At 36.2% G+C, this 72,089-nt stretch overlaps 4 protein-coding genes across 4 annotated transcripts in view; 3 read left to right on the top strand and 1 right to left on the bottom strand.

The window, feature by feature from the left end:
* The first annotated feature begins 23,595 nt into the window (after positions 1 to 23,595).
* LOC129280352 (uncharacterized) lies at positions 23,596 to 37,131 on the top strand. The gene is made up of 7 exons (XM_054916384.2): positions 23,596 to 23,694; positions 24,860 to 24,998; positions 26,907 to 26,947; positions 32,738 to 32,807; positions 34,126 to 34,162; positions 34,771 to 34,834; positions 36,964 to 37,131. Exons 1-7 carry the CDS (start codon positions 23,596 to 23,598, stop codon positions 37,129 to 37,131), a joined length of 618 nt encoding a protein of 205 aa, XP_054772359.1.
* Positions 37,132 to 44,432: 7,301 nt separating this feature from the next.
* On the top strand, positions 44,433 to 52,603 carry LOC129280353 (uncharacterized). The gene is made up of 7 exons (XM_064112193.1): positions 44,433 to 44,457; positions 44,972 to 45,075; positions 46,436 to 46,649; positions 47,794 to 48,048; positions 49,852 to 50,014; positions 51,472 to 51,593; positions 52,320 to 52,603. The coding sequence occupies exons 1-7, from the start codon at positions 44,433 to 44,435 to the stop codon at positions 52,580 to 52,582; spliced, it is 1,146 nt and encodes a 381-aa protein (XP_063968263.1). The 3' UTR covers positions 52,583 to 52,603.
* Positions 52,604 to 57,971: 5,368 nt separating this feature from the next.
* On the top strand, positions 57,972 to 65,133 carry LOC129279801 (histamine N-methyltransferase A-like). The gene is made up of 3 exons (XM_054915859.2): positions 57,972 to 58,546; positions 62,483 to 62,806; positions 64,011 to 65,133. Exons 1-3 carry the CDS (start codon positions 58,348 to 58,350, stop codon positions 64,385 to 64,387), a joined length of 900 nt encoding a protein of 299 aa, XP_054771834.2. The 5' UTR covers positions 57,972 to 58,347; the 3' UTR covers positions 64,388 to 65,133.
* Positions 65,134 to 68,319: 3,186 nt separating this feature from the next.
* The window catches only part of LOC129281080 (replication termination factor 2-like), a 20,401-nt gene continuing 16,631 nt past the window's right edge, over positions 68,320 to 72,089 (bottom strand). The window contains exon 8 of the mRNA XM_064112005.1: positions 68,320 to 71,354. Within this exon, the coding sequence (XP_063968075.1) occupies positions 71,062 to 71,354 (293 nt within the window). The 3' untranslated portion in view covers positions 68,320 to 71,061. The remainder of the gene's footprint in view (positions 71,355 to 72,089) is intronic.

The following is a 72,089-nucleotide window of genomic DNA, read 5'->3' as shown; positions in this document are numbered from 1 at the left end:
CTATGTTTGAATGTATAATTGTCAATATTAAAAATGGTTGGTGAAGTTGAGTGTAACCAGGTTTCAGATATGGCGATTAAGGAAAAAGGAAATGTATTCAAAATAGATAAAAACTCACTGAAAGTATCAACATTTTTTTGCAAGCTTCTGATATTTATGTGCATAAGGCTAAAGTCGGTTGGTTTATCAATTTTGGCTGTATTGAAAGCTGAATTAAATTCGTTTGCAGTGTAGTATTTACACTGGGGTGTAAAGACTTCATTATTCATGAATACGTCGTTTATATTCATAAAAGGTTGAATAAACTTCGGTTTGAAATAAGGAGTAGTGAATTTGGGGTGAAAGGTGCGTGCAGGTGAGAGTGAAAGTGAAGTATGTACATAAAAATAAGGGTGTGTCGGATGTTTTGAGCGTACATGATTGTGTGACGAACAGACTCCGGGCTGCACAGTAGAATAATAAAAAAGGTGAAATCTACGTTGGCATAATACAATGAATACTAACAATGTTCTATTTAACCTCATGGATAGGATCGTAACCGAAAAAAAAATCAAATTTACCTATCATTCAAGCGTATTATGGAATGTAAGAGCGAGGAAATCAAATTGTTTACAAAAGTGAAGTATGTTGACGATGAGGATATTCATTTACATAAGAATTGTGTCCAGGTCATTAATCTACATTATAGGCCTATATACTGTCGATTATGTTAACATGCATGTAACCTATACATAGACATTGAAAAAATCGCAGTGAAAGCGAGATAATAAATGGAACAAGGTGATTGAAATAGCATGAATAGGCAACGTTAACATGGAACATAGAAAGTATGCAAATTATTTATACAAGCAGGGAGATAATACAGCAAAGGCATAGATACTATAGAAATTACTTTCGACAAGGGATCTCATTTACATAATAATTGTGAGAAAATTCCAGTAAGAGTAATATGCACATGTACCACACTACTATTCGAAGTGGATAGAGCTTCATGGAATCTTGCATATATTATAAGCTTGGTTATAAGCTAAGGAAAATGGGTTGCAACACTTAGATTTACACACTGTGTGCAGGAGTTCAAGCGAAGCTAAAAGATTATCAGATATTTTTAGCATATTAAAATAAAAAATAGACCTCTAATGTGGAAAAAGAACAGTATTAACAAAAAAATTCAGACAATTCAACAGATAACAGAGTGACCATTTGAGAATACTGATCTGATACTGTCAACCTATCACAATATAACTATTTTTTTTATATTAATATTACATCGACCATATTAGAGAGATTCTGAAGATCCTATTTGAAATAGACAGAGATAGACCCTGTGAAAGGAGGAATATCGAAAAGGGTTTTAGCTAGACAATTCTGAAAGTAGAATAATAAACAGATACTACTAGTTTGGTATAATTTTGGCTTGAATGTGGTGAAATGTTTAAATTAAACTAGCTGACATGATAATGTAAACTGTCATATTATCACAAACAAATTGAGTTATGATACATACGATTCAAAGGTGTATAATATAGACGAAAAGACATGTAGATCTATTCTGTCAGCATATAAAACATCTCGGTTTCATTGAAAAAAGATGTACTCCTAAAAAAAAGTCAAGAAAATAAAATATATCAAAAAGGGAAATGTCTAACCCTGACTATATACAGTTATTTGAGTTAAGAAACAGCTTGACTAGTTTGTGAAGGCTATTAAAGTAACCAAAGAATTCAGATATGACTTATTCTGTCTACATGAACATATATACATCTGTTCATTTTAATATGATAGACAATTCCAAAAGTATATACTCAGAGTGTAGAACAGAATAGTACATTTAGCTGGCTAAGTGTTGAATGTAAGTATCAACCGTTTTCAATGTGTTAGACCACTTTTCCGGTACAGCATATTCAGAATGTCTTCGTGCCTGATGGGCGTCTATGACGATTTTTTTTCTTCAAAAGTAAGAACATGTACAGAAGGGATAACTTCTAAAATCAGATAATCTTTGTATATCATTGAACTGACGTGAATCAATGTCAGATTGTCGCACATGCAGATAATGAAACAAATCACAAATCATTCAGAATATGGTTATAGGCAAAAAAGCAGAATATCTCGATTACATCAACGAGAGAGACTCCAATGAAAACATCAACAGGGTATACACCCAGAAGCGGATCTAGAGGGGGGGTTGGGGGGGTTGCAACCCCCCCCCCCCCAAAAAAAAAAAAAAAAAAAAAAATCCGGGGACCATTTTTTTAAATCTTATCTTTTTTTTTAAACTTGTAATTTTATTTTATTCTATTTTATGCAAGAAAACGCCATTTTCACACACAGATTTTCAAAAATTTTCCCTACTGTGGGAGGGGGGACACCCCCCTCCCACACCCTCCCCCCTCGCTCGCTCCGCTCGCTTGGATTCGGTCGCTACGCTCCCTCGCATACCACCCCAAACCCCCCTTTATAAAAAGCTGGATCCGCCCCTGACTCCAATGTATGACCAAAAAGAGTTTGAAATACCCATATAAAAGTTAGACTGTATAAATTGTTGTTATTTTTTAAATAATTTTTTTAACAAATAAGGTAAAGGAAACTTGGAACTTTAGACAAACATCTGCAATTTCCAAAAATGGAATAACCAAAGTATTTGGCATACCCAACTGTATATTTTATTCATGATAAATACAGGCATAGATACGAATTTTTTCTGTATAAAATGTAAGCAAAAGCAGCCATTTCAGGAAGTTGAGTAACCAAACTAACAGACAGATTCGAATATGTATGTCGTGATGAATTACAGGTATATTTATCGTTCGTATGTAAAGACATACGTCAACAAACAAAATAACAACGAATTAAGAAAAAATTTAAGCAAAACATTAGCAATGTAGGAATATCTCGGTAACATCAACGAGGTGGACTCCAATAAATTAGAATAATTGAAAAAGGCTTGAATAACCCCAAAGAAGTCAAATGCTTTATAAAAAGTAGACAAAAATTTTGGCAAATTGTAACAAAACAAACACTTTAGCAAGTTTAGGAAATGGAGTAACCAAGTTTTATCATGATTAATGAAGGTATGTTTTCAGTTGGTGCATCTTGAGTCTGAAGAGTATGAAATACCCCTTGGGAAGTAAGATGCTACAATCATGACAATTTTATTTTTATTTTTTTATATTGTAACAAAAGCAGCCATTTTTGCATGGTGGAGTAATCAAAGCAACTGAGGGGTTAAACAACAAAAGTATAATAAATATCGGTATCTTCAGTGAATACATCATAAGTCTGAAGAGTATGAAATACCACTTGAAGTAAGATGCTACGTTTTTGTTGTATAAATTGTAACCTAACATGACTAAAACAGCTATTTCTGGAAATGGTGTAACCAAAGCAACTGAGGGGTTAGACAGTACATAAAGAAACATAGGTTTACTGATCATACATCGATCTTGAGTCTGAAGAGTACGGAATGCCCCCTAAAGAAGTAAGATGCTAAAAAGTTGATTTTTTCCTATATGAATTGTAAACCAAAGCACCATTTCTGGAAGCATGGGAAGTGATGTAACCAAAGTATCTAAGATGTTGAACTGTATGCAGTTAAGTACATTGTAGTTACTAGTCATAATAAATACATGTATTTGTTTTCTGCTCATATTTCATAAATACAGAAAATCGGTTTTCGTGAGGATAATTGAGAAATAGCTGTCAAAAACTTGCTTGAATATTTTAAGGTAAATAGCAGATCATTGATAATTTCCTTTTTCTTGCATGATAACATATTTCTTTTTTTTTTTTCAAACATACATGAAAATAAATAATAATCATGAAGAAGAATTTAATTTACTCATCCTGGTGCTGGTAGTCATTCCAAGTGGATGCTCCTTTTGGTTTCCATTGAAGACAAACCTTGGTGTTCTTAAGAAATATCTTGGTCGACACGCCATCCTTTTTTCTCATGTCATATGCAACCTTTGCGAGATGACCGCGTCTGGCCTTGAGGGCAGAGGGGAGGTCGGTGCGGATCGAGATGCGTTTTGGAGTAGGACTACCAGGTATGGGTTGCGCGTTGACTCGTGGTCGTCGATCTCTATTTTCGAAGGCCGATAGAACTTTATTTCGGTCGGTCATATACACAAATTTGACTATTATTGGATTGGGCGCTGTGGGTTGAAAGCTTGCGTCATGAGTTGCGCGTCGGAGAAGGCGATGAGCGTTAACAAACGCCATGTTGGCCGCTTCGTCTGCGTCTATTCCTAGGTCAACGATGCACTTGCGGATGACTTGAAATATATTCTCGTTAGGATCCTCATGTAGACCGTAAAAGAGCAAGTTGGAACGGCGGTTGTAGATCTCCATCGAAGTGAGCTGATTTTGAAGGTCAGCAATACGAGATTCCAGATTGACAGTAATTTTTGGGATAATATCCTTCTCAATCTCTTTGACTTTTCCAGAATTGAACTCAACAGCTCCTTCAATATCACTCACTTTGGTTTTGATAGCTGCAATATCACCTGTAAGATAGTCCAGCTTTTCAAAGACCCTTGCAAACGAAGATTCCATGTTTTTTTTACGTCCATAAGTGGGCATAAGTGAAAGCGAAACATCCGGTGTAGCTGTGAGCTGTTCGTTGCGTGTTACCGAAGACTCAATAGCACTGGGGCCAGAGGCGTGGCTTCGCTCATTGGTCTTAGGGTTCGATTGCGAGCGTAAGTCGCGAGGCATTTTACCTTGTGTTGTTCACTCAAAAATGTTATCAAAAAACAGGAAATGAATGCAAGGTATCTTTCCAAAATTAGGTCCAGTGTATACTAAAATCCCAAAGCAAAGTTCGTAGACTGGAATAATCCGGAAAATGACGACAGTGTAGGTGAAATTAGAGGTAAATAGAGCAAATCAGCCCGGAGCTGTCTCAATAGTTGTTTACACAACGGTGTCCATGTAGTAATATTGAAGAACAGCCACACGTAAGCTCTAAACTACCCAAACCTCTTTATTGATTCCACTCTATGTTGAAATAAAATATTTTTAGTGCCCCATCGGAAGAAAGATGCATTTCTACTACACAGTAAAGCCGCTTTACATTCTCCTCTTGGAAAAAAAAAACAACAGAGAAGGCATTGTTTTATATCGCATGGAAATAAGTCCCTGAATATACATGACGGGGCCTGTCGAAGTTGCCCCACCCTTTATTTTGTTTTGACAATATATATTGAAAATATCGTATAAATGAAGCCCTCATCTGGAAAAGGGCACTTATTAACAGCAGCATCTACATTATATAGAGGAGGCACTGGCACTGGGAAGCGTGGGCTGAAGCACCCGCAAGATTTTTTTTTTGGGGGGGGGGGGTGCTGCGTGTATTATTCTTCATAGACAGCACCCCCTGAAATTCCGGCAGATGTGACAAAACGAAAACAAAAAGTTACCAAAATAGCCTTAATTTTGTAGTGCAATCCTTTTTGTTTCTTTCCTTGTTAAATTTCTTGGGACCAAAATGACCTTCATTTTATATTAAACCTTTTTTGCTTTTCAAATTTACATCAGCACCCCCTGTAAAAATCGTTCACAGTGCCCAGGAGGAGGCATTGTTTTAGTGCACAGACTATATAAATAAGAAATTCAGGCAAATTAAAGCCTACTTCTAAGGGGGCTATTTCCCCATCCCTTTCCATATTTTGACAATATTGAAATATTTCATGTGTTTGTAGCCCCCACGGTGGCAAAAAAGGCGTCTTTAACACCTAATAAAGCAAAGTTTAGTTTTATGGAACCTCTGTTTAATAGATAGAGGAGACGTTGCTCTGTCGATTTCATGTTATTAAGTTAATTAGGATCCTATTCCACAAAGGAGCCTGCCTGTCGAAAGTATCACATCTCATTCCGCATTGAATCTACGTTTGAACTAGCGTCCTTTTTGAACTCTCAATTGGGACAAAACGTCATTTTTTTTCTACATGGAAAAGCCAATTCCATTTTTTTTATTGATTTTTTTTTAACATAGAGGGGACACTCTGCCTGTCTGCCAAGTTACGGTTAGAGAAAATCCGGCACATTGAAGCATATCCAACATTGTGTGCCTGTCGAAGTATCCCCTCCCCACAATTCTACATATTATTTTAGGTAAATATAGGAAGTTTCATTTCACAAGTTGCATGTAGAAAATTCATGGTACAGAGCGTACCTTCACGGTTCCCCACTCCTTTTCATACTGCACTTTTTAAACCCCCTTTGGGGCAAAAAACATTCCTCTTACTTTTTAATATTTACCATGGCTAGCTAATGTATAGTAAAAGCACCTTTTCCGATGGAAAATCTTCATATTTTGTATTACATTACAAGAAGATAGTGGAAAATGTATTAATACCCATCTAAATGAAATAATACATGTTACGAACAATAATATATTTTGATGCGTGCTCGTGTACTAGAAATGCCATGGGGGCGTTATCAAAAGGATATTTTAAATAGAATAATATAGTCTAAGGAAAGTGACAAGCAACGTAAAATAGTAAAGGGTATAGGCTGTACCAGAACGTCTTTTAATGCAACCTTTAGAACAATGTATCCTCTGTCTTTTTCAAAAGATCGGTGGAAATTATAGCGATAATTTCGAATAAAAATTATATAACTCTTGATATTGAGAAAGGGGTGTGGAGTACCTTCGATAGGCTCCCAATTGGGTTAGGCTTTCGTTACCAGAACGTTATTGCATGTAAAATGCATAGCATTTTTTTATTTTTCTTCATGCATAACAAGAAATAAATTGACTGAATATGATGTTACATATAATACAAAGTAGGAACTATTAAAGTATAAACAAGAAAATGTTTGAAGTGCAGAGTTCCTTAAATAACATCGTATGTAGGTAATTCATTTGACTAAACATGGCACAAAATACGCATTCACAGAAACCAGAACAAAAATTAATTCAATACTAAAACTACAATAATACCCTTTTCCGTCTTTTTCTAATTTTACCAAGAGCAGAGGAGGTTTCATAAATATAAAAGTTGTTTTGCTAATTGTGGCATCGCAGCATTTAGGAAAATATAAAAGTTTCAGACTATGAACTCTAAAACTCTAAAAATTTCTTTAACTGTGGGACCAATTTTTGTAAATATAATCCCATGTATATGTTAGAAGAGAATCAATTTAGTTGATATAAGCAATTAAATAACACTGTCTGGAACTATATAATTATATCAATTGTAATTAGCATGATATGAAAAGTTGTGTAGTTCTATACACCCAACAAACTATTTCTATCTGTATTTACTTGTCTCTTCATGTCATATTGAACTTTAGTTTTAATTGTGCCAGAATTTTGATTGGGAATCAGGTATAAACTGAGAAATTTAGCCATTTTATGTTTGCATAATGTATGATAATTTATGCATAATTTATACATAATTTCTGCAAATTATACGACAATATGGATGGATAAACGGCTCGTTGGTAAATGTTTTCTTTTCCTCCATCCATAGAACGTTAGAACTGATTAAAATGCCTCATTTTTTACACTACTCATGGAATTAGTATAGGTAAACTCATTAATATGTATTTATGGTAATAAGTGGTCATTTGCATAGATGTAGTGAATTCTTTGTGCCCGAATACTTTATAATAACCTTATTTAACACATATATAATTATTTATTAAGTTTAGATCATTCAAAATCACACAAAAGCTTAATATAGTACTAATTTGCATAATCTATGCAAATTATGCACTGAATATCACAAACAAATGAATTTAACGCAAATATTGAAAATTACAAAGATATAGTTTTCTCATCATTAGATTGTCACGATAAAGACATGTTTTACTATTAAAGCGGTTTTTTTCTAATGTTCAGAGCATTTTGCAGTTTTATGCATAAATTATGGTAATTAGGGATTATTTGCATATTTAAAAAAAGTTCGTTTGTCCAATGTCTTTCCCAGACCCTAAGACACATTTCTACCATTCATTATTTACATACCACATTTATTGATACTTTTATTCAATTCAGATTATCCAGAATCATTTGAAAAAGGGGCACTTTTGATTGGAAATGTGTATAATTTATGCAAATTAGGTAATGAAATGTATGGTTACTGCATTTTTTTTTCATTAGTTTTCTTTTGCTACTTCCACAAACGCTTTACATCAAATTTGACATGAAGTGTTTTTAGTAAATTACTCATTTTAGAGGCTAATTTACATAATTTATGCTAATTAAGGTTAATTTGCATAGATGCAGGGTGTCTCTTTGGATAAAAATTATCCAATGGGTTAAAGGAATATACATGCCAAGAGGCACATTTGTACTAAAAAATGCAGCGTTCACCCCTTTTTTTGCATTCAACAAGTCTACTATTACATTTTATTTCAGGTTGAAGAAGGCTCACGCGATTGCTGAATATTTGATTCAATTGTTCATTAAAAACATTAGGATTTTGTTGATCTGCTGTTATACCATTTACATTTAAACACTCTATCGTACCACGGTCACATTTTCTAGAATTCATAAAATTCTAAAAAGATTTGGGACTTTGTTTTAGATTATTACATATATCATGTGACAAATAGTTTAAATAGTTTATATACTTTAAGTTTCTTTTTTATTATTTTTTCTTAACTGTTTGTATTTTTCTCAATGAGCTTTCTTAGTTGTTCTTTTGGCTTTTTAAATTTTCTTTTTCTCATCAATTTTCTTAAATCTTTTTTTCTTGAGAATTACTTTAATCGTTGTTTCGTCATGTCTTATTTATATTCTTGTATTACATTGTTACAAGTTATATAAATATAATTTTTGATAAATTTTGTATCAATTATTATGAATGTAGAAGAAAATACAGCAAGCAAACAAGAACAGAATGTAAATTTTCTAAAATAAATCTGAAGTAATCACCACTTTTGTATCTGTATTCTAAATAAGGTGCTAGCTCGGGGATAGGAGCGGAGATTGCCCGACATTTCGCTTCCCTTGGGTGCCGACTAGCTCTGACAGGACGAGACATGGAAGCACTTCGAAATGTTACTGATGAGTGTAAATTTACATTTTCTTCTAGGAATATGTATTGATTTTGATAACTATTGATAAAGTTTTTTTCCTAATTTCTTTCAGGGCACGTATTCATGCCACTATCTCCGGAAAAGATGCTTCATCAAATTCTATACATTGTCCCCATATATTGTTTTCGAAAATGAATGATAATAGATTGAAAACGGAATGAAAAAAAGTTTCAATAAGTTAATATATTTCATTTCAATAAATGCCGAATGTTTTATCAAATTAATTTTCCTGTGAATTTTCTAGTTCACATTAATTCTTTCCCCTTCTTGTAAACGCACTTCACTATATATCTAATCCGCATTTTAATTCCTTTTGAAAGTAGAGCTCCCTTAATGTCCATTACGATAATGTAAGGGATAAAAGAGAGATATTTTCAAATACGATTGAATGATTTCCCCCATACATCTCTGGAATAATATATATATCATCTTTATTCGCCAAATAATATACATGTAACATATATGTGGCAATTCTATAAAAAAGAGAGGAAAAAATTGTACACAATAAATCACAATTAATAAAAATATAGGGAGAGAAGATAGATTAAATTGAAGCTAAGAAATACATAGGAATTCAATCAACTGACCCACTTCTTCCCTTGTTAACATGGTGCAGATACTGCTATAAGTTCTTTCAGAACATTCACATCCAATTCTTTACAAGCCGGAACATCACAGTCCTTACTCTTATTACATTCACTGAGAAAATATTGCACCTCATTTAAATTATCACAAAAAGTTGAAAAAGGGTTCCTTTTGGCATATTTCAAAACCATTCTTATGAATCCCGAACGAGTCTTCACAATTATATTATTAAACTTTTGAAATCTATATCTTAAAGCATTCTCAAGAGGTTGACAATCAGACAGTAAAGCTACCAAATCACAATGAGTCATATTATTAATTCTCCAAATTTTTCTCAAAGCTTTTCTCCAACAGGTGCATATTTTCAATACAGCTTTACTTCTTAATTGCCACAAGCATGCTCCATAGAAACTACAACAATATTGTTTGAATAATAAACACTGCACTGATGATTTAATACGACCAAAATCAGATCTGAGAATAATGATTTTTTTTCCAGAATTTAGCAGTAGCTGATGAAACCAAGCTATTCTTGTCAATAGTTGAAATATGGTGACCTAAGTGAACCCCACTATTGATATTTGACATATTAGTATCATTAATAACAACAAAATATTCCCTTGAACTGTTGTCGCCACCAGTTGGAAAGACAAGAAATTGACTTTTAGATCCATTGAAAGTAATATCAAAATCTGTGGCAAAGTTCTCACATATTTGTATCATGGTTTGTAAACCTTTTTTTGTTGGTGACATAAGAGTGATATCATCAGCATAATTATGCTAAGCATCCTGCAAAATAATTTCCAATTCTACAACCAATTCATTCTTCTTCAAGTTTTACAAGAAGATCATTCACATAAACAGAAAACAGAATGGGAGATAATACTCCTCCTTGTTTTATTCCGTTACTTACAGAAAACTTAGTACACTTTTGACTTCCCCACTTTACCTGTAATGCCTGATTTGTGTACATATTAATTAAAAATCTAAGAATCAGAGGAGACATTTTTCTTTTCATTAACAACCCGAATAATTTACCATAGTTAACTCTATCAAAAGCCTTAGATGCATCAAGCATAGCAACATATACATTACTTTTACAATAATTATAATATGAAATGGTTTCCAACATTGCAAGTGTACAATGAGTAGTCGATGAATATTTCTTAAACCCAAATTGTAAATCCGAAGTAGTCAATGCCATATTTTTCTTCAGCAAAATCACAGAATCAAATATCTTACGCACAATACTTCCCAATAAAATAAACAATAATAATACCGAATATCACATGTTTGTTGTCATCTTATTCATATCCTGTATACAGTGAACTGAGATTACATAATACGTCTTTATCTACTACATGCATGTGTCCAAAACAAAAGAGATGATTTTTAATTAATTTGCTGTAGCTGGTTTTTTTTTTTACATCTGGTTCTATTAGATACTTCCAAGTCGGAATATGCTTATGTTATCATCGAGATATACATACGACGGTATTTCTGCAAAATAAATCATGAATATTATTGTATTTTCTCTCCAAATTCATTTAGGTATACAGAGAGGGCTACACAACGATCAGGTATAGTTATGCTCAGAATCATTTTATTCTCTTTAATTCTTTACAATAATAGACGAACTCAAGAGACCGAATATATGAAATAAGTTATAACCGAATAATAGCTTAGCATGATTAAGTGTTGCTGTATACTATTCCTGTGTAGAACATGTAGAACGGTGGCTGTTCAGTCTAAGGCCCTTGACTTAAAGTTCGGGGTTCGATTCCCAGCACGGCACCTTATGCCCAAAGAAAATGACATTTTATCTAAATAGCTCTTTCTATCGTACATCAAAATGAAAAATGCTATAGCTACCGACATGTGCACATGTTTCAAAAATACTTGCCCTTGTCACTGATATAAAACAAAAATAGATTGAGCAACGCGCTCTTTTGAGGCCACCGGAAACAGCTGAAAGTGATACACTTCAAAAGGTCAAGCGCACTTTTTTCTTGGGTGTGCGTGAACGTGTTGTTTCTTACGAGTGTAATGGCCATGTAGGCCTATAGGGGAGGGCGGGGTAAATTGTGACACTTTTTGCATTTTGCATGTTAAAATTGATATGACTAATAGTATCCCGTAATTAGTAACCATCTGGAATAAATTTTTTGGAAATGTTTTTTTGACCGATTTGAGTAGGTATGGGTGTCAACATTTACCAAAAAAAGTTAGGAGGAATACAGGTTGGGGAAAGTGCTTTTTTTCAAGGTCAAAGGTCAATGACCTTTTAAAATATACTGTATCATGGTATCTCCCAGATAAAATATTACAGGCTGGTGAGCATGGTGTCAAAATACACAGATTATTACAAGAAGATCAAATAAAATAAAATCAAGTACCTACAATACACATTCACCCATGAAATTCAAGGTCAAAGCCTTTCAAAGGTCAATGACCTTTTTTTACATTATATACCATATACGGTATAATAGTGTCTCTGAGATGAAAAGGCGCAGGTTGGTGATCTAGGTGTCAAAAATGCAGAGGTTCTTACAGGAAGATCAAATGAAATAAAATCAAGTACCCAGAATGCACATTAAACAATAACATTCAAGGTAAAAGCCTTTCAAAGGTCAATGACCTTTTTTTTCGTTATGTATCATACTGTATAATAGTATCTCTGAGATGAAACGGCACAGGTTGGTGATCGTTGTGTCAAAATGCACAGATTCTTACAGGAAGGTCAAATAAGATAAAGTTAATCACCTAGAATGCACATTAATCCTTAAAGTTCAAGGTCAAAGGTCAGTGACCTTTTTACAGAGGCTATATATCGTATTATGGTATCTCTGAGATAAAACGCTGCATGTTGGTGATTTTGGTGTCAAAAAGCAATTTTTGCAAGAAGATAAAAAGGCACAAAATAATCATAGCGAATAATCCTTCACCTTTGATATCCAAAGTCAAAGGTCAAAAGTTAATAAATATTTATATATCCATGCATGATTCCCCCCAAAAAGAAATTAATCTATTATATTCACATTTTATTTGTGAATAATAGAAAGAAAGATAGCTATTTGTAATGAAAACTTGGATGTTTAATAATTTCGCTCTGAAATAAGGATGAAAAATGGCCATGAAAAATATATTTAGGGGTTAGAGGTCAATCAACTATGTCAATAACGTCAGGGAATTTAAGTAAATAGGTCGATATAACGTGATTGTGGCATGTATGCATAGTGATTCTGATGGAGAAAAGACTGACCTGCGTAGAAAATGAACTCAAATTTAATAGTTCAATCCTTGACCAATGATGATGTCAAAATACAAGTTCGAGGTGAAATTGAGATCAAATAAAACTTAGTAATATATATTGTAGTAATGTATTGCCAAAAGTGTAAAAAAACATGTATGATATAATTTGAAATTGTGAAGTTGTCTAAAGTAGCTGCATTTAGAATGCATTTTATAAATCTAAATCAAGGTACTAATTTCTCTGTAGCAATAGCTCACTAACCTCAAATGCTACAATCAATACTATAAAACTATAACTTAATCTGTAAATAGAAAGGATAGGCCTAACTCTTATGACAAGCATCATCCGAGAACATTTTCATATAGCCAGGGACAATGATGAAGAATCAAAATAAGGCAATCATTATAGCTGCAGCTTTTGTCATAGTAAATGAAGTTAAGTGTCTCAACTTCAGCAAAGAGTAATTAAACTCTTGAAAACCTTCTGACATTTACAAGACTTTGATCTTGCCCATTCAATGAAAGCCTAACGTTCTGTCAAGGGATATCAGACCAGGATCTATATTATTACTGATATGTTGCACAGCTTGACTCTCAAGAACTGGAAGTCGTGCTGTAGGAGTTTTGTTAGGTCGATGGATGTGTACTTTTAAGCTATTATCTCCTTTTGAAATTCATTATTATATGCCTAATTTTTGCATGATAAGAATCAGTTGTTCTGGACCAAATACATGATCCTTGTACAAACTGATACCTAGTAGAAATAGCATCATGGGTGACGTACGGCAAAGAGCAGATATGAAGTTTTGTCCTGCAGCATTAGCATCTCAAGAGATTATGGCATCTCGCAATGAAAGGTAATTAATAATACAGGAATTCATCTTTGTTGAAGTTGATATGCATGACATTTACTACATGTATGACAGAAGCTGCAGCTCTAATGATGGCCTTCATTTCATCTTCATCATCATCCCTCTGGTGTTTGGAAATGCTCTCAAATGATGCTAGCTGTGACATGAGAGTTAGTCCTATCCTATCCATGTTCAGAAGATTAAGCTAATAGTTTATAGTATTTATCATAGCATTGAGGTGAGTAGCCTATCGCTGGAGAGAAAAAGACACGACAACCTTGATTTAGAAATTATGATGCATTAAATGCTGCTACTTAAGATAAAAATCATTTCAAATTATATACTTGATTTCATTTATTTTTTTCATTGCTTTTGGCAACGCATCGCAGTATATGAAGAAGTGTTATTTGGTTATCAATTTTTTTATACTTAATTTCCACTGATATTTTGGAAAGGATTCATTGACCTCTGACCCCTAAATACATTCTCCATGACCTTCATTATTTCAGACTGTAATTATGAAACCTCCAAGTTTTCACTACAAATTAGCCATCTTTATATACATTATTCACAAATAAAATATGAACACAAAGGATCATTTTTGGGCTATTTTTATGTCATACAGATTATGTATTTCCTCTGATCTTGGATTTCAAGTGTGAAAGTTTAGGGGAGACCGGGGTTAGTTGGAACGGTGCCAGGTAAAAATGGCAGAGGTAATAATGGCAGAAGTAAAAATGGCAGAGGTAAAAATGGCAGAGGTAAAAATGGCAGAGGTGATAATGGCAATGGTAAAAATGGCAGAGGTAAAGAGCAGAGGCATAAATGACAAGAGGTATAAATGGAAGATGTGATAATGGCAGGGGTAAAAGTGGCCGAGGTACACTATTGGAAAAACAGTAGATTCTACAGAAGAAAAATTAAAAAACAGGTTTTACAGAAAAAAAACAAATAATTTTGTAAATAACAAAATAACAGGAGGATTTTCCACAATTTTCCCTACAATTTTACAGAACAGATGTTTTTAAAAAGGGGAAAACAGTTTTATTACAATAAATTTGTAAGGGTACACGCACAAAATACAAATTTTCTGTAATTTTACACAAATGCATGAAAGATTACACAGTGCAGTAAGATTACAGGTGTTCTCCAGACTCTGTTGCAGGAATTTTTTATTTTTAAGTATAAGTTTTCTAACAGTGAAAAAAATGGCGGAGTTGAAAATGGCAAAGGTAAAGATGGCAGAGGCAAAAATGAAAGAGATATGGGGTACTGGTTTGTTAAAAAGCCGAGAAAAAAAGTTTTCACTCCAAAATGAAAGGGGATTTGTTTAAGGGGGAAAATAATTATTTCAACTAAATGAAATTCTTTTAGGTAAGAAAAAGAATTACAACAAAAATTATAATAATTAGATAATAAACAATGTTTTTTCTTCTGGTTGAAAAATAACAGAGATTTGTATCAGATCTCTACATTTTAGCATACCAAGCTAATTACCAAGAGGGTGCTGCTTATGGTGTACAAAATACCCAACAGCACTTCCGCTTCCAAGGGTTATGACCATCAAGCCGTTTATATCATATTGGATGCAGTGGTAAAGGTTCAGGGTCTTCTTTTATGCAAAGAATCTGAACCAGACAGTCCCCCTCGATCGACCCCAAATTGGTTTACCAGTCAAAGCAAGATTATTATTGATTTTCATAATCAGTTTATCAGTTACATATTCAGTGCCAAGCCTGGGAACGCATGCTTATTGTCATTCAAATATTAAAAAAGAATAGTACAGACGACATTACAAATAAGGACATAATATTTAACCACAATCATTCGTAATAATTTCAACGTCTAAGCTTTCCCCGCTATGTTCTCTATGTTTTCCCCGCCCCCTAACCCTCTCTGTCTCTCCACTTCTCTTATGTCTACTCTTCCTCCTTTTTGCATTGGTAAACCTGGCAAAACTTTAGATAAAAAAAACAGCCAGACAAAAAGGAATGTTATAAAATGATGAATGAGAATTGTGCAGTTTCATTTTGCTCCTGATAAATTGAATGAAAAAATATCTGTCGTTTGATTTCTTTTTAAAAAGCGTTCACGGTACACCTTCAACGAATTCGTAAATAGCATTGTTAGGCCGATGAAGACATAATTGGGACCTTTCGCAATCCTCACGGACGCTAATATTAGGGTCCCCTAACACAAAAGTTAACGCTTAATCATACACTTGATTTTTAAGATTGAATGTGCATTATAGTCAATAGAATCAAACGTAGAAAACTGCTCTACAATCAATGCTAAACTTTGTGTTACAGGGGGGTTACAGGCCCTACAGATCTGCTTTTCGTGTGCAAAATCCTTTTCTGCGACACTCGCACCATACATAGCATGTATATTACGACTGATGGTTTGAGATATTCGAAATGAAGACCTAAAATAGATTATGACATGGATAAGAAAGTGGTTTTTCAAACAAATCGAGTACATATTGAGTGAGGAAAAACTTACTGAATGAAGGCTTAGATATAGATCATTACAGTCCATCGAATCGATATTACATTTAATGTGGATTATTGGTGTATCACTGGCAATTGATTTCATGGGTCAGATCAACCTCTCCAGCCGAACATTTCGCGTGAGTTGATATGTGCACACCATTATGTAATACATTTGAACTCGTTTCTTTTTGTTTCTTTTGTTTCTTTTGTTTATTCCTTCTACACAAGCGATATGCCTCTCGCACACGATGTAATGGGCATTATGTTTTACTTCCCCCAGAAATGGGGATTAGATTCAAATTCCGGGGGGACCACTTCCATTAATGAGTGGATACCAGGCACGACCATGGGGTTTCGAAAAATACCCTAAACAAGCTGGGAAGTAATTCTTTTCCAGATTATGAAAATGCATCTCTTAACAAGAATTTGGCTTGTGAAACCCTACAAGTATTGGATATCCCTTTTTTGTCAGCATTTTAAACATCGTTTTGACACCCTTATAACGTTACATAGGCCTATACGTAACGTACCTGCCCACTCTGTCCCCTTTTACGCGTGGTCGCTCCTGGGATCCACTAATCAATGGAAGTGGGCCCCCCGGGCGGCCTCTCGAGCTCTAGGAGGAGTCAAATGTGGCTTTGGAAAGTCGTCCTCAATGAGATATATCGCTGTTACCATAGTAGCAACCAAAATTTTGCACACGAAACGCATATTGAATGTTTCCGTCGCAGATGCGAAACGAAAAAAAAATCTCATGTCACACAATTTGCATTGCAGGACGACCATGATGACGGGCCCAAAAAGTCTCTTCCAAAATCAACTAACGTCGTAAATAAGCGTGCGCGTCCTCAAACGAAAGGTCCGGAATGATATGATGAAATGCCTAACCGTGACATGCACTTCTAATTTAATCTATGTACATGCGGGGGCTTTTTGACAATTCATTGCATGGGGGTTTAAGACTGGCCATATTTTACCTAGAGCTGTCATTTTTACCTCTCCCATTATAACCCCTGCCATTTTTACCTCTGCCATTTTTACCTCTGCCATTATAACCCCTGCCATTTTTACCTCTGCCATTTTTACCTCTGTCATTTTACCTCTGCCATTATTACCTCTGCCATTTTTACATCTGCCATTTTTACCTCTGCCATTTTTACCTCTGTCATTTTTACCTCTGCCATTATTACCTCTGCCATTTTTACCTCTGCCATTTTTACACCGAGCCAGTTGGAACACGGGGTAAGTTGAAACACTGTAATTTTCTTTAATGTCTTTAAATAAATTTCTGCAATTCTGCCCTCAATTTATTGTCATTATCAACAGCAATCCACCATATTACAGACAACACATGTGCAACAAGCCTGGTGAAGTTAGAAAGGAATTTTTGTTTTTTGAGCTTCTGAGTATTTTTTTTCTCTTTCAGAAATGTTTTATTATTTCAGAGAAGTTTATAGATCAAGTTGGCCAGTTTGGGGTATGATAGACACTTGTACCAAGCTACAAAATGAGGTTATTAATATGCCATGGTGAAGTCCCTTTTTGTACTGTAAGCTTATAAACGTCAAATGGGCCTCCGGGGTTAGTTGGAACAAAAATTGAAGGGGCTAGTTGGAACATGTTCCAACTTACCCCAAACATAATTATGAATAAAAATATATAAAGTATTTCACACTCTTCTGAACATGTTTTGTATACCATGATTGTTTTGTTTATCAGTTTAATAGGTCTGAGTGTGCATTTAAGGCCTACTGTAGGCCCCTAATTCAATATTAACCCTTATCAAACGGGGGGGGGGTCAATTTGAGCCCCCTCTGTCACATTGAAAATGCATTTATTTTATTTTGTTTATTTTCCTCAGCAAAGCTTGCTTATTTTATCTAAGTTTCACTCCTCAGCCAGGTTGCTAAGAGAGAAGGAGTAGATATTATGCAAGAGTGAGTAGGAGATGAGAGAAGTGTGTGTGAGATTCTTTTTGCTAGAATTGAATTGAGATAATTTGTATATCTATTGTGTGTTGTGTCCAGGGTGGTAGACTTGTATAGGTCCATTTTAGTGAGCTCAGTGAGCCTTTCTTTTTAACAGCTGCTTAAGATACTTTTGGGGAAATTGTAAAATTGGGAGGAGACCCCAGTAGCTTTCCACTAGTTTTCTGGCATTGCATCTTGGAGACTTTGTGTAACACACACCTATGCAATTTTGGGGCAGTCGCCATTTTAGCTGCCATCTTGATAATTTTTGAATTTCAACTTTAAACAGAAAAGCAGCCTTTCTTGTTTGATATTGGCTGGAACTTTTAGATACCTGTATGAGGTATGATTTAGCTGAATTTATGCTGTTATTTTTATGCCTGTATTGAAGAAGCCATTGGTAAGTTAATCTGTGATTTCTTAATTATTTTATTAAAAAAAAGATTGAAAGACTTCAGAGATTATTTGAAATGTAGATGTAAATCTTTATAAACCTTATGAAATAGTTAAACACTTGTGAGGAAGAATATAAGTATCATAAAAGGGTGTCATTCTACAAGTTTATGTGACAGTGAATTCATACTTTATAAAATAATATTTTTGAATGTGATTTGACACTCAGAGTAAACGTTCAAACAAGTTTTTATTAATTATAGTATGACATGAAAATAACCTCCAGTTGGTGTTGCTGTTAGGATATATCGTAGAGAGTTTCTTGGTTTTGTCTCAAATTTTAGATAGTTCTAAGATCGGGATATATTCCAAGACCGGATAATTTCCAGGATCGGGACATTTCCCAAGACCGGGTCGCTTTGAAGACTGGTGAATTGTTTTAAGCTGAACATTAAGTGCTGACTCTGGAGGTTTTCGGTCAACATGTCACCTGATAGATAAGTTGTAAATAGCAGTGAGAGAGAAAGCAGGAGACTTCGTTAAGTTTGAAACTAGCTTCTCTCATTCGCGAAGGACCTTGTGAAGCCAACATCCCATTTCCGCCATCTCTTGCCAACCAGAGACTTCGAATATCCGATCAACAAGGCATTCTAGACCATACACACAACTTAGATTCAGGACAAACAGATTAAGAGACAGTGCAATCCCATATCTTGTAAATCTATTGAATAATTTATAATCATTTACACACCTAACTGAATGTTTCCACTGACTGTTCCCAAATTTTTTTTATTGTAACGTACATTATTTTGATATTCATATTTTGTTTATTTTGATTTATACATAGGTAAATACAAGTAATAATCTCCAAGAACTCACCTGTTTTATATATCCTCTTTTAATAAAACTACTCGTGTACTTCTTTTTTAATCCAAATACTCCTTTATGACAAAATATTATTTCATTATGACAAATCATACCTACCTGGATAATTTCATACTTATTTCCTCCATAAACAGTACTTGAATGCCAAACAATGCTAAATGATGTTACCCAAGACGCAATTTTCCGTAATTGTTGAACTGTTCTGAATTCCTTTCGTTGCACTGACTTAGAAACATGTATCCCAATATGATCTGTTTCTTCCTTAGTTTTTCATTTGTTGCATTATAATTACTATTTCCGATAATTTTGTTTCCATCTTTGTTAAATACCCAATCTCTTTAACTCTGTTCCTGTCTCTCCCCCTCTCTTCCTCTTATCTCATTTTGTCTTTCTTTCTAACAATGTTCTCACTACATGTACTTCATTCTACCTCTGAGGCTTCCATCTCATATGCTGGGTATTTCAATTACTTTCATATTTATGTATAATTATTTTGTAGAATAATTTCATTTTGATATTTGCGTATTTTATTCTAAGTTGTATATTTTTTATATGTCTGTATATGCCATCTGTAAACTGAATGTAATTCAGCCTTTGGCTGCTATTTTCAGTGAATATTTGAAATAAATAAACCATTCAATCAAACCAGAAAGTCTTGCAAATTGATATTTCAGAAAATAGACATTGATTATGAAAATGACTGAACATGAACAGTTTGATAGTGAGAAGAGTTTATTCAAATTTGAATCCGTGTAAGATATGATGTCGATTAACAGAGTTTTGAGCTAGAATTTAGGTGCATACTTTTTTTGAGCTCAAGTTCAGGAGTTAGAAGGATTTTGAAATGTAATCACAAAAATGTTGTGATAAAAGATACAAAGTGGTGAGAATGGAATTCTATGAAGGTGGATTAAAGCAGGATCCTTTCATAGGAATTTTTGGTAGTCGTTATTGTGAAAACAAAATGAAACAAAGTTAAAGGTTTAATTGATATTTTTGGAGGTAATTTTGCAGGTGAAAATGTAATACACTGAACGTTGAAGTTGGTGATTAGATCAGTGCAGGATCTTTTCAATGATATTGGAGTTAGAGACAGATCGAGAGTTGAATATTATAGCTTGGATCAATGCAGGATCCTTTAATTGTAAACTTATGAATTAGAGTACTTTTCAGAATACTTTATCATTTAGAGGTGTTACAGTTTTATTTCCCTTTTAAACTTCATACGTTGGACAATATTGAACTTCGAAGAGAGATGTTTTGATATTGGAGTTTTGTATACTGAAATAAATTGTAAATTGTGATTTGGTATACATGAGTTTTACTTGAATTTTATTTGGAGTCCGCCCATGTGACAGTCTCTACGCCGTTGTGCGAATTTTTTTTTACTACACTGCTCGCTGACTTTTTGCTTTCAAGTCTTGCGCGTCATTTGAGACCAAATTTGCGATGCCTGTGTGCGCGGTTTCGAAATTATGCAACATTTTGTTCGTGCGCATGTCGGACCCAAAATTGCTCAATAATGTGATTCCATGAACAAGGCAATGCAAATTGTGTTTTTCAACCAAAAGTCATAAATGTATGATTATTTTTTACTTTTGTTGGTTCTAATAGATTTATTTTATGCTATTTATGATCGCAAAAGAGTCTCGACAAAGTTCATCGGAAAAAAAACAAAGGTTCGAAAAACAAAGAAATACTAATAAAAAATACGAAATACTAATAAAGTATACATGAGAAATTATATTTTTTTCAATTTTTGGTGGATATTTGTTATAAACGTGAAAATTGATACTCTCACCAAAAATTAGCATTCTACTAGCTTAATAATAACTAGCTACCGAGTTAAAGGCAAAAACATTAAAAAAAAACAAATTTAGGGCAAATTTCATATGCTTATTTGCATTATTAATTAATGAAAAAAATATAAACAATTAATATTTGTCTTGTAAATTTGATGCAGAAGTACATGAAATTGCTGATAGTACACTTAATTGCATGTAAAATCAAACGCACCCAAATATGCGGAATTCTATTACACAGTCTGCTTGCATGAGTGGCTGTATAATAGAAGACATAAAGTTCAACAAATCCACACTTTAAATATTTTTAACTTGAAAAAATAAAGCAAATAGGCTAAAACCATGTAACATTACAGTTTTAAGTAGTTTTAGTATAATTCTTAATTGACCATGCAGTGTTCCAACTTTCCCCATACCATGTTCCAACTTTACCCCGTATTGGGGTAGAGTTAAAAATTTTATGGGGTACATTTGAAGCCCTTAGATATATGCTTCAAGCTGATATATTGATTGTTTCTCGAATAAAATCTATTTGGATTTTACAGCCATTTATGTCAAAAATGTTCCAACTAACCCCGGTCTCCCCTATTCTTTATACTTATTTTGGTGTTGTACAAGTCTTTGCATTTTGGCACCAAGATCACCAACCTGCGGTGTTTTATCTCAGAGATACCATTATACAGTATGGTATATAATGTAAAAAGGTCATTGACCTTTGAAAAGCTTTGACCTTGAATTTTATTGGTGAATGTCCATTCTAGGTACTTCAATTTATTTTATTTGATCTTCTTGTAAGAATCTGTACATTTTGACACAATGATCACCAGCCTGTACCTTATCATCTCAGAGATTTTTTCCATTCATTTATTACTTATCTTTCGTCTTGTTTTAATATTATTTCAATGATTTGGCAATAATACTTTGATTATCACTTTCGTCTGTATTTATTTATGTTTCAATGATAATCATGTTTTAATTTTTATTCTTTATTTGTTTGTACATGATCATGATATCAACTTGTATTTTTAATGAATTGGAAATAAATGCTGAATTGAATTATACGGTATGGTATATAATGTAAAAAAGGTCATTGACCTTTGAAAGGCTTTGACCTTGAATTTTATCGGTGAATGTGCATTCTAGGTAATTAATTTTACTTTATTTGATATTCTGGTAAGAATTTGTGCATATTGACACCATTATCACCAACCTGCGCCTTTCCATCTCAGAGATACCATTATACAGTATATATGAAAAGGTCATTGACCTTTGACCTTGAAAAAAAACACTTTCCCCAACCCGTATTCCTCCTAACTTTTTTTTGGTTAATGTTGACACCCATACCTACTCAAATCAGTTGAAAAACCATTTCCAATAATTTTATTCCAGATTGGCTATTTATATTTAAATTTGATTCTTGGGAAATGTTTTTCACCTATTTACAACTTTCTACCCCCACACTGAAAGTCGTTGTCACCTTGAAAAAAACGATGTCAAATGGCTCAACTTGCCCCATCTGTGGGGTAAGATGTGCCACCTTCTGGGGTAAGTTGAGCCATAAAAACTATGAACAAAATGTATGCGGGAAGAACCGGCATGTAAATTGTTTTTATTTAAAGTCTTTTCACTTGCTAATTCTCTATAAATACTAACATCCTCTAAGAGTAAAAGAACTGTCATGTGAATTTGCTCCGTTCTGCCTGCATATCAATGGCTTTTAAGGTTTGTTTTTTATATCATAGTACATTACCATAAGAGTTACCATGGCTAAAATTGCCCCATGTTGACTGGCACAAATTACCCCAGTCCGAACTTAATGCGATATTTTCACATCCACACATTTCTTATGCATCCATCATGTAAAAGACTAACAATAATGAGAATCCATACCTGGACTAACAATATTGTTCTTATTTCTTTATTATATTTAAAGACGTGTGTGGGTAAAAAGCACTAATATATTTCACACCCTTTTTTACTTTTTTGGCTGAAATTTGTATTTTCCCCTCTAAAAAGGTACTTTTTGTTTCAAAGTTAAAAACAATGTGGTGGGGTTAAGGGTTATGTAATGGGTCATCAATGCATGACACCACCGCAATGTCTGACTCATTCATTATTGGCCTGGGGGTGGTGGCTCAACTTGCCCCTATGCTCAACTTACCCTGCCTTCCCCTACTGTTTATTGTGTCATGGAGCGCTGTAGCTCCAAGGTTTTGTGAGCGGCAGCATATAACGAACTCTATTCAGGGTTCATATCATTATCTACATCGATGGTATTCCCTATAAGCTGCAATTTACATGTATATTACTCATGCAGATTTTGATGATCCAAGCTGAGTTTGAATTGGAAGAGGATGTGACGAAAATTTCAAAGGAGACGATACATAAATTCAACCAACTTGACGTATTGGTAGGCTACATGAAAAAAAAAACCTTTATATTTTTTCATAAAAATCAATACAATCGGAGTTGATTTCTTGCCGAAATCTTACTCATTTAAAATGGAGAAATGCTCTCCAATTCTGGTTGTCATCTTTGTGTTCCATTTGTGTTACAACCTATTTTTTCATTACATTGGTCAATGTTTATTGTAAAAATTTGGAGGTCGCACAAATTGTTATATCTATATTACGAATCATATAATTACATTTCGTCCACGAAAAAATTTGATAAGCAAAAAAAAAATTATTCACTTTCAAAAGGGGGCACGCTTCTATTTAACGGCATTTTTTACATTAACAATTTTAATTGTGCCTCTCAAAAAGGGGGGCACGGGTCGGCTTTGCCCCCCCCCCCCCCGGATCCGCCAGTGTCTCAGTGTCTATATAATCATGATATCAACCTTGAAGCTGATGATTAAGTAGGCATAATTTCCGGGGGCAGAGGGCGGAGCGCCCCCTGCATGAAAGAATTTTGTGAACCTTTCCTTTTTCGCTTTTTCGAAATTTTTAGCTTCTACTGATTCTTATCACAATATTTTTTTAGATCCAATCAATAAATCAGAATTCACTTGGTTCTAGTTCAATGCAAGTAGTTATGGGTCATTCCATCTGGATTCACCCAGTGGTTGCACCCGACCGTCTCAGAATTCGTTGTAATTTGGTACACATAATGTGGCGAATTTTATGTGTACCAATTTACAATTCCGAGAGGGTCGGGTGCAAAATTGCACATTCATTGGGTGAATTGGCATGGAATGACTCTTATCTGATAAGATTATTGAAGTTTTTTCAGACAATTTTAGAAGTTAGGTGGTTGTGTTTTCATTTCTGATCTGATAATGACGGATGCACAAATTATGACTGCACATATAGTTCGAAAACCCATTTAAATTTTTAAAGGATTTTGATATTACTTGGTCTGATTACCGATCTGTGACTTTATGTTTTTAACTGATGTTCAATACCTTACAGTACTTGATTATACAGTTTAAGCAAGTGTCTAAAATAATAAACAAGAAAGTAACTTTAATTTCAATTATCAATTACTTAAGCATGGTTGTTTATCCTGTTAAACAACTGAATATCAATATATAGTAAACAGCGTTTTAATTGTGTGGCATTCTATTTTTCCAGGTGAATAACGCAGCAATGTTTAAGCTTGACACCATAGAGACATTCACCTTACAAAACTTTGATCACATCTTCGCCGTGAATGTGAGGGCACCTCTTCATCTTACCAAGAACCTTGCGCCATATCTGATCAAAACGAAAGGTACGGTCAGATGGTTACACTTCGTATTTCCGAAGGTTCGTAATTCCGAAGGTTCTTAATTCCGAAGGTTCGTAATTCCGAAACACGTAAATTGCCTATACCTCGATGTTCGTTAATCCGAAAACGAAAAAGGGTTCGTTAATCCGAACATTTGTGGCGTTATTCCGACGGTTCGTTATTCCGAAGGTTCGATAATCCGAAAACAAAATAAGATTCGTTGTTCCGAAGGTTCGTTAATCCGAAAAAGAAATAAGGTTCGTTATTCCGAAGGTGCTTTAATCCGAAAACAAAATAAGGTTCGATGTTCCGAACGTTCATAATTTCGTAACGAACCTTATTTTGTTTTCGGATTAACGAATCTTCGGAATTACGAACCTCAATTCGATTTCGGACTAACGAACCTTCGGAATTACGAACCTTATTTCGTTTTCGTATTAACGATCCTTCGGAATTACGAACCTTCGGAATTACGAACCTTCGGAAATACAAACCTTCGGAATAACCGAACCTTTGGAATTACGAAGCGTCGGAATTACGAATGTATGCGCGGTCAGATGTGGGTGGACCTGCCCTATGGGACGCACCATTAGATATCCAGGGGGGCTGGAAGTTTTTCCCCCAATAAACTTGACTTGCTCTATGAGCACCAAAAAAAATTGACTCACCATCAGAGTAAAAAAAAAACTTGGTCCACTGACAAATCATCTGAAATGGGCAAAAAAAACTTGTCTCAATGGAATAAGGGGGAAAAAACTTTACTCAAAGAAGAAAGGGAAAAATGCATGAACCCAAACTTCCAGCCCTCCTCCCCCCTGGGTATATAATGGTGCGTCCCTAAGGTTGGTGGAGCTGATATTGTATGGTGTGCCTGAAAAGTTTGCTCGATAACAAAACATCAAAGTGAATTTCGTGCCGATTGGCAGCCAATCTGGCAGCATTGTCACGAGCTTTACGATTACGATTTTTTCTTTTTTTTAATAGTTTTTTGCCAAAAGACCAAAATGTTTTGCATTCTTACAGCCTATTCATTTGCTTTGTTTGTCAGTCGAGTTTGATTAGCAGAGAGAGTGGAAGCGAACATAATTATTTGTGATATTGGCGACCAAGCATGGGCTCAGAGTCACAAAGTTCTCATTTAAAATCTTTAACTTTACGGGAAAGTAATTTCAATGATTTCTGGTCATCATACAGATATTCAGCCCCCTAAGCAATTCCATAAGTACAATACTTGTGTTAGACATGCTGAACGTATACTGCATGGAAATTCAAAGGTTTAGTTAACCATCGATTGGTTAAGCGACAATCCGTTGTGAGGAATGAAAACTATATATGTCAGTTCCAGTTGCATTTCCACGCTTGATGGGGGTGAGAAGCTTTCATCATTAATTTTTTGAAGGCAATTCCCTTTTTTACAACGAAAGAAGTGTTTTGCTGGCGAGAAATTATAGTGCCCCCAAGATAAGGGGGACAAATAAAGGTTTTGGTTTCACGAATCCAAGGGGCTTAACTCTCTATTTCATGGATCATCAAGGAAACTATACCCCCCCCCCCTCCGAATTGCCTCTGGATCCCGTTGCATGAAGTTGACGTTTTATTGTTATCATGGTAACTTTGCCATCAACGCTGGGCAACCAATCGAAATGGCAGTTATACCACTGCTTGGGTGGCATGATTAAATAGCATCGGGGCCCGGTTGATTTCAAACCAGTTCATAATTATATTAGCGCTTGAGGTGATTTATCAATAATAAGGGAATGCTAAATACATCGAATCATCTTTTTTTATTTCAATAGCAATCAATCTATATCATCTTGTCTGTTTTCTTCTAATTTTGGGCTTGTGTTACGTATATGAATTTAGAAAATCGATAAAACAACAATGTATTGATCATTATCATATTTCAAACAGGAACTGTGGTAAATATATCAAGCATATGTGGTAGGACATCGGTAAGTACCTCGTAAAAATTATGTATAAAAGATATCCATACACATAGGCCTATAAATCCAAGAAAGTTTTTCTTGACTTTTCTCTTAGTCTTCCTCTCGTTCCCCCCCCCCCCTCTCTCTCTCTCTCCCTTGTAAGGAAATGTGCAATCAAGGTATAAAGATAAGGTGATAAGAGGCGATTGGAAAGCCCATTATGAACTGCAGGTTATTTATATCCTTTCTTGTTTTTTTCAATGAGGTAATACCAGTCTTTTATCTTTAAAAAAATGTTGAAAAGAGGACGAATTTCATCCTGGAAGCAGTCTCCTCAGAATGATCTGGGGGGTACTCGAATCATAACATAATGTGCCGCACCAAAGTCGAAAATAGGGGGCTCTGGAACTAAATCTTGGTCTTAAAACGGGGGTCTCCGGAACGGCTATTGGATCAACGATTGCTAAAAATACAACGCTCTGGAATTGACCACATAAAAGACGGGGGTCTCTCGAACTCAGTAGATCGTATAGGCGCTTAGCCGTTTGCGCGTACCGGCTTTGTAGCGGCAGTGTAAAAACGCGCGCACGTCTTGCTAGATTCATATAGGTCTAGCGGCGCGGGTCTAGCGCTAGATGCGGGTGCGGGAGCTTAATCGGCAGGCCGGTGTACCGGCGGATCCTGCGCCTGGCAGATACTGTTCTAGGCACCAAATCCGCCGGCGGATATGGTTCTCCTCCGGCGGATTCAGTACCAAAAAAGGCCACTCCCTTCGGAAGATTCGGAAGATATCGTTCTTGCGCTATCGCGATATCCTTCATTCATCACGTTCACACGTCATGCATGCACGCGCACGTTGCGAAATGAAGTTCGAAGAAGAGGTGGGTTAGCCTTAGTCTAATTGAGAGCCAGCTACCTTTCGGATTCTAGTTACATTAGGCCTTGAAGAGGAAAGCCTCAACATTTTGCCTTTATTCTGATGATTAGGGACAGAGTCAGACTCAGACTGACGTTAATCAGAGATTAAGTTTGCACAAAGAAGAATCTAACTTTGAGCTATTTTTTGGCATTATATTCAGTAAATAAAATCATATTCTACACTTTTCCTTTGCTTTTCTTTCCTCCTTTCTTTTTGTTCTTGTTGTAGAACTTTTTGGGACCATAGCCCAACCCTTCCATACGCAGTGCTGTGCGGTTGGGGTCCGGAATTTCTTGATATCAAAGCCATTTAAACCTCGCAGATTGCCGCTATTTTAATCAAATCGCGGGCATGTACAGGATATAGCTTTTACACAACACATTTATTCAACCCAGTTGCGTAATGAACCAAATATTTTGAGGGGCAAAACATAGTAATGTGGGAAAAATCTGTAAAAAGTCGCAAAGCGATCGAGCTGGAAAAAAATGCCTTTTGAAATTAAATTCTAATTATGTAATTGATTTTTCCATTAGATTCAGCAACTAACAAATTTCTTTGTTTCCATTCATTTCATTATACCTTGTCTCCTTTAATTTATTTTATTTCTCTTGGGTGTGGAACCAAGACCCCCCCCCCCCCCCCCCCCCCCGGCGCATGTGCAGTAATTGAACGTGATTGTGAACGGGAAGCGTTATAGAGCAATTTGAGGTTCAGTATAAATGAAGAGCTCCTACTGTGTGGGGTCTGGGGCAAAGCCCCGGTAGCTTATTTACATAAAATTTGGCTAGCTTATAGCACAATGTTGTATGCAGTCCATCTTTCTTCCCGCTCTTTAATTTCAATCATCGGAAGCCCGGTCGTGTTATTTTTTTTTCTTGTCCCTTTTCTTTGTTTTCCAAAAATTAGCTTTTGACTAATTGCATTTTACCTTCGTTTCGCGCTATTGTTTGCCATTTTGTCATCTTTTAATTTATTTCCCACCGTGCTATTGCATTACATATGCCTGTTTTGGAATGATTTGTTCTTTCTCAAATGTTCATTTTCCCGATTTCCTTCCTTTTCCATTAAAAAGGGTTTTTTTCTTCGTTTTCTTTTCACTTTTTCCTTTCCTTTTCCCCTCATTCCCCCTTCCCTTTCTTTCTCCCTCCTTTTTTTTCCTTTCCCGTTTTTCTTTTATTCCTGGTTAAATCCGACAGGGGGCAACTCCCCCCCCCCCCCCGCCTGTTACGTCATGAATATCCATTAGGTGGACTGATGATGTCACATCTCCACTTGTTCTTTTGTAATTTATTATATGAAATTAGGTTTATTCAAATTTTTTCCTCCAAGAACTAGAAAATTTGGATTGACAACTGATTTAGTGCATTAGATATTTATTGCTGCAACTTATTTCATTATAAGGGAGACATATTATTCACACAAGTATGAAATAAATGAAAAAAATATGGTTTTGTGTGATAACATAAGAAAACGGAAAATGGGGATGTGACATCATCAGCCCAACTAATGAATATTCATGATGACTGTTTTCACAAAATATTGCTTAACTTTAAACTTCAATAACTTTATTATTTGTTATCCGATTTTGATGAAATTTTCTGCATTTTGCTCAGTGAATTCTACTCTATGTATTAAGATATAAATATTTTCAGCCCGGACCATCCCTTTAATTCAGATTCCTTAACAAAAATATTGAAAAAAAAGGAATAAAAAAAAACAAATTAAAAATAGGCCTACAATAAACTACATAAGATATTAATCATGTTTTGAAATTCTTTTTTTAAATGTTTTCACAAAAAATTAGCACTCTACAAGCAATAATATGAGTTAACAGCAATATATATTCATAAACTAATTTGCCTCATTTATTTTGAAATTATGAAGTTTTAACTCGTTGAAAATCTGTAGTTTTATAAAAACTATAGGCCTATATGGGGGTACAAATTTTCGCCAGTCTGGCAAACTTACACTAATCATGGTGTGAAAAAGCACAGTTAAAGATTTCGATGCATACTGCGGACTTAAAGTAGTATAAATTTTCACGTAGGGCCTACAAAACAAAATGATGAAAATTTCATCAAAATCTGATAATAATAAATAGCAAAGTTTTGGCGCATGTGCCAGGTCTATGTATACATGATATATCGAGTCATTGTTTCTCCTATTCCCTCACCCCCATCGAGCCCTTCGTCAAAAGCTGTATGGATCCGCCCCTGAATAAAAATTCACTAAAAGTCTAAAGGCGGACGAAAATCCCCTCCCCCCATTGGTAACGACATTGCCAGAGCCGCGCATGCGCGCGCTGCCGAGGTTGGACGTCTGTCCAAATAAATATTACACGTATCGTCAATAGAACCAAATCCGCCGAGGAACCAAATCTGCAAACATCAAGCCGCGTCAAACCCGGCGGATATGGTTCCGATTAAAAACGATATCGGCCATTAAGAACGATATCTGCCGGCGGATACGGTATCCGCCGGTGGAACCGAATCCGCCGCTGCGCCGGCAGCGCGTTTCCGTTTTACACCCTGGCGAAGGCATTTTCCGCAAAAATAGCCACAAAGCGACTAGTAAAGAGTCTACACACGTCGCTGGTTGCAGCGTACGACACAGGCGAGCCCCACACCACCGCATGCAATCTGCACAGTTACTGATCAGGGGCGGTATTCTGAGGTCATTTTATCTTTAAAATATTTTATTTTATCTCTTAAAATGAAATTGGTATTCTGAGATGACATTTTATCTCTCAGATACAATTTGAAATTTTATCTTGCGAATAATTTTTATCTTGCGTATCTATGACGATACGCAATACAGAGCAGTGGCTACGTAGACATACCCATCGCGTATCTGGGTATTACAACGCAGATGATGTGCTTGCGCCCAAGTTACTTTGAAGAAAAAAATAAAAATAAACTTAAAAGAGGGTAGGGGCTATTTTATCTCCACGACGTTGATTTCACCAATATTTCTAGGTGAATTAACCCCAAATATTGACATTAAAATGAAGAAAAATTAAATATTTATTGAGAATACCACCTTAACATCATTCCTGTACAATCAGAAAGTATTTCATAAGGCTTGTCTTGACTAATATTGTCTTTGAAATGATGCTTGAAAAGATGCGATATAGACTTCGAAAAAAGATGAGAGTATTGTCCTTTTTGTTAAAAGAAATCTCTATAAAGACGCGCAAGCGTATAGTGCAAGCGTATTTGAAGTCAATAAATTGACGCAATCTCACTCCTTTGCCACACCTCCTGGCGGAATGGATTTCAATTGGTTGAGTGACATAAGAGAGCTATAAAAGCGCGTTTCTAATTGGATATTGATAAAAATGTAGGTGTGTCTTACAGAGATAAAATGAAGATAAAATTGTTCTCAGAATACCAATTCGGAGAGATTTTAAGGGTATTTTATCTCACTGATTTTAACGGAGATAAAATATTTTATTTTATCTGAGATAAAATGGATCTCAGAATACCACCCCAGAGCATAGAGTTCCTCGGCACTTCATGTACAGAGAGCAGTCATATGAGTGAAATCCGAACATGCTTTTGCAGTTACGTTTTTTTAATGAAAAATTATGAATTTTTTTTTTTTTTCTAAATATAAATTATTAACTAAATGAATAAAATGACAGACAAAATAAAAATAAACAGATATATATAATATAAAGAATATTGAAGTTTGATAGATTGATACACTTAGATGCCGAAAGATAGATATAGAAGACTGATAAATAGATAGAGACATAGATAGATAGATAGATAAATAGATAGATAGAAGTAGAGAGAGAGAGAAAGACAGAGAGATGGATAGATAGATAGATAGATAGATAGAAGGGGGGGAGAGAACTTGAGAGATGGAGAGATGTTATAGATATATAGATAGATAGATAGATAGAAATATGGACGGATAAAGAGAAATAGAGAGAGAGAAAAAAAAGACAGACAGATGGATAGATAGAGAGAGAAAGAGAGAGAGATAGAGAGAATCTGAGAGATAGATAGATGTTAGATAGATAGATAAAGAATGAGAGAGACAGAGTAGATAGACAAATTAACAGATATATATATCATGTAGTACCATAGATTGATTTATAACATAGATAGTGGATAGACAGATATCATAGATATAAGGATATATATCATATGAAAAAAAGTAATTATGTGTTTTATTTTTCAATATTTTAGCTATTATTCGTTTTCATTCATATAAACGATCATGTGCGATAAAGTAAAAAAAAATCATGAAGCCAACGTATATAGTTCAGCGGAACAACCAAAATACAGAGACTGAAGCTTTTGGTCTATAAGCTCAGCTGCATTTGCACGTATGTTCTGCGGATATATTCGGTGCAGACTTTTGGATCGCGCGCCCAGCTGATTATGTAAACAAACGTAGACGTAGACTTTTCACTAGTCGCTTTGTGGCTATTTTTCCGGAAAATGCCTTCGCCAGGGTGTAAAACGGAAACGCGCAGCCCGGCATTATGGCTCCGCGCCGATCGAGCTCGCCGCTCCGACCGGCTAAGTAGTTCATGATTGGCGTGCACTGGACGAGAAACTACTAATTTAAGGGTCCCCGGAACGGGGATAAATAGGAATTTCTATGGCTTTCTGAGTTGGTGATGCTCGAGAACGGAAATTTAGGCTGAAATGGGGGTCTCAACCGCTGCACATACGTAGCATAAATTTATACTAAGTGCCCCCCAGCCTCAGATAATCTTTGCGTATATTTTCAACCTTATACCTGATAAAGGTAAAGGGCATCTATACTTTTTAAACAGAGTAATGAATAAAATAAATGTATTTTTAAAGTGTTGACACCCTCTACGTTCGTTTGTTATGCCTCTTTTTTATATTCATTCTGTCTCATTCCAAACCCCATCATAGATGCCCAGTGTGATGAGCCACTCTATGTCCCAAACAGCGATGGATCACATGACACGCTGTTTAGCTGAAGGTAATAAGAATGCAACGGATTTTTAATAGCGCTTAACAGGGGCCGCGGAACTGGTGGGCTTTCTTTCCCAAACCGTGTACAAAAGCGTAAAAATTACTATCTGATCATGATTTTTTGCATGGTCAGCCCCACTCCCCCTTCCACATTCAACCCGAAGCGCTGTATTCCTCAGGCCCCGGGGTTATCGGCTACCCAGATCGGCTGCTCGATGAACAAACAAGATTGTAGTTTAATACCTCATGGGCAAGTTTGTTCAAGTGACCGTTCCTTTCTTCTAATAGGAATAGATAGACAAATTTCAAAGCAAGATATTATGTAACCATGCCTGACATAGCAGAATCCAGACATTGCATATACCAGGTGACTACAATAGCATGTCATGTACTTTTTTTAAGGTATTTGTTGCATTTTACTTGGAATGTATTATAGCGCGTTGCTATTAAAATGTACTTGGACAACTGTTAAAGACCAGTCGCTCATGGACTCATTGTTGCTTCCAGTGGATGTAATGAAAATCACAATGCAAAAGAATAGAATATAAAATGTTCATTTGATTTTGTACGTCCAAATATATCTATATCATGCAGTAGTTTCATTATTGATATAGTGTTAGTCGGATGTGTGTGATGATTACTGTGTTTTGTTGAATTTCTGTTTCTGTTTGTGGTAACTTCTGTAGGAAATCGGCAGATCAACTTTTTGCTGGTAAACGCCAAGCTGGTATATAACCAATTACCTATAGGAAACATTTTATCAGTCAGAGTGGCTGGCCTTTTAGACGACAGATATAACTCTCAGGTCTTTTTTATCAAAGTGGAGACAATGGCAGAGTTGGGATTCGAACTCACAACCTTGCGATTATGAGTCTAATGTTCTAACCACTAGACCACACGACTCGTAAAATTTAGCAATAACATTATTTCCCTAATGTCAAAACTTATTATTTTTGAACGAAAGTCTTTCCGGTCTATCACGTCTCCTTCTCTGGATAAATCAATGCCCCTTACAACACGTCGTGTCTGTGCAGGAACGCCCGTAGCGCCGCACTTTCGCGCATTGCATGCGTGCAGAAACGCCCATAGTTGCGCGCATTAGGGCTTTGCCTACAGGCGTTTCTTCACCGATGGGGTGCGCGTGAGATTGTGATGTTAAGGGCATTCCTGCACCGACACGGCGCTCGACCTCAATCAACCGATGAAATTTAGTACACGATTCACAAAAAAAAGACCAAATTAATCGAATAAATGAATTACACTTAAATAAATAAAAAATAGATTGCATAAAAAACTAATGTATTTTATTTGTATTGTCTCAATAGAATTAGCGCCTCATGGAGTTAGAGTCAATGCAGTGAAGTGAGTTCCAAACAATATTTTATATGTTAAATTGGATCTAAAATGTTTGCTAGATAATGTTTCAACCATCTTTAATGGTATGCAAATTATTCGCTCTTTCTGATTCGGTTCGTGTCCAACGATTACTGCATAAAGTAGTCAGATCGAGAACCATTAAAAAAATAAAAACCTTTTATTGAATCTATAAAAATGAAGGCAAAAATAATGAATATAACATAATATTATTTTAATAAACGAATGGCGTCTCGAGGTTTAAACATCATCCTCAGACTGTTGTGTTCGATCAGTTTGGTTCGATTCCTTTTTTTTTTTTTTTTTTTTTTTTTTTTGTCTTCAAGTTAGTATACTAACTTGAAGACAAACGTACCAACAAACGTAAAGGGCGTCAATTCTGGATCATTCGTTGATTGTAGAACCGCGTCGTTCTGTGGCAAATTTCTAAAAATTGCTTTACTTGTAAAAGTTATTTGGGAACAAGTAGATCTTCTGAACTTTTTTTTTAAACACAATATTGAATTTATATTTTTCAATGAGGAGATTGGTGTCAGATAAATTGAAAATATTTTTTATTTACATTTTCGTCTAAATGATATATTTGCGTTGTATAGTCCTGGTGCAATAGCTACTCCGATCTTCAAAAGAACAGGAATGACTGACGAACAAATAGCCAAGGTAAATACACTTTAAAGTGCAATATTATTTGTTAGTTTTTTGTATAAATCTGCTCAATGGCAAGGTATTCTCTTTTTATTGGGGTAGGTTAATCATGAAAAAACGCAAGCCCCCCAATGACAAAATGACAATAAGAATTGTACCTTTTATGATTCATTAGTGAATTCATTGACATTGGAAGCCAATGCTGCCATACTTTGGCAAAAGGCAAAAAGTTACAGAAATGTTGTTGTAAATGAGCATTGTGTGTTCATCATTTACATAGGCGTCAATGCAATTTAACAGCATGTTTTCTTCAATATCTTTCCACAGAACAATTATTTCTTCCCCAAATTTTGCCTGAACATGCAACTTACAAAGGGTGTTTCAGAAACAATAACTCATATTTGACTTGTGTGTCATTTGCATCCTTTTGCCAAAGCTGGGCAGAATGGTTTTGATCTACATCCAAAATATACATATACATATACATGTATATATATATATATATATATATATATATATATATATATGTATGTATAGGTCCTCCGTCTTCTTATACCCAACAAATGAAAGGGGTATATGTCCTGTGTTTCTGCTCGTATTAGCTCCGTTGTACGTGTTATCTTCTGATTTTTGCATGTTGAACCCAAGACTATATACTATTCAGAGCCGTCGCTAAAGGGAGGGTTGTATAGGTGCGGTCGCATTTTTGGATTGGTGAGAAGTGTATTCTAATCATGGATCACTGCGAACAGTCTTTAACGGTCCTTTTTGCAGGCCAGTATATTAAAATTTTCTGCTCGCGCTTCGCGCTCGTATGGATCGTTGGGTCAGATACGCATCCAGTGTATGATTACAAAAGCTGCTCAAAATATTCAGTTTTTTAGGTCTAGATATATAACATATCCGAAAAATTGAGCTCGCAAGGTAATTTATATTTAGGCCACATGAAATACATTTTCTTGTTTCTGAGAATAAAAATTTAGTTAGGACTTACCACCCCCCCCCAAAAAAAAAAATGGCGGCAGCGATGGGGAAATGTTAATGAAAATATTTTTCGACCCCCCCCCCCTCCATTAATGAAAGCTGGAACTGCTCCTGGGTATGACGAAAGAAAATGTGAAATGTGTAATCAGGGTCTCCACCCCCCCCCCCCCCCTCCCCCACTGCATGGAAAAAGTCTAGCGACACCCCTGACTGTATTCTGAACTTCGCACAGGTCAGTAGGTTTTGTACAGAGAACTACCGGTTCCAGTAGGTAATGGGTAAAGAGTCCAGGTAAGGAAATGTGTGAGGAATGCAGATAGAGTTTGATGAACACGTAACTGTTGTTCTTTCCTAAGATTATTTTGGTGATGTCACGAAGTCATTCTTTTGTTGTTGTTTTGCTTATAAGAGCCGTCCACATAATGAGACCTGCCACTATAAACCACAATTGGTCTTCAAACATCAAATATGAAAATAATAGCTTATCTGAAAGAGTAATTCTTTTTTCTTCATATACCGTCAAAATGTTAAGCTGTGACGTTGACTACACAAGAGATTCTTTGAGACCATCTTTTTGGACTTTGAAGTTTCACTGAGCATGCTGAGATTGCTCAGTGTGCACATCCCATGCTTGATTGAATCCTAAACTTCAAACCTTGTTTTCTGCTTGTTTTTTTAAGCTCTCAGTGAACTTCTGCATACAATCAAGAACGTGTGAAAGCTATTGTTGATAAAGTTTGACAAGTTTTGTATCATTATAAAGCTTAGGACATGTTTTTTTTTTCAAGCTCAATGAAAATCTTGAAATTTATTTGGGCAACTTATTGTTATTTTTGGCTGGCGGTCATTATAGGCTCGTTGTAAATTCAAATAATTGTCATTCTTGAACATATTTTAATGATTTCACATATTCACGTTAATCAAAATGTCACCTACACATTTTAGATTACATTACATAAATCTTGAATTAATATTCTTATTTAGCCTGTTTTTTTTTTTACATCTATAGAAAAAAACTTTATGTCAATTTTGGGGGGGCTTTGTAATTTTTATTTTTTTTTTCTGAACAAAATCCCCAGCACCCCCTATTTAAATATCATTCCCAAGGCCTTGTTTTCAATTGTTGATTAATGTATTTATACGTATTGCTCATTTAATAGTTTTTTGAGAGATGCAAGGTTCTCCATCCCTTGCGTAGGAATGGTTGTGTGGATGAGGTATCCCGACTCGTAACATTCTTGGCATCCAGCGATTCGTCATTCACTACCGGAGAAACGGTCGGTGTAGATGGAGGGCGCCATCTCTTGATCCGACCAGTAAACGATTAGAAGTTGGTTTCACAGAATGTTGTATACGCATTGAAATTGAGATTGTTATGACAGTTTTAGATTTAGGTAATAATGTTATTCATCCAAAACTAAGGACTGTAAATGTTTTCACGATCGATTTTATTATAGCCTGTTAAAAAAGCTAATAATAGCTAAAAATAGCCTTTTAAAAAATGAAATTGATTTCATACTTTTAGCACTTCTTTGAATAATAACATTCCAAACTAAATCGATAAGGGGATTTCACAATCGCTCTTGCGATCGTTTGCGATGTTGCACACAATCGCAGCGGTTGTGAGCGGTCGCACCACCAATTGAGAAAGGACCTTTACCAAAGGGGCTTTCACAGTTGCTCGTGCGATCGTTATACGATGATTTTGTTCGTAAAATATATTGCACAGAATCGCAACGGTTGTAAGCAGTCGCACCACCAATTGTGAAAGGGGCTTTAGCAATGTCTTGTTTTGCTGGAGTGAAGAGAGGGTGGGATACGTGACCCAAGATCATGCTAACTGTAGCTGTAACAAGACTGGTATTACTTTTGTATTCACTTTGTATACCATGCTAACTGTAGCTGTAACAAGACTGGTATTACTTTTGTATTCACTTTGTATATCATGCTAACTGTAGCTGTTATAAGACAGGCATTACTTTATTATATTCACTTTGTATATCATGCTAACTGTAGCTGTTATAAGACAGGCATTACTTTATTATATTCACTTTGTATATCATGCTAACTATAGCTGTAACAAGACTGGTATTACTTTTGTATGCACTTTGTATATCATGCTAACTGTAGCTGTAACAAGACTGGTATTACTTTTGTATTCACTTTGTATATCATGCTAACTGTAGCTGTAACAAGACTGGTATTACTTTTGTATTCACTTTGTATACCATGCTAACTGTAGCTGTAACAAGACTGGTATTACTTTTGTATTCACTTTGTATATCATGCTAACTGTAGCTGTAACAAGACTGGTATTACTTTGTATTCACTTTGTATATCCTGCTAACTGTAGCTGTAACAAGACTGGTATTACTTTTGTATTCACTTTGTATATCATGCTAACTGTAGCTGTAACAAGACTGGTATTACTTTTGTATTCACTTTGTATATCATGCTAACTGTAGCTGTAACAAGACTGGTATTACTTTGTATTCACTTTGTATATCCTGCTAACTGTAGCTGTAACAAGACTGGTATTACTTTTGTATTCACTTTGTATATCATGCTAACTGTAGCTGTAACAAGACTGGTATTACTTTTGTATTCACTTTGTATATCATGCTAACTGTAGCTGTAACAAGACTGGTATTACTTTTGTATTCACTTTGTATACCATGCTAACTGTAGCTGTAACAAGACTGGTATTACTTTTGTATTCACTTTGTATATCATGCTAACTGTAGCTGTTATAAGACAGGCATTACTTTATTGTATTCACTTTGTGTATCATGCTAACTATAGCTGTAACAAGACTGGTATTACTTTTGCATTCACTTTGTATATTATATGCTAACTGTAGCTGTTATAAGACTGGTATTACTTTATTGTATTCACTTTGTATATCATGCTAACTGTAGCTGTAATAAGACTGGTATTACTTTTGTATTCACTTTGTATATCATGCTAACTGTAGCTGTTATAAGACAGGCATTACTTTATTATATTCACTTTGTATATCATGCTAACTATAGCTGTAACAAGACTGGTATTACTTTTGTATTCACTTTGTATATCATGCTAACTGTAGCTGTAACAAGACTGGTATTACTTTTGTATTCACTTTGTATATCATGCTAACTGTAGCTGTAACAAGACTGGTATTACTTTTGTATTCACTTTGTATACCATGCTAACTGTAGCTGTAACAAGACTGGTATTACTTTTGTATTCACTTTGTATATCATGCTAACTGTAGCTGTTATAAGACAGGCATTACTTTATTGTATTCACTTTGTGTATCATGCTAACTATAGCTGTAACAAGACTGGTATTACTTTTGCATTCACTTTGTATATTATATGCTAACTGTAGCTGTTATAAGACTGGTATTACTTTATTGTATTCACTTTGTATATCATGCGAACTGTAGCTGTAACAAGACTGGTATTACTTTATTGTATTCACTTTGTATATCATGCTAACTGTAGCTGTAACAAGACTGGTATTACTTTTTTATTCACTTTGTATATCATGCTAACTGTAGCTGTAACAAGACTGGTATTACTTTATTGTATTCACTTTGTATATCATGCTAACTGTAGCTGTTATAAGACTGGCATTACTTTATTGTATTCACTTTGTATATCATGCTATAACTATAGCTGTAACAAGACTGGTATTACTTTTGTATTCACTTTTTATATCATGCTACCTGTATAGCTGTTAATTTACTCGCAAAAAAAGTTATAAGAAGAGTAACATATAGGGTGATAAGCATCAGCTACTTAATATGCAATCAACCATTCGTAATAATTTTATACTGACAAAAGACGTCGCAAATTATTATTGGCGCACTGGCGCAATTTCGGATTTTTAATATTTGTCATGCCCAGATGAAGGACAACCATTTGAAGAATACTTCTGTAAAAAATTCTTTTCCGGAATGTGCATCAAGGTTGTTAATTTCCTACTTTAAATCGTAAAATATGACATTTTGTGAGTTGCCGCGTATAATATAACCTAGTTGAAAAACAAGTAATTTCACATGATATTTTTAATGTATGAATCTGAAATGGATACCACTTAATCCTGATATATTTTTTTTGTGAAAGGGTTAAAAGTAAATAAAAGACACAATTTCAGGTGGTTTGTATGATGATTATTCCTCGAAATAGGCTGATAATCCATTTTTTGCATTTACACTAAAAAAATTAGATTTCCGTGGATTTTCGTCTAAATTCTATCACCATCATTTACCAGATTTAATCTGATACTAGATTTAGCTAACCGATTTTAATTGGCACGGCTAGGTCGATTCCATGAGCCCCAGTTATAATGTAAACAAAATGAATATTGATAGCGCATAATTTCAAGGGTTGTCTACCCATCTTCCACGATAACATTGTATTACAAAATATGTTCAGCTAAAACTCTCCTCAGTGATAGATGGTGATATACTTTGCGTTTCGACCCTGTCTTCAGAACCTATATATAAGCATCTTAATAATTGATACATTTCTAAGTATTTTTTCATTTGATTATCATTTTGATGTCATAAAATATATTTTACGGTTTCATACACACTTTTAGACTCGTCATTTGAAGCTCAAACCAAGGTTTTCTCGGGTTATTCTTAGAGTAACACAAAAAGCAAGCATTATAGTCCATAGCGTTTTGCGTAAGCATGGTAAGATAGGTTATAAATAACCAATCAAAATAAAGTATCAAGATGACGTCATGATGGTTTGGAATTATGCCCAGTCAATTTTACGCCCACGATTGCCCACCCCCCCCCCCCCCCACATTAACGTGTTTTAGTAAAAAAATATAATACGGAATATAATTTTGGGTCTATATTTTAAAGAAAATTCTTATGCATGGGTCTGTATTTTAAGAAAAATCCTCACGGTTAAATGGGTAAGGGTTTCAAGCAAAGACCTTATAATATATTAAGCCCCGAGCCTCACACCCCCGTCCAATCATAATCCAAGTACCCCCCCCCCCCCGGGTTTAGGAGCACTTCGAGCTCAATCTGACCATGGACCTACTCTGCTGTTATCAACTCATATTCATTTATACCATCAGTTATACCACTCTTGCTTCACCTTGCTTCATATCCGACCTACATATTATCAACGTAAAAAATTCGCTGTATTTTTCAGCTCGACTTTCCTTCCCAATTTTTTTTATCGAATTTCATCTTTTCGAGTTTTGCATATACCTATTGCTGATTTTATGAATTAAAAAAAAGAAAAGGGCTGCCAAATGAGGGTTGTTTTATGGATATGTTCGAGGTTTCAAAACACTTGGAGCTGAGGAGACAGAAACTCAAAGTTAACATCAAATGAGATGGCCAATTGCACGAATATAGGTTATCTGTTATGGAGTTCACTTTGCGGTAAGATACGTTTCATACCTCAATCATTTATTATTTTCCTTTCAAACTGGGACATGGAGCTTACAATATACTTTTATCATAATACCAATATAGACTTGGGTATACTTGACTCAGTTGATTGAGAGGGCGTCAGGGGCGTCTACTTTATTTGATAGGATGCGAAATAGCCTATGACAATCATACGACAATGGTTACTAAAATATAATTTTCTTGTTTTTTGTTTGTTTGTTAAACTTTTTTCATTTACGGGTTGAAAAAAAACTATAATAGTTTCCTACAATCAGCATAATAGCTGTTTTTAGCAAGGTCGTGATTAAAAGAAAATACAAGAAAACAAAGGTTGTAAAAACAGCAAAATATTCAAATATAACCAAACATATATGACGACAAACAATCAAAATGATTTAAAAAACATCAACATAAACTACTTTATTACTATTACTACTACTACTACTACTACTACTACTACTACAGCTGCTGCTGCTGCTGCTAATTCTACTACTACTCATACTACTACTACTGCAACAACTACTACTACTAATACTACAAAAAAAAAATTATTATTATTATTATTATCATTATTATTATTATTATTGTTCTCATTCTTCTTCTCCTCCTCCACCTCCTCCCCGCCTTCTTCATCATCATCACCCTCTTCTTCTTCTCATTTTTTCTGACCTTTTCTTATTTTGAGTTTTTGATCCGTTTTCTTTCACACAGTGATTTTAACTCGGGTCCATTCATCGAGGGGTGGTTGTCCACAATTCGTGTGCCCAACCGTTCACGATCATATCGCGGATGATGAAATTCAGCTGGAAGCTGTGCAAGTCACTCGACCACCAATCGTTGATCTAAAGAAATACGGCATCACTGAAGATATCACCCACTGGTCGTGTGAAAGACCTTTAGAAGGTATGTAAAATCATTACTGATTAATAATTCAGGGCAGGGGGTTGGGCATAGGGGGCACATGCCCCCTTGTTTAAATCCTTTTTTCATAATTTCATTTTTGATTTTCTTATTACTTTTTGCTTGTCAGAAGTTTGTTAGAGAAAAATAATATTTGTGACGAGTGGTGTTAACCTAAATGGGGGGGGGGGGCTTGCCCACTTTGTTTCTCTAAAATGTACCTTTTATGCTTTGATCCCTTTGAAGCATTGATTGATATTCCTTTTTCAAATAATCATTTATGTTCGAACGGTGAAAAAATGCACATTTTCCGTTTAACCAGTTTGATTCACTTCGTATCTAGTAGTATATTCCAACAATTACATTGTACCAACGTTTGATTCATCGTGAAACATGCGATTGGTTCTTCTACTTCATAGTACTATATTTTGTTTATATATGCAGTATCCCTCTAATAGCTTTAATTCGATTCAGTTCAATTTCATTACCGTCCGTGAGGAAATTTGTTGCATATTAAAAACATGGATACAGGATATACATAAAGTGCCAAAAGAAGCCTTTGTTTACACCATAACCCTATACCCCCCCCCCCCCCCCAAGAAAGGAGTCCATTTATTTGCTGTCCCTCCAGCAAGAGAGAAGCTCCGCGACATCTGACCTGATATACAAACCGGTCCCCAGATACAGCCAGCGCATGTTCGGCTTCACTAGTACTCAGATGTGACGAAAAAAATGACAGCCAAATAGGAATATCCTATCGCCAGAGTCAATGGTCCAAAAAGCTTCAATTAATCAACGTCTCACTTGATAGACCAAGCTTTTTGTCCTTCTATCGTGAGTAATTTGGTTGACAAATAGGTCGAAAAGGGGGCTTGATTAAGATAATTGAATTTGATCCACTGGACATCAACAATGCGTCCATTTGATGTGACTGGTAACAGTTAAATAAATACATTGTAACAGCAACATGCTAATGCATTCAAACAGTGTCAAAGTAGAAACGCAAAAATACCTTCATATTTCTATTCACCCGGGCCCCGTCTTACAAAGAGTTGCGATTGATCCAATCAATCTCAACTGTATGGAAATCCATCCATGCCATAATTTTTTTCTCCAGTAAATTTGCACAATCTTTTTATATAATTAAAAAAAGAGAGAATCACACTGATTTTTCAAGAGAATGATGAATAATAAACATCACCTAGTAAATATTTTGAACAAAGATGCATTTTAAATGTTGATGTTGTTGGCCGTCCATTGGTTGATCGGATCAATCGCTACTCTTTGTTAGACGGGGCCCAGATATATGCAATTTCTTTATTCTGCTATGTTAGGTATGCTTAAATGATATCTTGCCTAAAAATTAGCCTATCCCAATGAAAGAAAGGAGAAGTCATTTGAATAAACTCTGAACTGCTCGATTGGGCCCAAAGCTCCGCATAGGGTATTTTCAGTAATGCCTTATGCCTAAGGCTGAGTACACAATAGAAGTATACGGGATACGGTATTCGCTATCCGTTATTCACTATACGCTATACGGGCATAGGTACCTCAGACGAAGAAGATTTGGCTCTTCTCCGCTCATTTAAACTAGGGAAATAAACAAAAATGAATGTTGTCACTTATTATTTATGTGAAATCGTTTCTGTTTTTTTTATTCATCTGGACTTAAATACATGACAATAAGCATGTTTTCCTACCTGAAGTTAGTTTCTGTTTTAAAAAAGAAAAGAAATGAAAACACCTTTTTTCTACATACTTTATTGATATTTGTTGGTTTTCAACAGCTCTCTCATTCAAAATGAACACACTGCATTGGCCAATAAAAGTCATCTCATCATAACACTATAATGTTTTTTTTTAATTATCATTTTCAGTAGATAAGGCCCTATATCTTAGGAAATTTTGAGAAATATAAAGCCGTTAATTGGATAAAAGAAATTCTTGAATTTCAGTCTGTTTAATACTACTTAATAATTAATTAGTGAGGTTAGTTGATTAAGATGGGGCATTTGAGTCATATTATTTTACAGACAAAAAATAAAATTTTATTTATTCATTTTTAGTGCATAAACATTCCACACATGTATCAGCATAATTGATGTCATCAATTATTCCTATTTTTGCTTTGATGTCCTTGTTTTTTGTGGTGGGGTAGCTTAATTCTACTCCCCATTCCAGCTATGTGAACTCATGTCAAAAGTGAATAATAGAGAAATAATTTTTATAAATATTATTTTCTTTGACTAAATATATTTCCTCATTATTTTCAACTTATAAGAATAATTAAGAAATTAGATGTGGCTCAACTATTCACAAAACATGGCTGAACTAACCATCTCTGCTGGTTAGTTCAGCCATTTTGACCTTGTGTTTTCAACCATCCCACGGTCAAAAAAAAAAAAAAAAAATGAGGAGCACACATAAATGAAGTAAATGTACATGAGATTTTGTTCTTTTAGTTAAAAACTGTGGCATTTGACATTGTAATTCCGGAGTGCTGGATTACTTAAATATTACGACATAATGAGAACCAAGAAATAAGTTTATTATTTTGTATTTCACGTTATTTCACCTCAGCACAACTGCTGCCACATCCATATTGGACGCTATATATACACTGCACGAAAATCGAACAAGTTCGATTCCCACTATATACTATACTATACTATACTATACTAAACGCAGTTATACGGCTTTTCCGAATAATTCCCTCTAATGTGAACCGATATGAGTTAATCGTACTTCGAAAACGTACATGGTATACCGAATATTCTACTTCTATGTGAACTCAGCCTTAGCTGCAAAATATTTGGTGTACAGACTTAATTACTTTTAGAGGTTATCTTGTTATTAAACAGAAGTTCGACTGGGCTGGAACGAGTATTCTAGAGGAGAGGGTCGAGTTGAGATTTTCTATTTCAACAGATGGGGTACAGTTTGCAATACCACATGGGATATAACCGTAAGTTGAACACATCGGTTAGAGCTCGTTATTTAGAAAATTCCCCATTGCAAGGTTCAATATTCCGAAGGTTTTTTTTTTATTATGAAATAGGGTTCAATATTCCGTAGATTTGTTTATCAACATACGAGAAAAGGCTCGTTATTCTGAGGGAATTTCCTTCTAAGATATGTTATTCGGAAGATTGTATATTCTTTCTGGAAATGATGGGTTCGTATAGTTCATTAATTGTTTTCGTTTTAACGAACATTTCATTTTTTGGACTGTCGAACCTTGAGAGTTAATAACGTTCAATATTCAGTCTTTCCGCTTGATCACTGGGACATTCGGAAGAGCAAACCTTTTTTTTATACTTTTCTGATTAATAAACCTTCGGAGTAATATACTTCAGGAAAAAAAATAACAAAAAGATGTTCGGATTAAGGAATCCTTTTTTTTTTTCATTTTCGAACTAGCGAACGTCTATGTAATGTATTTGTTTCGGAATAATGAAACCTTCTGAATAATTCATCTTTGTGATAAAGAACGTAACCCGAGAGAAGAGAGTCAAAGTGTATGAATTCTCGACCTACTTTAATGATTGACTTCATAATCGTAATTCTATGTCGATGTGTGGCACCGGCCGGCTTTATTGAAGCTATCCATCATGAAAATCATCATGTAAACGTCACTGAATAATTCATGCAATTTTATTGGCGTCCCGCCTTGTACTCAACGAATTCAGCCTTATTATTGGAGTTGAGAGACTGTTATAGTTTTCCCCCGGAGTTTTCGAACTAAACTCCATCATCACTAATTTCTTGAAGCATGATTGTCATTGTGTGATCATCATTTTATGCAGGGACGGTGACAGCTTTAAAATTTTAATGGGAGCGGGAGACTGAATATTCTAAATATTAAATTTTTTCATCATTCAAATAGTAAGGATATGGAGTTAATTAAAAGGCATATATTCTTGTACTGCCCTTTCTTCCCCCCCCCCCTTTCACTCCTTGAAAAATGATATGGGACGGTGCCCCCCTCCCGTTTATGCCGCCCATGTCTCTGTCGGTTGGTGTACCTTTTTTATCCCATTATTATTTGTCCGGACCAAGTTAAATGTACAATTAAATTGTAGTTGGGAATGCGATGGTAACCGTCACAAACATGTAAAAGTGAAAGAGTGTTTATAACTACATCTAAGAAGTGGAGTTTGCTCTAAAGAATTGGAATCACTACAATCCCTTTGACACGTTTGAAGCAGTCATGAAAGTACATCCACCTTCGATCTGGTTAGTTGAATCCCGCTGATTTCAAACTGTAACTGGCCTTTTATCTTAACTGTGATCTAATATTAGAAAGTTCCTTTGTTCCTCCATAGGATTCCAATGTGGTGTGTAGACAACTTGGTTTTTGGAGAGCCTTCGCCACCGTCGATTCCATCGTCTTTGGAGCCACTCCATCAGGTCCAGTCTGGCTCGATAAAACCAACTGTTCAGGAGAGGAGGACTCCCTCTATAGGTGCAGAAAGGCTGGAGTTGGTGGGAACCAATGTCAGCACGAAACAGTTGCCGCTGTCATCTGCGATCTTACAGGTATGGAGCTCACTATAACTATGGTGTCTTTGGTATTATGGTAGCAGCTACCATGGTAACAGGGCTCATCAGCCAATTACATTCAAGGATTCCATGCTAGTTACAATAAGAAGTATTCGCATCCCGACGCAGATCGGATTTAAGAACACAGTAAATGTATTGAAAATGTTCATCAAAAACAAAGAACAGTTGGTAGGTCTTTGTCGAAAATTGGTGAAGCGGAACAGCAGTTTCATCCTAATCTTCGGAGCTGACGTAAACAAAAAATATGTGTTGTTTGTCAATGCAGAGTCTAGGACGAAACTGCTGTTTTGATTCACCAATTTTGAAGAAAGACTTCTTAGTTGCTCTTTGTCGGGAAGGACATTGAAAGTATAGTTCCTATGTTCTTGAATCCGTCGCGCGGTGTGGAGCGAAAGCCCCCTATTAATGGCAAAGTCTCAAACAGTTCGTTGTAATGCGAGGCCCTATAAACATATTAAGGTCACTTATTAAAAAAAAAACACACACAAAACGCACAATATGTTACCGACCTCGTAGCATCATAAAAGCGTAATATTAGGTACTTTTCGCATTTACAACGGGGAAACTCTCTTAATGCACTGATTCCTTTAAAAATGCAATTAAAATCACAATGGAGAGCCGAGAGGCTTTCGTCGAAAGTTACTTTGTGGATTTGAAAAGCTGCAGATAATCCGAAGATTTGCACCGGACGAACAATTGCAAAATATGTCGTTATCCAGAGTCAAGAGATTCCGATGCTGTCCCGGTCCACACACTTTCGACAAAAGCCTTTCAGCTCTCCATTGTGATTTGACTTGTATTTTCAAAGGAATTGGTGCGGTGAATAGAATTTCTAGATCGTGGGACTGATTTCTGCAATATTGCATCGATTATAGTGTATGATTAATCGTATCAATTATATCTACAGGATTTCCACAAGCATCAAAAAGTCTGTCTTGTTGGTTATTGTGTGTTCTGGAATGTTATTACAAACTGCCTTGTAATGCTCCGGGATTTTCTTTTTAATCTCAAGGCCTAAAAGATAAATTTCAAAGGACAAATTCATGTTCCACTAGAAACTAGCCCTATTATAAATTATTGAACTCCACTGTTGATATCAAGAATGCTCAACATTTTGCAGGTCAATTACTTGTTGGTCATACCGGCGGAGAAAGAAGGCCTCTCTTGTATTACAACATCTCAGATTCATCAGGTTTTCATGAAAGATCAGCCATCAACGTCTCTGCAATTACGATGCTTTACCATAAAGAAGAGACTACCTTGTATTGGATCCAGGACGTAGAGGGCTCTTCAAAGAACTGTGAACTTCGACGAATTAATGTAAATGGAAGTAATAACCAATGGGAAACTTTTGCCACGCTGACTTTCTGCAACCGTAAGTCTAAGTGCATTTTTATTTGACCAAAGAACCGAGGCTTTTTTATGATTTAGGATGTATAAGACGTCAATGTAAGTAAATCTCGAACACATGCAGCGTTTATCGTCACATTCAACAATTCAATATGTTTAATTATACCTTTTTGTTATTTACAAGATTGGTCATAAAAAGTATGGATTTATATGTATCCTCCATATATATCTCTTATGATACATTTATTTATACCAATTCATTAATTTAACTAGTTAATGCATGGTTATTCAGTTACTGTATTTTTTTAAGGACAATTAGTCCACCCTAACAGAAAAGATGATCTGAATAAAAAGAGGAAAATCCAACAAAGTTATGACACTTTTCAGCAGAGGCGTCGATCCTGGGGGGGGGGGGGCAGGGGGGCGATCCGATCGCCCCACCAATGAAAATATTGGGGGGCAAACATATCGTTTTGCCCCCCAATAACTCCGGATGTGCAAAAATAAAATATGATTGTAATGTTCAGCCAGCGAGATTGATATACACAAATTGTTCTTTATTTCAAATCGTGCTCAAAATGTCCACTTTCCAGATTGGAATATAAAAATTTTCAGCTCGCGCTTCGAGCTCGCATCATTTATATGGCAAAAAACAATACTTTTCATGATTAAATAGGTGAATAGAATGTCCCGTTTTCAGTTCTAAACCTCAAAAGAACTCCCGCTTCGATTTACAATAATATTTTGTTGGATATACATCTTGTTTTTTTTTTTTTTAAATGTCCATTAAACTGTCATTTTTTTCAGATCGAAATATCAAAATTTTCAGCTAGCGCTTCGCGCTCGCATCTATTGTTCTTTTAGATACCAATCTTAATCATTGGTAACAAAAATACTTACAATATCAAGCTTTCAGGTCAGAATATAAAGAAATTTCAGCTCGCTCTCGGCACTCGCATTATCTGTTTAGTGAGATATGTATCCTCCTCATGAGTTACTACAAACATTCCTAAACAGGTACGCTTTTCCTGTTTTAAGGTCAGTATACTAAAAAATTTCAGCTCGCGCTTCGCGCTCGCATTAATTTGTTGGTATATATATATATATATATATGACTGTGTGTGGGGGGTGGGTGTTTTGTACGATCGAGCGCCTTTGAACGTTGATTCATGATTTTGCCCCCCCCCCAATCTGAAAAATGGATCGACGCCCCTGCTTTTAAGTTTCGCTTAATTTCACAAAACAGTTATATGCACATCTCGGTCGGTATGCAAATGAGGGAACTGATTACATCACTCACTCACTATTTCTTTACTGTTTTCTTTTATGAAATATGAAACATTCTAATTTTGTCCCCAAAGTCCTGTGAAACAAAGTTTTATTTCTGCTTGAACTTGTGAAATTACCATTGTTTAACATCTTATGGTTCAGTCAAGTTGGTCCTTATTGTCAAATCTGTAAAATTAGAAGTATTGTATAATATTCAAACGATAAAAAACGAAAGAAACAGTGAGTGAGGGACATCATCGATTCTCCCATTTGCATGTGACTAAATTGTCACTATTTTTTGAAAAATAAGCGAAACTTTAAAATGTCATAACTTTCTTATTTTACATCCGAATTTGATAGAATTTTCAGCATTATGCTTGTCTCATTTTTCTCTATGGATCCAACTCAACATTTTTCTGAGGTGAACTTGACCTTTAAAAATACAACTGGGCCTGTCTGTTATCAAAGCCACTATAGCTATACAATCCATGTTTAGTATAGAATTTACTTACCTTGATATGATTAAAATGAGACGGCCATTATTTTGTTTCCATCAAAGAATATTCGTCAGTAACTATCGATGAAATCAAGGAATATATCTTCTGGACGGAGCCTTCAACATCAAGAAGGGTTTACCGGAAGGCTACCGACGGGTCTAGTCTAACTGTGTTTCGATACGGCGTACAAACTCCTCGAGGACTCGCACTACGCAAAGCAACACGGTAAGGTATAATTATAGCATATTTTTATTGAGGTATTATCCAGATAGCATACAGAGGGCCAAAGTGCCCCCCCCCCCCCTCCTCCCCCTCCCAAGATAAAAGAATGACAGCGGAAAAAGAATGATTGATAATAATAATAGAAATAATAAATAGTTCTTTTAAAGGGGAAAATAAGAGATATTGCGTAAGATATGACAAAGATGCACGAATCCGGCAGAGTGTGAAATTTGGCATACAGGGTTATTTTGGGGCGCTGATTTATGAATATTGCCGCCCCCAAGCGATCTGACCATCGGGTTGGCCGCCACCTTTTTGATATCCAAGATGGGCACAATAATTCATTAACTATCATTTTTTTTAGTTTTACATGGCATGTGAAATTGAAATTTGGCATAATTTGTGCCACTTCAATATTTTCGGCCCCCAGCAATGTTCTCAAAGATCATGGTGGTGATTTTTGTACCTTATTGCTAAGAAAGCATGAATGCTTGTAAGTAAGCAACCAGAGGACCGACGGCTTAAGTTCCTCTCCGATGGACCTGCATGGTAATGAGGAACAATGCCTTACCAAATGTCACTAGCGCAACAAATGGGAATGAACCAGGGTCACCGGAATCCAAAACCCACACTCGCGAGTGAGCAATTGCTGTCGGCGGCAATATTTGAATTCAGAGCCTCAAAATATTCCTATGCCAAACTTCAGTGTAACATGTCATGTAAAACTCAAGAAATGATATCTAATGATTTTTCATGGCGGCCATTTTGGATTTCTAACAGGCGGCCAACCCGATGGTCAGATCGCTTGGGACCGGTAATTTTTTTAATCATGCAGTGCCCCCAAATTACCCCTGTACGCTGAATTTCACACTTTCTGCCGGATCCGAGCATCTTGGCCATTTTTGGTCACTCATCTGCCCTACTAAGAAAGAAAAATGAAAATAACATGGAAAGGAAAAAGACAAGTGAATAAAAAACAAGACTGATATGAGGAGGGGAAGAAGCTAAACCATTCGAGTAACTCGAAACTGACATGGAATCCATTCCTCACCTACATCATTAGTTATCTCATTTGGTCAACCATAAACTGAAAAAAAAAACTCGTACCTCTCTGCGATTTGACCAACTCCTACCTCATTACGCATGGCCCTGCATGGGGAGCGGGTGTGCTGGGGATGCTGAAGAACCCACAAGATTTGCCTGGGGTGCCGCGTATGTTATTCACCACAGGCACCGCCCCCATCCCCTTGGAAATTAGTTTGCATAATAGCAGAAAATAACAAAAATTCAACCCAAATCACCTTCATTTTGTGAAACCTTTTTTTCTTCTTCTTCTTTTGGTTAGAAAAATTTAAACCAACACCCCATATTAAAAGATCGTTCCCAGTGCCCTGCACTCACAGTGAACGTATATCTTAGTTTCAACTTTCTTGACTCTATTCTGTCCTTTTTCATTTTAGGAGAGTATACATCTTAATGGAGAATCGGGTGGATTCGCGGACTTTGAATTTAGGTGGTCCTACAAGTCCTGTTTCATACCCAAATAACAAGAATGTTAAATGTCTCACATTGGATGAAGCAGGTACGTACAACTTTGAAATGAAAAAAAAAATATGATCTATGGCAGCTCTTTAATTTGTCAGGACGAGTAGTTCTGGGTCCAGTAACACAAAGGTTGGCGATTATTCGTACGCTTGATTTTTACGATTGATTGTACATTGTAGTCAATGCAATCAATCGTAGAAAAATGTTCTACGATCAGTGCTAAGCTTTGTGTTACGGGCCCCTAGTGACAGATTTCGTGTATCGTAAAGAAAACTGATAAAAAGACAAATAAGAGAGGATGAAACACAGGAAACGTGGAAATGATGTCAAAAAGAAAGTTGTGGGTCGTAGAACTCTATAATATCATTCAATGGAGAAAGATATGATGTCACTGTACGCTTTTCACCTGAGCAATCATGCCGGTGCCGCATTTTGCAGATAATGCATAATACTTTAAAAATTGTATATTACGAAGATTTGCATCCAGATGTGTACCTCCCATTCAAACAGAAATGAAGACAATATTTTGTTCACAATTCTTTGTATTTTAATTGGAACATTTTCCAACGAGAATTGAAAAATAAAAACATCAATTCAAACTTGGATGACAACTTACATGTATATACTTCAGATGTATAAACAAGGGAGACATGGGTATAAATCATATTGAAAAAAATATTTTATTGTGAAAATGAAAGACAATGAATGCATATTTGAATTGAAATTTAAAAAAAAAACGTTTACAACACTTTTGTCCTACTAGGTGGTATGATGTACTTCATCGATTTCGAGGGTGACGCCGTACTTAAAATGGCGCCAATTGATGGTGGCAAGCTCAAGGTTGTTCCGTTGGACATCAAGGACACCCCATCGGGTATGTTGTTCGCATCGGGCTGGCTGGTCTGGCTTGAACCAACTCATCATCGGGTTGGTCGTGTCGCCCTACGGGGAAGCTCTCGGGAGATCATATACCAAGACTTTGATGAGCAGATGGAAGCTCCAGCGAGCCTCGCTTTCATTCCATAGCCAGTGAAATTGTTTTAGAAGATGAACTCGCTATCATGATTAGTGTTTTTTAATACATTTAAATGATAATGATTATGATGGTGGCGGTAGTGAGGATGATAGTGTTGTGGAGGAGGATCACTGGCGGATCCAGGGGGGAGCAAAGCCGGCCCGTGCCCCCCCCCCCCCCCCTTGAGAGGCACAATTAAAGTTTTTAATGTAAAATGCTGTTAAAACAGAAGTGCCCCCCCCCCCTTTGAAAGTGAAAACTTTTTGGGGGCTTGTAAAATTTTTCGTGGACGAAATGTCCTTATTTTTTGTTGAAACCTGTTTTTTTATGGTTGCTTGTTATATTTTTTCCTCGTGAAAATGTGCCCCCCCCCCCCTGGAAAATCCTGGATCCGCCCCTTACGGATATTGTAATTATTGAGATAATGATAATTTCATTGTTATAATGATGGTAAAAATAATATTAATAGAAAATTTATTTTTAAAATGCTGTGGTTAATTATAATAACATTAATGCCGAAGGATATGATTACATTGATGATGAAAATAATAAAAATGATGATGGTATAGATGATAACACACTGTAAAAAAAATCTTCGAATTAGTAGTTACCAGTTAATTTATGTAAGTAGAATTTATACTTTGTAATTATTCCCTGATTTTGTCATAGTAAATTTAACTTGTCTTTGAATTTACCTGAGTTTTGAGGTTCAATGTACATTTAAGAAAATTCGAGTAATACTGACGTGCTTCGATTAAGTAAATCTAACTCCAATTTTAGGATACTTATTACTAAAAAAAATAATGTTGAATGTACTTGTATTTAACGCTTTATTTACATAAATCATGAATATTCATTAAGAGCAAACAATTTTTTAATAAATCTCATAATTATCTATTTGTGTTTGAAAATTATTCGATTAGGGTGTGTGAAATTTTTCAATAGTCACTCATCTGAAAGTTCAGATTTTTAAGGTTTCCGAAAATGATCTCACTGTTTACCTGTTAAGATCATGGACCTACTACGAGATGCACCCGTATACATAGGCGGTGGAAGCGGGGGGGGACGGGGGGACGTGTCCCCCCTAAATTTGAGGTGGAGGGACGATCCCCCTAAATTTTTCGTTGATGACTTTTTTTTTTTTTTTTTTTTTTTTGCTTGTCAAAAATTTTTGTCGGTCCCCCCTAAAAAATTTTGATTGATAATAACCTTTTTTTTTTTTGGCTTGTCAAAAAATGTTGGTGGCCCCCCCTTAAATTGTTTGGCTTCCGCCGCCAATGCCCGTATATATGAATATAATGTCAGTACCAGTGGCGTACGCAGGGGAGAGAGTACAGGTGCTCAACCTCCCCCCTTATTTTTTTATACCCACCCCCCTAAGAATTAATAATTGAAAAACCTTTTAAAAATGTTGAATATTAGGGGAAACGACCTAAAATTTACGATGAAGACCTTTTTTGGGTCAACATTTCCTTCAGCTTGAACCCCTCCCCCTTTCATAAATCATGCGTACGCCACTGGTCAGTACCTATCAATTGGCCTTTTCACGCGTGAATCTTGAATCATCATTGTAATGATGATTGCTATTGTAATCGTGACTGTGATTAGCGTTCGTGATTCTAAACATGTTCTATAGTTTGGTTTCACACGTGCTAAATATTCGTCATTAGCCTTATTTTGCACTGGAATCATCCTTCAAAATACGATTTGTTTTTACCGTGTGAATGGGCGGAATGACAGGTAAGTGACGATGAGTAAATTCTATCATTTGGATCAAAGATGTCTAAGGGCCTTTTCACACGTGCATCTTGAATCATCATTGCAATTCGTCTTTAGAATCATCGGACCTTTCACACGGAAAATTCGTACCGTAATTTGAGTGAAACTTGACTGAAATTCAACTCCGGAGTATAATTTGAATTCGTGATTGTGATTAGCGTTCATGATTCTAGTTTGGTTTCACACGTGCTAAGATTCGTCATTAGCCTTATTTTTCACTGGAATCACCATTCAAATTACAATTTTTTTTACCGTGTGAAATGGTGGTAGGTTGAAATGATGCCAGAGAAAGTCGGAGTAGTATGTGGGCTTTCGTGCTTTTTTTTAAATATTGCCGTGAATGTTTTACTTATTGAATTAGGTTGATGTAACTTAATTTAGTTGAGTAAATTTGCTGCAAAGAAAACAAGTAAATTTGCCTTAATACTGCCAAATTTATAAATGTTTGGAAAAAATTAAAACAGTTTCTACACATAACTCAATAAATGAATAATTACCAAGGATATTTCTTTACAGTGCACTTATTAAAAATAAAAGTAATGATTGACTAAGTACAAATGAAGAACATGATGATGATAATGACAATGATGAAGATGATGATGGTGTTGAAATGTGAATGTGAGTGAGAATCCGTTCCTCTGTCATTGCATAAAATATTGAAACAACATGGCAACCAGAGACACGGTGAAGGGCGCAGTCACATTTCCCCTACGGCAGCCAGACGGTGAGTCGAAAACAGCTGTTTTAACATTGTTTTGGTACTATAGCTACATAATAGGTGGTTTAAATAAAAATGAATAAAACTGCTCTTTTCGACTGAGCCATAAGATGATGTGCTGTTCCGATCCTCCAACTTTCGACAATGACCTCTAAGCTTTCCCTTGTGATTTGACGGGCATTTTCAATAGATTATGAACGTTGCAGAAAGCGTTTGCAAAGAGGGTGCTAAAATTCGTTACTGTTTTTCTTTATAAAAAAGGGCCCCTGATCGTTTTCCTCCAATGACACCGTATACACCTTTTTCCTTTTCTTTTCTTTCATTTTCTCCTTCATTTCTTCCCCTTTTCGGTCTTGGCCTTGGAACATCGGTAGAGGGAAACCCAAATACCCCACCCTCCCTCAACGGCAGTGTTTATAACAGGCCTGTTGCCGAACATTTAAAGGGATGGTCCAGGCTGGATATATTTATATCTCAATAAATAGAGTGAAATTCACAAAGCAAAATGCTGAAAATTTGATTAAGATCGGATAACAAATAACGAAGTTATTGAATCTTAAAGATTTGCATTATTTCTGTGAAACAGTTCTAGGCATGTCTTTATGAATATTCATTAGGTAGGCTGATGATGTCATATTCCAACTTGGTCTTTTGTATTTTATTATATGAAAGTAGGTTTATTCAAAAAAATTTCTATCAAGAACTAAAACAATTGGATTGGCAACTGATTAAATGCATTAGTTATTTATTGCCGCAACTTATTTCATCATAATGGAGACACATTATTTACACTATGTATGAAAAAATGAAACATTTATGATTTCATGTAATAACATACGAAAAAGGAAAGTAGGGATGTGACATCATCAGCCCACCTAATGAATATTCATGACGATGTGCATATAACTGTTTTCACAAAATATTGATAAACTTTAAAATTCAATAGCTTCTTTATTTGTTATCCGATTTTGATGAAATTTTTAGCATTTTGCTCTGTGAATTTTACTCTACTAGTATATTTAGATAAAAATATTTTTAGCCCAGACCATCCCTTTAAATTGCATGCATGCCTTTGAAAACGTTGTTATGTACACCTTGACAGCTTTTCAAAGGACTATGCAACAAGCATGTCTGCAAACTGAATTCGAATTTTAAAAAGGACACCTAACCCACCAGGGCCCTGGGAACGGTTTTCAGTGGGGGTGCTGATATGGGCTGAAATATATCCTCAAAGGTGGGGGGCACAATATATTTAGTGTATATTGACTTGAAATCGGGATGTTTAAGTATCATTTATACCCTTGAACAGGATTATTTATCTCATTAAACAGACAATGCGACAGTCACTTCTTGGCTTTACTCATATAAAAGAACATAGATATATAAATAAATAGCGCGAGGTAAATATTTTGGATTTTTTTTTTGTATTTTGTCCTAGAAATTGAAAATTTGAGCAGCGATGTTTGTGATCCTGAAAAGGAAATTTTTAATATACGTTCTGGCCTGATCCAAAGGGACCTGTTATAAGGACTGTTTGCAGTTTCCCACGAAAACGATGCATATTTCAACAATCAAATAATGCGAACGCGAGCTTATTTTTGGCATTCCGACCTAAAAACTTGACATTCTATAAACACTTTTTGTAATCATGAACAGGATAGGTATATAACTATATAATTGATGCGGGTGCGAAGCGCGAGCGGAAACTAAATTGAGATTTCAGACCTAAAAACTGGACATTCTAAGCACTTTTCTAATCATGAAGAGAATAGGTATAAAACTATAGTACAATTGAGATTCAGACCTTAAAAAAACGGGACACTCTATTTCATGTTTTGTCAATTATGTAAAGGATAGGTAATTGAGTATCTTCCTCCATAAATAATGTGAGGGCGAAGAGCGAGCAGAAAATTTTTGATATTCTGATCTGAAACTTGATAATTTAAGCACGTTTTGAAAAAAACGACTGCATATATCTGAATAAACATGCGAGCGCGTATTTATGTTTATACCTAGAATCTGGGCATTCTAAATACATTTTTTTATTATGAAAATTAATAATACGAGCTGAAAATATTTGATATTTCGATCTGAAAAAGGCTGAATTTAAGCACTATTTCAAGCACCGTGTAGGAATATTCTGAAGGGGGAAGGTTCCTACAAAACGTCGCTAATTTTCATTACATTTCTGTCATTTATCATACCTACAAGATTTTCAGGGGTGCTGCCTATGGAAAATAACACACGCTGCACCCCAGCTTGGGCTATGTTACCCACCTTATGACCCTGTATTTATATTCTCAGCGAATTTAATGTAGATGCAAATTCTTTTCAATTACAACATCGTTGAAAAAATGTGAATGCACTGCCCAATCAAGCGGAAATACTACCATCTGAGACATGTACAAGTTATTGGTGTGACGTTTTCTCATTATCTTTTTACGTTATCAAAGCGGTATCCATGGCCGTTCGCAGCGGGGAGGGGAAGGGGCAGTTGCTCCCCCCCCCCCCCTCAAAGAAATTGTGAAAACATATATTTTCTCACTGACAATTTTCACAAACTTCATCAAAACTGTGCTCAAAATCCTTCAATTTCACTTTAGAAATGGAAAAGCGTCCCCGTGATAACCTCAGTCTCTAATTCGCTTCCTCGCCGATCGGGTATCTTTGAAGATTGTTACACGTCTTGCCCCCCTCCCCATACCCCTCCAGGAAAAATTTCTGCTACTGTCATGCCCGTATCAAGCAAGCCGCTTTTACATGCTAATTAGGTTTTGAGAGCAGATGATGTTTTAAAAATATGTGAACATTTGAATATGTATTTCGACTTCATAATTGTTTTTGTGTGGGTTTTTATTTGTTTGTTTGTTTTTACCTCCGGTGATCTGAATTTTATGTTTTTCCCCTTGGAAACATGGCACTGGGGAGCAGGGTGCTGGGGTTCAGCACCCCCAAGATTTTCCAAGGGGTGTTGCGAGTATTATTCTCCACTATAGACAGCACCCGCAGGAATTCTGGTAGGTGTGGCAAATTGGGAAAAATATAGTGATTTTTTTTTGCTTGTCAAATAATTTCCTGCAACCAAAACAGCCTTCACTTTGGACAGTGGTGGACTTGCGCCCTTTGCTTCCGAAACCGAAATAGCTCAGCACACTTCGAATCTTGTCTAAATGACACAGCATAATTGTGAAATTCCTCTTTGACTGGATCACGGTTAATACCTCTCTGTTTCGAACCGTTTGCTTGTCAACTTCTTTCTGGAATTAAACGATAAATAACATGGAGAACGTTAAATCTATAAGATGCGATCCCGACCACTACACGAAAGCTTTCAAGATCGTCACCGACAAGTGCAACATGTACGAATTCCTTGGGAATTGGGTACAGAGCGAGTTTCCCAGGCTGGTGTTGGATAAATTGGCGGGGAGTTTTTCAGCGGAGACGCCCATCAACATGCTGGGAGTCGGCAGTGGATCAGGTAGGGGAGAAAGAGAGAGAGAGAGAGAAAGGAGGGGGAGGGGGAACTGAAATCAGTGTCTTACAGTTATGAGGGGGGTGGGCTTTCACGACCAAGGAAAAAAGAGCAAATTAAAGAAAAGTGATAGGAACGTATGGCATTTTCTGAATATTATGTCAAAATCAATTACAAAAGTCGATTTTCGTATTTTGGGTCAATACAGTACTGCAAATATGTACAGGCCCCTGGTAAGAGGTTCAAAGAACAAACAATGACACGATTATATACGACCTTGTCCCATTTAGAATCTAAGGCTATATACATAACTGGACTTGGGTCAAACCATTAATAGCGGCCCTGGCAAGAACATTCCTATATTTGGGGGATGCAAGGCGACCAGAGGCGTCGATCATGGGGGGGGGGGGCAGGGGGGGGGGCAACCGCCCCACCAATGAAAATACTGGGGGGGGGGCAAACATATCGTTTTGCCCCCCCCCCCCCAATAATTCCGCATGTGCAAAAAACAAAATAAGATTGTAATGTTACACAGAAATCAGCAAGCGAGATTGAGATACACAACTCGTTCTTCATCTAAAATCGTGCTCAAAATGTCCGGTTTTCAGATTAGAATATAAAAAAAAATCAGCTCGCGCTTCGCGCTGGCATCATTTCTGTAGCAAAAACCCATACTTTTCATGATTGAATAGGTGAATAGAATGTCCCGTTTTCAGTTCTATACCTCAAAAGAACTCCCACTTCGATTTGCAATAATCTTTTGTTGGATATATTTCTTGTTCTTTGTTAAAAACGTCAATTAAGCTCTTTTTTTTTTAAGATCAAAATATCAAAATTTTCAGCTCGCGCTTCGCGCTCGCATCTATTATTATTATTTTTTTTTTCTTTTTAATTTGTTGGTGAGATGTGTATGTGAGTGTGTATATATATATATATATATAGATATATATATATAGATATATATATATATATATATATATATAATCTATATATATATATACATATACGCATATGTGTGTGTGTGTGTGTGTGTGTTTGAGTCTGTTTGTTTTGTGTGATCGAGCGCCTTTGGAAAGTTGATTCATGATTTTGCCCCCCCCCCAATCTGAAAAATGGATCGACGCCCCTGAAGGCGACTTGCTGTTGCGTCATGTATTTTTGTGAAATAATTATGGGTAATTCATAGTTACATCTATATACCGCTCTTTTTATATTTTCCCTTTTTACACCCCCACTTCTTTCTCCTCTCCCTCTTTTTTACTGCTTGAATAATTCAAGGCACACTCGTTCCACCCCCCCCCCCTTACTTATGGTGCGGCCCCTTACCGTACATTCAGTATATTTAACCAGGGACTGATTATCCACCATGTCCATTAGTCTTGCTTAATTCGATTTTAAGCCAGGGGCCTATTCATAAGCAGATACAGGGGGCAGGGAACCCCCCCCCCCCCTCCTTTTTTTTTGACGAAGCAAAATAAAGAAAAAAAGGTGAAAGAAAGAAAAAAGAGGGAAAAAAGGGAAAACAATGGAGAACAGGAAAAGGAAAATAAGAGAGGAAGGCGAGTGAATAAAACAAGATGAGGGGAAGACTTGGAAAATTATAAAAAATCATTCATGTCACTCAATTTTCGCTCGCGCTTCGCGCTCACATTGCCTGATCGATGATACATATCTTGCGCAATATATAGGCTGATATAAAGCTTAAAATATCAAGTTTGAAGTCAATAAACAAAACATATTTCAACTCAGACATTATACTTTCATTATTTTGTGTGATTTACAAACTAATTTGAAAAAAAGGTGTTTTGTAAAATGTCCGTTTTATGAATCTCAACATTTTCAGCTCGCGCAGCGCGCTGGTATTGTTTGATGTGTGAAGTACCAATCATCTTCGTGTATTCCATAAAGCTCTAAAAATATCCCTTTCCAGGTCTGATTGTCAAAACATATCAGCTATATAGCGCTGCACGCTAGACTTTTGATTGAGTTGTGTATACCTTTATATCAATTCTATAACAAACTTCTTAAAATCTCCTTTTCAGGACAGTTTATCAATAAAAAATTTCGGCCCGTAATTTGCGCTCACATGATCAATTGTTAAAAATGTATTTATCCATTCATTCTATTCATAATTACAAAAGTGCTTAAATTGTCCAGTTTTTCGGCCTTGATATCAACGAATTTCGCGCTCTCATTAGGCCTATTAAATTAATAAATAAGATAATAACAGTTTTATGAATGGTCCCTTTGTCAGAATCGGCAAGTTTCTTCTCGCGCTTAGGAAGATGAATAGGAGAGTCGTCATTTTCATATGATGACGAATGCTTTTAGAATGTCCCGGTCGTAGGTCAAAATGATAATTACAAAAATATCAGCTTCGCGGTCGCATCATTTATTATATTGATTGTAATCCATATCCACCTCACAATTTTCCTACATAGTGCTTGAAATAGTGCTTAGATTGAACCTTCTTCAGATCGGAATATCAAATATTTTCAGCTCGCGCTTTGCGCTCGCAGTATTGATTTTCATGATAAAAAAATGTATTTAAAATGCCCAGATTCTAGGACTAAACCCGCCCCCCCCCCCCCACTCAATGTTATTTAGGGTACGCCTATGCTCGTTCCCTCCCTTTGAAAGCACCCCCCTATCGAAGGTCTGCCAAAATTTCTGATTCCCCTTTCGAGGGCTTTTTCTGCCTTAGAGACCCCCCTAAATCCGGAACACTGCTCAATGTACCCCTATCTCAGGTGAGCTCTCATTCAAACAAAAGGTCCGTACTTTACTTTTCAAAATGAAATAATCCTGAATTCAGGATTATTCAGGCTCATTCGAATAAGCTTTCAAAACTAGCAGGAATTTCAGGAATTTGATCAATTTTTCTATGTTATTCAAAATATTTTATAACCCCCTTTTAAAATTCTCAGGAGTCCAAAGAGAGAGATGAAAAAACACCCCCTTTTTAAAGAAATCTCCGGGTGAAAATACAAATACACCCCCTTTTTTACAATTCGCGGGCCGGACTTGTCCCGCGAAAAAGTACCCCTTTACCGGACATTTTGGGAACACGGCAACACGCATGCGGTCCTTCCGACCCCGGAGTGAGGGGGCCGGGGGTCTAAATCTAGAACACGCTCATGCATATTACGCAGCTTGTTCTTTTTTAATACATGCTTAAATCTTAAATTATCCAGTTTCAGATTAGAATATAAAAAAATCTGCTCGCGCTCGCATTATGTAGGAAGATACCCTCCTGCCAAGTTTTTTTTTTTTTTTGCAAAGCATGAATAGAGTGTCCCCTTTTTGGTCAAAATCTCTTTTTTCCACTCACGCTTCGCGCTCGCATCAATCGTTTAGTTATATAAATATCCTATTCATGATTACAAAAAAAGTGCTTAGAATTCCAATTTTAGGTCAGGACGTCAAAAGAAATTCACTTCGCGCTCGCATTGATTTACTGTTGAAATGTGTATTGTCTTCATGGCTAATCCAGGCTAGAATGTATATTAAATCCTTCGCGCTCGCATCTTGTTCAGGATCACAAACATTGCCCAGAATGTTGAATTTTCAGGACAAAATAGGGCCTATACATGAAATTTCACCCAAAAAAACAGCTCGCGCTTCACGCTTGCCCTTATTTACATAGAGCTAATATGAGATTATCATTATACTTATGTTTTAAAAGAATAAAGCTATATAGTGACTGTTGGGTCTACACTTTAAAGAATCAAACAAAAATCAATTTTTGAGCGGCTGATCGGGTAAAATATAGGTTTAAAAAAGTTGTCGAAAGCTGGATCCGCCCCTGTATACTGATCATAATTATACTGATTTGGAGACAAACTTATCCAAATTTCTTTGTCTTTATCCCTCTCCTTCTTCTTTAAAGAGCCATGCGATAATGGGATTCAAAGATTGATTGATTGTTTTCATATTTAAAAGGGGAAACAGACAGCAAACTGGCGGCAAGCATCAAGACCCGTTTCCGGTCCGTCCGAAACGTCGTGGTGGAACCTGCCGAGAAAATGCTCGACATCTACCGAGCGCTCATCGATGGCAACAAGTCCGACTTCGAAGGTATTGAGTTCGATCTTCGTCAACTCGGCATCGACGACTATCGTGCCCAGGAAGGCGACCACCCGGCCAAATACCATTTCATCAGCACCATACAGTCTCTGTACTATGCCGCGGACTTTGAGGACACCATACGTTATCTTTACGATTGTTTGGAAGAGGGCGGGATTATGCTGATAATCATTGTCTCAGGTGATCAGATCGTTCTTCAAAAACAGTTCCTTGACATGTTGACCTTTGTAGTGCTTAGAAATACATGTAGATATGAAAATCTTATTTGAAATAGTCACGATTCGTGCCATGATTAAAACCGTGCTCTCAATCGTGGATCGAGTGATCGTAGTATTCGTGTCAGATCTTATCTTGAGGTCAGTCTTTGCAACTGTTTTGATTGTTGATGGGTTTTTTTGCGGGGGCGGGGTCGTCGAAACTTTTCGCGATCTGCTACAAAAGGTCAATCGTAACGGATCACGTCAGTGGGAATCAGTTATGACAAGCGGATGGATTTGTCAAAATGTGATTTCTAACTATGGGTAAACTAAAAAGGAATAAGTCCCTCTTAAACTTAGGGACATTTTTCGGATATCTTTTGTCATTTAGCGCAAGAACAGACCATCAGTCATTCGTAAACATGGTAAAGTTAATCTTAACTTTCGAACAGTTTTATAAAACGTGATCTGGTTCCTCCTTAGAGATATTCGATTATATCTCGGTTGTTTTCTTCATCTTCATCTGCATTATGTTATTCATGTTTCTTAAAGAAACGTGAACATTTTGCATAAAATACGACTGCATGTCGAAAAATAAAACGGTATAAATATAAACTACTAGATCCAGGGACGCCGCTGAAGGGGGCCGGGGGAAACACCCCTTATGATTTCACGAATAGTTAAAAGAGAGGAGTAGAAGAAAAAAAGAGAATTACCCTTGTAATTTAAGTGATCTCCCCCCCCCCCCCCCCTTCCATCAAAATTCCTTGGCGTCGCCCGTGCCTATTTTCGAAATAAATTATGTTCTTTGTGTTCCAAAACAGGCACAAGGGTTAGATAAATTATCTTGTTTCCATTTTTAAAGGAAAAACAACTCACATTTCTATCATCTCACAATTTTTCGACGACGCTGAGTGACACGTGAGCCGAAAGTTAAGTTGCTCACCCCCCCCCCCCCCCCCAAAAAAAAAAAAATGTCGATGTTCGACTTTGTATTTTCTTTCGGCATTATGCGTGCCCATAATACACCTTTATGGTCAACAGAAATGTGAATATTCTTGAAAAGTTCAGGTTTTCTTATACTTCTTTTGATTTATGTCATTTTCTTGTATGAAAGTTGGCCCAAATGATTGAGAATCCAAAGGAGCTGCGAATTACAGATCATTTTTTCTTCTTGAATTTCACAGACACTTGTGGTTCGTGGCGTCTTTGGAATCGAGTTCCCCTCATAATGCAAACTTCAACTGGATCTTTCTTTTGCGCCAGTGACGTCCGACAGTGCCTCTCCTCTCAGGGAATCCACTTCGAAGAAAACCACCAGGGGTTCAACCTCGACATCACCAGCTGCTTCGAAGAGGGGTCCGAGGAAGGGGCGCTCCTCCTTGATTTCATCACCGAAATCATCGATTTCCGTGGTTCGGTGTCGCCCGACTTTCTCAAAGAGGTGATGGAGTATATGGGGTCGGACCAGTGCTCGGAGCGAAAAGAAGATGGGACGATTTTCTTTAACAAGAATTGGGACGCCCTTGTGGTCCAAAAGCCACTCGTGGCCAAAAGCAATTAAAAAATATAGTTTCCTATGAATAGAAAGAGATAAACACACACACAGCAAGAGAGGGAGGGGGAGAGAGAGGAGGGGGGAGACAGCAAGGGGGGGGGGGAGAGAGAATGCATGTGGTGGGGATGAAAATGGGCAATGACAATAGGCTATGAGATGAGAGATGGAGGACGATAAAGAAAGATAATGAAACAGAAAAAGAAAGCGAACAGAGGGGGGATGAGAAAGAAAGGAATGCAATTGAGATAGATTAAAGTAAATGTAAACTTGTTTTGATGTGCTGTTAATTTGTAATGTCGCAATAAACTGGCCAGTACGCATACGTTGTATCATTTTTTTATATATTCTTTTTCACGAGATGGAAAGTGGGAGTGAAATGGTAATATCTCCCTACAATGAAACAATAAAGTAATCATGACAATAGTTATTGAAATAGTTAAGCAAACAAAATTTTCGTTCCTCAAAATGTCAAGAATTATCTTGCGAATGTGATCAGGTATTTGCCTCATCAAAAATGTAGACGGACTGCCTCAACCACGTTAACCCTCGCTCACCATAGGCGGTTTCATGAAGAGTAGGCAACTTTTAATAAAAAACATAAATAAATAAGTAATAATAATAGGAAACAATTCCGGAAGTAAAACATTACTGAATAAAGAGTATATAGTGCACTTCATTAGCTATAAATTAATATCTGACGAGCAATATTGATATAAAAATCAAATGAATAAAACAATTATGTTTTAAGATAGAGAAGCACGTTTGTTACATCATTATTCTCTATTACTAGTATGTGAGATGATGATGATGATGATGATGATGATGATGATGGTTACGGTGATGATGATTACGGTAATGATGATGATGATGATTACGGTGGTGGTGATGATGATGGTGGTGAAGATGATGAGAGCGATAATAAATTTTAATGGTGATGATAGTGATGGTCATGACAACGGTCACGATTATGAAGGAATAAGGTAGGTACTGATCATAGTGGATGGGATCATGGTGGAGATGAAGAAGATGATGATGATGAAGAGGATGATGATGATGTTGATGATGATGCTGTTGAAGATGATGACGATGATGATGACGATGATGATGATGATGATGAAGATGATGATGACGACGATGATGACGATGATGATGATGATTATGATGGTGATGATGACGATGATGGTGATGTGGTGGTGGTGGTGGTGATTATACATGTTCGCGCAACTCCCTTACAGGGGCGTAGCAGGGGTCGGTGGCCAGGGGGGGGGGGGGGCAAGAGACGAAAATTTCCCGGTCATATAATGGTATGAACAGGCAGTTGTGTAATGTGGCAAAATTTTTGAGGGGGCCAAATATGACGTATCGGACAGAATTTATCATTTAAAAATGTTGCAAATTTTGTAAATAACATCATATCTTACACTTTTTTGTTCTTGATTGTAGCACTTTGGGGGCCATGGCCCAACCATTCCATCTGTACGCCAGTCCTTTGCGGGATGGGTCCGGGGCGGAGAACTCTTACTATCAAAGCCATTTTAAACCTTATAATCGCGGGTATATACAGTATATAGCTTTTACACAACACATTAATTCAACGCAGTTGCGTATGAACCAAACATTTTTAGGTGACACAACATAACAATGTAGAAAAATTTGTAAAAAGTCGCCAGCGAGCCCGCAAAAAACTTGGCCTTTTGAAATGAAATTCAAATTATGTGACAGATTTGTCCATTATATTCAGTAAATAACATATTTCATAGTTTTCTGTTGATTTCATTACCCCCCCCCCTGTACGCCAGTGATTGAATATAAAGCTTAATGTGGGGGGGGGCGTTATAGAGCCCTTTGAAAGTTACAGATGAAGCCCCTACTGAGTGGGGTCTGGGGCAAAGCCCCTGGTAGCTTTGGAGATTTAGCCAAAGTAATGATTGCGACCGTTATTGCATGAATAAATTTAGCAAGCTTATAACACAATTATATGCAGTCCATCTTTCTTCCCGTTCTTTGGTTTCAATCCTCGACAGCCCGGTCGTGTTATTCAGTTCTTCTTTCTTTCTTTTTTTCTTGTCCCTTTTCTTCGTTTTCCAATTTAGTTTTTCGCTCATTCCATTATACCTTCATTCCCCGATTTTTTTTTCTCAATTTGTCATCTTTTAATTAATTTCCCTTTCTATTAATTTTCCTTTCTATTCAGGCTAAAGTATTAATAGGGCTATTTCGGAATGGTATGTTCTTTCTCACATGTTCTTCTTTCGTTCCTTTTCCCGCTTTCCATTTTATGTGTTTTCTTTTAACTTTTTCCCTTCCTTTTTCCTCCTTTCCCCTTTTCCACCTTTCCTTTCCCTTTCTTTCTCCCTCCCTTTTCTCAGTTTTCCCCATTTTTTTTCCCGGTGAAATCCACCAGGCGGGGGACAGCCTGCCCCCCCCCCCCCCGCCTGTTACGCCACCGCTCCCTCACATACTTAAAATATGGTAATCAGGAATGTCTGTAAAGATTTCTAACTTCCCCAGCATGCAAGCCATCAACACTCCTCCCTATAATAGACCTACATGTTCAGTGTACTTTCATTCCTATTCTGAATGAAAATTAGAATTCTTCTCAGAGTAACCCTTTTATCGCTTGTCGATTTTTTATTTTTTCTATTTTTTTGGTGAAGTTATAGCCCTCTGTTGGAGTAATCTATCCATAATCAAAGGTACTCGACGCTCAGATCCCTTATTTTTATTTATTTTTTCTGGGGGGGGGGGGTAATGAAAACAAATATTATTTGCTCCCTTTTTACAGAGACCCCGGACAATGCTCCCCTGAGCAAATAATGTTAATACTATTCATAGTGTCAAATGAATGAAATAAAAAAGGATTTAAATACATTACACTGGAACAGTGCCTTCAAAGAAGGGAGGGTCATGATGTTCCACATGTTTCAAGCTTAGTGGCCTACTTGGGTCCTATTTTTCCCCTTTCATCATTTTCTTGTTCTGCCCATTTTTTGTTGCTTCGATCTGTCCCTTGATGTAGGTCAAATAACACATTTTCTTCAAGAGCAAACAAAGAACAGGGACCGCGAAACGGTTTAAAAGTGGGAGGGGGGCCGAGTAGAAAGTGCAGGACCGGGGGGGGGGGGGGAGACCGTCCCTGCAGAAAGTTTTTTCAACAAACAATACACAAATGATATACATGTGTGCCCATTTACAGAAATAGAGAGGGACACTTGCATAGATGAATTGATCACAGATTGTTGGGACTTTTATTCCTCATTTTTGTGTTTATTCTCCTTTACTTTTGCTTTTGTAAACTGCCTACTTAGAATCCTGTTCATCAATATTTCGACTAAGTAGCTAATCAATATCTCATTCGGTCACGTTTCCCTTTCTAAAAATCATTTACATCGTTTTTACCTTTCCTTTCATGAGGCTACATGTACATTAAACCATTACACTACTTGCTACAAAGACACAATTGAGTTTCATCAGGGACGGCGAAGCAAAGTTGAAAGTTGGGAGGGGGGGTAGAAAAAAAGGGTACTTCCTCTTTTGAAAGAAGGCACATATCTTAAACAAATGACAAATAAGAAAGATTATATATCTATCCCACTATCAATGAAAGAATTCTTTCCTTCTTTTTTTTTTGGGGGGGGGGGGATTTACCAAGACTAGAGAGACTTCCACCAACTACTCCAAAAATGATTTCATCATCTTCACCAATTACCCCTTGAAGGCTGCATTAACCGCCACTATCATCCTCCTCAGCATCATCGATATAAACAAAACTCCCATCATATGAAACTCAATCAACCTCATCTTCATTAAGCTGGATGAAAATCACATCCCTCCTTTCATATCCCCTTCGACACAAAAGAGGAAGACTTGCAAAAGAGCATGATGTCAAAGGAAAAGTCACTTTTTATATACATGAAGATACTAGGCCAACCATAACATACTTTGTTTCAATACTTAAAATTGTTTTTTTTTATTATGATAAAACTGTTGTATTGATATAAGGTTAACCTTTAAAAAGAATTAGATATTCTATTTACATATTGTACATTTTCTAGAACATTTCAAAAGAAACTATTTATATCATAACTACATATACATGTACTTGGATCAAAATTGTTTATCAAGGGCCCTGTCTTTCACAGAGTTGTGAAAAGGTCCAAATCAAACTGAAATTATGAGATAATAATACATAGAATTTATATAGCGTCTTTTCCATTATAATTAAATGCTCAAGGCGCTTAGAAAACAGCAAAAACAAAAAGTAAAGATAAGTAAAGAGAAAAAAAGCACATTAAAATGGAGGAAAAATCTGTCTTTAAGCCTAGTACCTTCTGGTGAACAAATGTACTTTTAGATTAATCACAATTCCTAGTTACATAATTTGAAATCAATCCAAAATTGAATTTTATTTGTAACAGAGGGCCATCCAAGATCCAATCTAACAAAGAGTTATGATAAATTCAAAACTCAAACTGGGTCTACATATACAGAGCTGCCAAGTTGTATTTTGCATTTTCAGTATGCTTATCCCCAAAAATCAGTATTTTGACAAAAAAAAATCAGTATTTTTACCGTGTGAGATAAATATGCAGACCTGCCAACCTCTGGGAATGAAAAACTGTATTCTGTGATAAAAAAAACTGTATTTTTCCCCAAAAAAGTGTATTTCATAATAAAATGCTTGGCGCACTCGCTCATCGCGGCGCTCAAGCTGCATGCAAGCTAAAATGCGCACTGCTCTTGCAGATGAAAAAAAAAACATTAAAACATGTGTATATCTTCACCCTGGTTTTAACAAAATGATTGAAAAAAAAAACAAGTTACGTGAAATTACATTGATCTAATAACCATATTTGTGTACGTTTTATGGAATAGAGACATATAGAGATTATTTTTCTCAATAAATTACGATTTAGTATTAAAAAAAGAAAAAAAAAAAATTTACAAAAAAAAGTACTGCCATATTTTGGTTGCAAAAACGTACTAAATACGGCTAAAACGTACTGGTTGGCAGGTCTGCATATATCTGTCAATCTGTCCTCAAAGACCCCGTTATCATTACCATCCTAAAGCTAGATTATTGGAAACTAATTAGCGGAAAGAGTACTGTCGAATCGCTTTGCCTCGTTAAACTGATTTCAGCAAAAGTGTGGGCACAACCGTTCACCAGGAAGAGATCTTCCCATATTTTGAGCGCGCTAGTCCACACAATGTGTAGAATGTCTATGCTGCGGTTTCAAATTTCGCGCAAAACATGTCACCCTACTAAGAGCATTCCCGTAGCAAAAAGACCACTTTACGTGAAGTGGTTTTGAAAAACACTTCTGGGTGATCAGATGAGAACGCTAACAAAGCGACCTTCCAAACTTATTTCCTGAAACGGTTTCCAGAAAACTAGTTTTACAAAATATAGTGAGAACGGTGTTTATTAGTTCTTGAGTTATTGCAAGTTAAACAATTGGACAACACGGAAACAAATGCCTACCATGGGCAGAAGCATAAAAAAAGAGACAGAGACACATAGATGAGAAAGAGAGAGAATATAGGGACGTCTGCACCAGCCCGAGTTTTCAAATAATCGCGCTATTTCTGATCTGGCCAATTATCCCGATCTGAACAATCTCTAGATTATTTGAAATGGAGACACAATCATCGCGATAGTTCGCTGGATTAATCTCGAGATTGCAATCCTAAAGTCAACTCAGGATTATTTGCAAAATAGCGCGCTATTTACGATTCATCTCGCTAATTCGTAGGTGCAGACGCACTCGAGATTCGACTCAAGATTATTTATTCACGGCGTCAGACCATAATGCATCAATGCCTTGCTCGAGTACGAATTGCTCTGTTTGCGCTGGTGGAGATGGGGTTTCTTGAATCTCAAGATTAATCGCGAAGAGGGCAGATCGGGCTAAAGTCTCGAGATTGAGCAAACTCGGGCTGGTCCAGCACCACTTTGAGACAGCAAACATGACACAAGGTGACCTCTGTAATTCACCTTTAATAAAAAATATGGGTTACTGAAGGTTCACCTTGGCAACAGTTTTTCATCTTTACTCTTTGGTACAAGATGGTCCTGCTTAATATGATTATGATAACAATATACTGGCTTTAGCATGGCTACCCTGATCGGGCGCTCAAGCATTCAAGGAATTCCTTCCTACCGAATACCCATTTAATACCTGGATGGAGAGTGGCAAACGTAGATAAACGCCTTGCCAAAGGACACAAGTGCTGCGGTAGGATTCAAACCCCGGACCCCACTCATCCACAACACCTCTACACCTTTACATCTATGTCATCCAAGGTGACTTCTCTTCGCATCTTTATTCTTGGGTAGGAAAAGGGACTTGGACAGCTTCATCGCCCATGTCTAAATAAATTCTGCTTGACCATACAGGACAATCTCCAGTTCCACATTGCACAGTAAATATTAGAGGTAACCCAAAAGGATGTATATCTCCAGAAGTACAGTTCACTTCCTCCTAGCATAATAAGGACTGTAGGTCACCAAAGGCGATTTCTCTCGGTCATCTTTATTCTTAGGTAGGAAGAGGGACTTGTACGCCTTGGTCTCCTTAGACTAATATCACCATATTTTTCACCCAAAGGGCACCTACATGTATACCGATCTGCATGACAAAGTTCATATTGTACATGTAGGTAATAAAAAAGGATGTTCAGTTCCTCATAGCATAATATGGGTTGTATGTGACCCAAGGCGACTTCTCTCCTTCATCTTTATTCTTGGATAGGAAGAGGGACTTGTACACCTTGGTCTTCTTTGAATCATATTCTGGCCTTGTGGTGGATGGGTCTAGATCCTTCTTGTGTGACCTTCCAGGGACATCCTCAGGCTTTTTGTTTGTTTCCCCAGACATGACGCCTTCGGTTTTACCAGGAATGAATTTCTTGAGGTTGGCAGTCTGGATAGAGAGTTTATCATTGCTGGTACCACTCTTCGTGCTGGTTACTGTTTATGGAATAGAAACAAAAATATTTAAAGGTGTAATTTAAAATGAAAGATTCATAAGTGATTGGTGTAAAACTACCTTGTCTTAATCTTCAGATGAGTTACCTTCATTCAGATTAAACTCATTTGGTCAACATTCATTTTGTCCACCTGGAAAGGTTTAGAATCATATTTGGCTAATTTTGGTCTTATTACAACTTAAACTCAGCCTAAGTGAAAATCAACCCCAGACGATAGTCTATGAAAATGGCTAAAAGATAAACTAGTTGTATACAAAATGAAATTAGACTACTTGGAGCTTGCCAAACTATTATTTACACCAAGTAGCCATAGATCATACAAGGGTGTCCTGAACTGCGAACCAATCTGAATCATTGACATTCTTAGAATAATAATAATTGCACATTTATATTGCGCAATATCTATATGTATATACTCAACTGCGCATTACAATAATGTTATCATTATTATTACCCCGGCTGTAGCCGTGCTGCCTACAGGCGCTCTGGCATTCTAGGAATTTCTTCCTGCCGGGTATGTCTCTCCCGTTACTGTAATTGATATAGAATATAATTGTACGTAGCTCTTGAATAAAGACCCATCCTGGAAGACTAAGAACTGTCCATACCATTTCTTTACACTGTAAGTCGTCAGGACCATCTTAATTGTGAGCACTGGCAATATCATTTTTGGTCGTAAGAGAAAAGCTCTCAACTAAGTAATGTACAGTCCATG

The sequence above is a fragment of the Lytechinus pictus genome, chromosome 17 (assembly GCF_037042905.1).
Source record: "Lytechinus pictus isolate F3 Inbred chromosome 17, Lp3.0, whole genome shotgun sequence".
In the NCBI taxonomy this organism is placed as follows: domain Eukaryota; kingdom Metazoa; phylum Echinodermata; class Echinoidea; order Temnopleuroida; family Toxopneustidae; genus Lytechinus; species Lytechinus pictus.
The sequence above is the reverse complement of the archived record's forward strand: the minus strand, read 5'-3'. Positions and strand labels throughout refer to the sequence as shown.

Bases quoted from the DNA above. Each gene is read 5' to 3' on its own strand.
- LOC129279801 (XM_054915859.2), top strand. From the start codon at position 58,348: ATGGAGAACGTTAAATCTATAAGATGCGATCCCGACCACTACACGAAA. The intron at 58,547-62,482 runs GTAGGGGAGAAA...CATATTTAAAAG, and splicing joins GGGAGTCGGCAGTGGATCAG to GGGAAACAGACAGCAAACTG. The intron at 62,807-64,010 runs GTGATCAGATCG...TGAATTTCACAG, and splicing joins GCTGATAATCATTGTCTCAG to ACACTTGTGGTTCGTGGCGT.
- LOC129280353 (XM_064112193.1), top strand. From the start codon at position 44,433: ATGGCTGAACTAACCATCTCTGCTG. The intron at 44,458-44,971 runs GTTAGTTCAGCC...GTTATTAAACAG, and splicing joins TGAACTAACCATCTCTGCTG to AAGTTCGACTGGGCTGGAAC. The intron at 46,650-47,793 runs GTATGGAGCTCA...AACATTTTGCAG, and splicing joins TGTCATCTGCGATCTTACAG to GTCAATTACTTGTTGGTCAT.
- LOC129280352 (XM_054916384.2), top strand. From the start codon at position 23,596: ATGCAGATTTTGATGATCCAAGCTGAGTTTGAATTGGAAGAGGATGTG. The intron at 23,695-24,859 runs GTAGGCTACATG...CTATTTTTCCAG, and splicing joins TCAACCAACTTGACGTATTG to GTGAATAACGCAGCAATGTT. The intron at 26,948-32,737 runs GTAAGTACCTCG...ACCCCATCATAG, and splicing joins GCATATGTGGTAGGACATCG to ATGCCCAGTGTGATGAGCCA.